Source organism: Homo sapiens, chromosome 7 (assembly GCF_000001405.40).
Source record: "Homo sapiens chromosome 7, GRCh38.p14 Primary Assembly".
Lineage (NCBI taxonomy): Eukaryota > Metazoa > Chordata > Mammalia > Primates > Hominidae > Homo > Homo sapiens.
Window position 1 is genome coordinate 98592148 of NC_000007.14, and position 70592 is coordinate 98662739.

Genomic DNA, 70592 nt, shown 5'->3' on the forward strand with positions numbered 1-70592 from the left:
TGCCTACGATTCCAGGACACTGTGAACCTGCAGGCCAGCAAAGCACTCCTGTTTCCTCATTTACCCTGCCCTTCTGGGGACTCACATCCCCCCTTGGTTTGAGGACTCCAGGGGAAAATAAGCACAACTGACGTTGGTCTTAGGGATAATTTAATCTTGAATATGTAATCTCAGAAGCCGACAGGGGCCAGGCAAGGATAAAAATGTATGGATCAGATTTGTTTATACATTATTATTATTATTATTATTATTTTACAACAGGGTATCCTTCTGTCGCCCAGGTTGGAGTACAGTGGCACCATCATGGCTCACTGCAGCCTCGACCTCCTGGGCTCAAGCAATCCTCCCGCCTCAGCCTCCCGAGTAGCTGGGACAACAGGCATGAACCCCTGGCACCTGCCTTAGATTGTTTAATACAATAAGGAGTTGTGGGGTCAAGTGTCTAAACTGGCTGTCATAAGGAATTCAAATGTATGTGACTCCCTTCAAGCACACAAAACACATCCTGTGGCTTCCACAGGCCCTCAAGCTACGAACGTGCCATTCCTTTTCCTTTTTTTTTTTTTTTTTTTGAGATGGAGTCTCGCTCTGTCCCTCAGGCTGGAGTGCATTGGTGCAATCTCAGCTCACTGCAACTTCTGCCTCCCGGGTTCAAGCAATTCTTGTGCCTCAGCCTCCCTAGTAGCTGGGAGTACAAGTGCGTGCCACCACACCTGACTAATTATTTATTATTATTATTATTATTATTATTTTTAGTAGAGACAGGGTTTTGCCATGTTGGCCAGGCTGGTCACGAGCTCCTGACCTCAGGTGATCCGCCCGCCTTGGCCTCCCAAAGTGCTGGGATTACAGGCGTGAGCCACCGTGCCTGCCCAAAGCTTCCCATTTATCTATCATATGTCCATGACAAGTTACTTAATCTTTCAGCTTTCTCATCTATAGGATTGGGATTCCACAAACAAGGCTGTTGTGAGAGTATAATGAGATGAGAATGGAAGCTTTTAGACCAGTGCCAGATGCAGATGAAGCTTTCGTTCAGTGTTGATTATTATTGTATTGTTGTATTGGTATTATGATCTGGCGTGGTCCAAAACACCATTAGTAAAACACTAATGTTCCCCAGAAGCCTAAACACAAGGAAAAGACTAAAAATAAGCCTAGTATGTGAATCACACAGCATATCAAGGAAAATTACAAGGAGAGAAATTACATGGCCCAGCCAGGAAAACTGAATCATGAAAACCAAGCAGTAATGCTATCCAAGGTGAATCTTTTCACCAGCCAGGGAGGTAAGAATTAAGCAAATTTGTTCTCAAGAAAGATATGGCAGAGAGCTTTCTCTGAAAAAGAAAAACTGAACAATCTGCTTAGTAAAAGCTCTTAGGAAAAAATATTTCCTTCACCAAATTCATATTCAAAATGATCGTGAGCCAAAAAAGGAGGTGGGGGTATTTTTCCTCTAGTGAATTGAGATAGAAAGTTTCTTATAAATTAAAAACTTTCAGCCAGCTGCAATGGCTCACACCTGTAATCTGAGCACCTTTGGTGGCCAAGGTGGAGGGATCACCTGAGGTCAGGGGTTCAAGATCAGCCTGGGCAACATAGTGAGATCTTGCCTTTACAAAATACTTAAAAATTAGCCAGGCATGGTGGTGCATGCCTGTAGTCTCAGCTACTCAGAAGACTGAGGTGGGAGGATTGCTTGAGCCCTGGAGGTTGAGGCTGCGGTGAGCTATCCTCGCACTACTGCACTCCTGCCTGGGTGACAGAGTGCGACCATGTCCCTAAAACAACAACGCCAACAATAACAACAGAAGTTTCCAAAAGAACACAGCAAATTGGCCAGGTGTGGTGGCTCATGCCTGTAATCCCAGCACTTTGGGAGGCCGAGGGGTGGATCACCTGAGGTCAGGAGTTCGAGACCACCCTGGCCAACATGGTGAAACCCCGTCTCTACCAAAAATACAAAAATTAGCTGGGCCTGGTGATGCACATCTGTAATCACAGCTACTCGGGAGGCTGAGGCAGGAGAATCACTTGAACCCGGGAGGTGGAGGTTGCAGTGAGCCGAGATTGCACCACTGCACTCCAGCCTGGGTGACAGAGCAAGACTCTGTCTCAAAAAAAAAAAAAAAAAAAAAAAAAAAGAATGGAGCAAATTAACCCCATCCTATTAAAATAAACACACCTTCTTAGATATCCTAAATTTTACTGTCTTAGGCTGGATTTCTGCATGCAAGTAGTTCACTGGGGACTGTCACTTCTGAGCCTTTGAATCTTTGTTCATCATCTGCCACAGTAGTTCTGACATTTCTGCTTCCTTTAATGTGAGCCTCTACTTTCTCCAATATTCAAGATTTATCCTAGCAGCACGTTAGCACACTTTCCAGGGGTCTTTGCAGGGTGTCCGATGCAGTATACATACACGGGACAGTGTTTTCATACCAACAAACTCTTCCACATCCAATCCTTCCCCTTGGTCCAGCACCCCAAGAATCCAATCCCATGCATACTATTCACCCCATGGGTACAATCCCTCTGGTTCCTTAGCAGGTCCAGTCCTCTTCAGATGGCGCTGTGATGGCTTGATCCTTGACATTTGTCTGGTGCCAGGAGGGGAGATCAGGCCCCTCCTCACTGGTGTGCACATCACCCTGAAAAGCTGACGCTTCTCTACAGTCTTCCAGCAGCCTCTAACGAGGAAGGGGTGGGCTCCTGCTGCAGGGTCAGGGGGTTTAGAGGGGTCTGGGGCTTCAAGATTCTCAAGTGCATCAACCCAGGTGACCCCATCTCAATCCTCAGGGTCCCATCCCTTCCCTTTCAGGCTCTGAGCTGACTCAGCAGACTTGCTGGAACTGAGAATACAGTCCACTCTGGAGGACTGGGGCTAATCGAACAGTGAAGACCTGGGCTTGACTTTTCCTGTTTTCTGGCTGCAGGAGATAAGAGTCTCTTTCTATGCTATGAGAAGGCCCTCTGCATTTCACACTTCGACCCTTATGATCTTCCTCCAAGGCATCGGTGGGTGCTCATTAAAAAGCATCTCATTTCATTGGGATCACTCATTTCATTATAATATTACTTCATTCCCTTAACCTCTCAAAAGCCAGAGAGATTGCCCAAGCCAGAATGCCCCTTTCCCTTCACCACCTGTGTGAGTTTCACCCTTGCATCACTACAGCCAACCAGGTGTTACCAGCACCCCATTTGCCACTGGCGCAGCCTCACCTGGGGGGCTGGGATCCAAATATCCGGCTTTTTTTTTTTTTTGAGACAGGGTCTCACTCTGTTGTCCAGGCTGGAGTGCAGTGGTGTGTTCATAGCTCACAGCAGCCTAGAACAACTGGGCTCAAGCGATCCTCCCGTCTCAGCCCCGCAAAGTGCTGGGATTTAGGTGTGAGCCACTGCATCCGGCCCCATAGCCTACTTTTGAGTCAGCTTCCTTGGACAGCTCCTGATGCCAACTGTCTTAAGTCCATTTCTGCAGAAATAGGCTCTCAGTCTGAGATGTGCATGCAGGATGTTGACTGGGGAGGCGTAGAGTCCATCATCAGTGGGAGAATGAAGGTTGAAGGAATTAAACTACAAGGCAGTTGCAACAAATGCTTCAGCACATTCTGCAGAAGCTCCGGAGCAGTGCAGTCCCCTCAGGGCTATCTGTCCTGAGATGATGGGGCCTGAATCTTCAGACTGTCCCATGAGCCAGTCATGGGAGGTGGCTGTCCTGGGGAGGCAGTGTGACTTTGGGTGAGGACAGTTTCCAGACAGGGACTGAGGATGGCCACTCCCCAAGCAGCAGGCAACCCCTCATCACCTCCCTCCACCCTGGGCCCCTCCTTATTGCAGCCAGAGTGGGGAAACCGCAGCAAATCTCATCACATGACCACTGTCCTACCTAAAACCCTTTCCTGGCTTCCCAGTGCCCTCAGAATCAAGCCCAGCTGCTGTCACATAGTTCTTCATTAAGGCTTTGCATGATCTGATATCTGAGGATTGTTGCAGCCCCATTTTTTAAATTTTATTTTTATTTTGTATTGCTTTTTAAGAGACAGAGTCTTGCTCTATCACCCAGGCTGGAGTGCAGGGTGCAATCATAGCTTACTGCAGCCTCGACCTTCTGGCTTGAAGCAATCCTCCCACCTCAGTCCCCCAAGTTGCTTGGACTACAGGCATGTGCCACCATGCCTGGCTAAGATTTAAATTTTTTTTTTTTTTGTAGAAAAGGCGTCTTGCTATGTTGCCTAGGCTGGTCTTGAACTCCTGGCCTCAAGCAATCCTCTTGTCTCAGCCTCCCAAAATGCTAGGATTTTTTGTTTTTTGAGTCAGAGTCTCACTCTGTCACCCAGACTGGAGTGCAGTGGTGTGATCTCGGCTCACTGCAACCTCTACCTCCCAAGTTCAAGCGATTCTCAAGCCTCTGCCTCCCAAGTAGCTGGAATTACAGGTGTCTGCTACCACACCTGGCTAATTATTTTATTTTTAGTAGAGACGGGGTTTCACCATGTTGGCCAAGCTGGTCTTGAACTCCTGACCTCAGGTGATCTGGCCACCTCAGCCTCCTGAAGTGCTGGGATTACAGGCATGAGCCACCGCACCTAGCCCACTCACTTTTACTTGGGGTGTTTTTTGCTACCTCTTTTTTTTTTTTTTTTTTTTTTTGGAGACAGAGTCTCACTCTGTTGCCCAGGCTGGAGTGCAGTGGCGCAATCTCGACTCACTGCAACCTCCACCTCCCAGGTTCAAGCAATTCTTCTTGCCTCAGCCTCCTGAGTAGCTGGGACTACAAGCCTGCGCCACCGCGACTGGCTAATTTTTGTGTTTTTAGTAGAGATGAGGTTTCGCCATGTTGGCCAGGCTGGCCTCGAACTCCTGGGTTCAAGCGATCTGCCCGCCTCGGCCTCCCAAAGTGCTGGGATTACAGGCATGAGCCACCGCACCTGGCATTTTTGCTAACTTTTGATCACACACATTTGTACCTAAATTGCTTCCACAACATTAACCAGTTATTTTGCTGGGGACACTTTCAGTATTGCAACTTAGACAAGGACAAACTCTAAAAGCATGAATTGCTATGAATGCCTAGAATCCTCTTCTGAATCCACGCTACCTCTCTGCCCCTCTCTGAATGAATATATATGCCTGGTGTAGACAAGTCACATCTATAAACCAAACTTGAATTTTTTCCAGATGCCATAAGTATGATGTTTAACAATGAGAAGCTGATAAGAGAGAAGTCTTTCAAACCTTGAAGCTGCATTTCAGAAATAGCTACAGATAGAGATATAAGCTATTAGGCCTTTTCCCAAAAGAACGTGAGTAGAATGAAAAATCCATCTCAGCATGGATGAAAGAAAAATAAGAAATAGGGTTTTTGTGTGTGGACACAGTATTGGTATGATAAAGGGAAAACTGAACTTTGAGCATGTACAAGTCTGATATTTATGAATCACCAAATGTATCATCTTCATCACTTTATTAGACGTCTTCATTTTTATCGTGACACTAATAATAATAGTGAGTGCTGCTGTGTACCAAGTCCCACAATCATCACTTAACAAATAAGTAGTATGTCATCTAATATAACGACCCTATGAAAAGATATGATTAGTGCCATCTTATGGAAAAGGAAATTAAATCTGTTTTTAGATCATCAGCTCAAATTATAAGATTAGTAGTGAACACAGGTTTGTTTGATCTAAAGCCTGAATTCCTTTCTTATTTTTTATTTGTTAGAGACAGGGTCTTACTCTGTTGCTCAGGCTGGAGTGCAGTGGCATGATTATAGCTCACTGCAGCCTCCAGCTCCTGGGCTCAAGAGATCCTCCTGCCTCAGCCTCCCTAGTGTAGTTGAGACTAGAGGTATGCACCACCACACCTGGATAATTTTTAATTTTTTTGTGTGTGGAGACAGGTATACCATATTTTCTTTATCCTTTCATCCGTTGATGGACACTTAGGTTGGTTCCATATCTTTGCTGTTGTGAACAGTGCTGCAATCAACATTTAAATGCAGGTATCCCTCCGATATACTGATTTCTTTTCCTTTGGATAAATACCCAGTAGTGGGATTACTGGATTCTATGGTGGTTCTAGTTTTAGATTTTTGTTAGAATTCTGAAGGCATCACTCCCCTGCCCTGTAGAGTTCAGTGCTGCTGCTGAGACACTTGATGCCATTCTAATCCCTGATCCTTCCTATGTGAATTTTTACTGTCTTGGAAGTTTTGCTTTGGGGACTTCTCTTTGCCTCTAGTATCCTGAAATTACATTATTACGTGCCTTACTGAAGGTCTATTTTGCATGGGGCCTTTGGTGGCCCCCCTCAATCTAAGTCCCTATGCCCTTTATCTCTGGGGACATTTATAAAATAGCTTTATTGAGATATAACCTATATACTATAAAATTCACCCATGTAAAGTGTACAATTCAATGGTTTTCAGTATATTTACAGAGTTGTGCAACCATCATAAAAGTATCTCCATCATCACCAGAACAAACCTTCTACCCATTTGCAATAATTTCTCAATCTCCCCATCACCAGCCCTAAGTCACTACCAAATGACTTGGGGAATAATTCTTAAGAATTATTACTTTAATAACCACCCCCTCCATTTTCATTGTTCTCTGTCTAGAATAGCTGTTATTCAGGTATTGGATCCCCCAAGTGATGTTTTAATTTTCTTACCTGCTCTCCAATTTCCATCTCTCTCCCTTTGTCTGTTCTGCTTGAAAGGAGACCTCTGGCTGGGCACGGTGGCTCATGCCTGTAATCCTAACACTGTGGGAGGCTGAGGTGGGAGGATCGCTTAAGCCCAGGAGTTTGAGACCAGCCTGGGCAACACGGCGAAACCCTGTCTCTATTTAAAACAAAAAAATAATAAATAAATAAATAAATAAATAAATAAATAAATAAATAAATAAGGGAGAGTTCCACAACTTAGCTTCCAAAACTTCCATTGAAGATTTTATTTGTTACAAAATGTTTAACTTGTTTTCTTGTTCTCTGAATGTCCTTTTGTAATTGCCTGTTCTTGCTTCATAGATGTACTATCCTTTTTTTAAAGAAAATCTCTGAAGATCTCACTTGAAGGTTTCTTCTGCTCCTTGCATTGTTTCCTTTAAGCTCTTCCTTTCTTCTGTTTATTTTGGTCTCTGACTTTCACAGTAGAGCTTCCTCAATATGAGGTGATATTTGACTATAGACTCATGCTTGGGAATGAAGCACTCAGAAGTCCTCCGGTCTATGTGGCTGTGACTTATTGGCTGGTGATCTTTCCCACAAAGGAGTGGTTCCAAGCCCGCCCTGGCAGCATGCTTTTATCACCAAGGAGGCTTTAAAACCAACACAAATGCCAGGGCCCTGCCCCTGGAGCATGTGGTTGAATTGGCTGGATCCCTGACATTCATATATTTAAAAGCTTCCCAGATGGTTCCATTGTCCAGGGGGAAGAAGCTCAGCTGGGGTACTGGCCCCCTTCACTGGGAGGGACCTCAACTACCAATACACAGGACATGCTTTTTTTCTTTAGGCTTATCAGATTCCTTGGAAGAGAATCTTTCAATCTCCCACCTTATGGGTAGGTGTCTAAGGTTCTATGACCCTACTGGGGGAAGTGGCTGAGGGTCTCTTTAATCAGTACATAGGTATGGAAATGCTGGGGTTGGGTGCAGGGGCTCATGCCTGTAATCCCAGCAGTTAGGGAGGCTGAGGCGGGAGGATTGCTTGAGGCCAAGAGTTTGAGACCAGTACAGGCAATATAGTGAGACTCCATCTCTAGAAAAAGAAAAAAAAAATAGGTAAGTAGATGCTCATGCTATTCGTGCTCTCTGTATAGAAGTTGCACACTTGTTCAGGCACGATGGCTCATGCCCGTAATACCAACACTTTGGGAGGCCGATACGGGAGGATCACTTGAGGCCAGGAGTTTGAGAACATCCTGGGCAATATAGCAATACCTCATTCTACAAAAATTTTAAAAATTAGCCAGGCATGGTGGTGCGTGCCTATAGTCCCAGCTACTTGGGAGGCTGAGCTGGAAGGATAACTTGAGGCCAGGAGTCAGAGGCTGCAGGTAGCTATGATTGTGCCTCTGCACTCCAGCCTGGGAAACAGAGCAAGACCCTGTCTCTAAAATAAATTTCAAAAACACAAAACCAGAAAAAGAAGCACACTTAACTGTGCCTTGTGTGCCTGTGCCTGGAATCGGAGTGTAAATATCTAGTGTAATCAGCACTAGCATCAACAGTGCCTAGAAATTTGCTAGAAATGCAAGCTCTTGGGGCCTGCCTTGGATCTGCTGCCTCGGAAGCTCTGAAAGGTGGGGCTCAGCCATCTGCCCCTGGACAAGCCTTCCAGGCATTGGGCTACTGGCTCACCTTTGAGAACTACTCCTCTAGTCTTCTACTGGGGAGGGAGCACAGACATTCAGTTCAAACTGGGGAATGGCATTTGAGGATCCAAGCGCTTCTCCTGCAGTGTCTCAGCTGGTCTTCCAGTGTTCAGCCTGACCTCCACACCCACTGTGAGAAGTGTCTGGGTCCCCAGTGCCTCCATCTGAGATTTTGTATTAGAAAGCAGTGGGCCGGGCACAGTGGCTCATGTCTGTAATCCCAGCACTTTGGGAGGCTGAGGCGGGTGGATTACTTGAGGTCAGGAGTTCGAGACCAGCCTGGCCAACATAGCGAAACCCCATCTCTACTAAAAATACAAAAATTAGCCAGGTATAGTGGCGCATGCCTGTAATCCCAGCTACTAGGGAGGCTGAGGCATGAGAATCGCTTGAATCCAGGAGGCGGAGGTGGCAGTGAACCGAGATTGCACCACTGCACTCCTGGGTGACAGAGCAAGACCTTGTCTTAAGGAAAAAAAAAAAAGGCTGGGCACGGTGGCCTAAGTCTGTAATCCCAGCGCTTTGGGAGGCCGAGGTGGGTGGATCACGAGGTGAGGAGTTCGAGACCAGCCTGGCCAAGATGGTGAAACCCTGTCTCTACTAAAAACACAAAAATTAGTCGGGCATGGTGACAGGTGCCTGTAATCCCAGCTACTTGGGAGGCTGAGGTAGGAGAATCGCTTGAACCTGGAGGGTGAAGGCTGCAGTGAGCCGAGATCGCGCCACTGCACTCCAGCCTGGGTGACAGAGTGAGACTCCGTCTCAAAAAAAAAAAAAAAAAGCAGTGGAAGTGGACTGGGGCCTCTCTTCAATGTCCAGTTTTTATTTCTCTCATCTCCTAAGACAATTTCAGCTCGTCCATTTGCTTTCCAGTTCTGAGATTTTATTGTTCTAAGGTGTTATTGTTCTCTTCTCCTTTGCAGTTCTCTTTATCCTTGCAGCTCATATCCATTTTAATCCCTTTTCTGCCACTTTCAGTGAGGTTGCAGGAGGGTATTTAATCCACCAGGTTTTCCCGAAGTCTCATGATACAGATTGAGTGAATAAAGAACACTGCAGAAAAAAATTAATACAGAAATATCTGTTTTCCGTAGATCACAAAGAGAAAATTACAAAACCATGATATATGAGTTTATATATTTGTATATGTTTGTGCATGTATTTTAATACACAGAATGGAAGGATATATATACTCCTGACTGTTAAGGTGACTTATCTCAGGCCTCCAGGAAGTTGTGTTAGAGTAGAAACGGGGAAGGGACTATTATTTTAAAATCTATTTAGCACTTAATTATTCAAATTACTATGAAGAGTAAGTACTGCTTGTGTAATTAAACATATTGAAAATATATTTGCTTTGCAAAAAGTGGCCATTTAAAAAAAATTCACATAGTGACCCCACCCAGGGGTTGGCAGACCTGGGGGTTCAGGGAAGAAAAATTTCTAATTCCCTGATGTTGTCTCAGATTTAGGCTGGACCTACCCCGAACCAGCTAAATCCAAATATTCAAGTATGTGAAGCTTGGACTTCAGCCTGTTTACATCTTGATACTGGTACAGTATAAATTAGGAGTTCTGAAGCCTGACCGCATAGCCTGAACTAGTCAACAATCATAGCACCAAAGACAGCAAAACACCTCATTGCCCCAACCTCAGACTGGTTAAATCCCTGGGTGATTCTAATGTCCGGGCAGGGTTGATGTTCATTGATATGAATGGAATTTTGATCAATGTTTAAAAGTCAGTTAAACCAGTCGCTATGGTTTGAGCATTTGTCCCCTCCAAAACTCATGTTGAAATGCAATCTCCGATGCACCAGTGTTGAGAAGTGGGGTCTTTAAGAGGTGATTAGATCATGAGGGCTCTGTCCTCATGGATGGATTAACCCATTCATGGATTAATGGATTAATGGATTGACATGGGAGTGAGACTGGTGGCCGTAATTTATGAAGGAGAGGAAGAAAGATCTGAGCTAGCACGTTCAGCCCCCTCCCCACGTGATGCCCTGCACCATCCAGGCACTCTGCAGAGAGTCCCCATCAGCAAGGAGGCCCTCACCAGATGCAGTCCCTCAACCCTGGACTTCCTCAGCTTCTAGGACTATAAGAAATAAATTCCTTTTATTTATAAATTACCCAGTTTCAGGTATTCTGCTATATGCAACAGAAAATGGACTAAGACATCAGCACCCTGGTGTCGCCCAGACCTTACAAACAGATTGCTTTACTAGATTTTTAAAAATTATTCAACGTTCTGACATTGCATAGCACAATACCATGCAAGTTTTTAGTCTGAGTCTTAAAATATAGCCTAGTTTTGGCTTTGCTAGAACCACAGTGATCAACCGAGCAGTATATCTCATAGCATTTTGAAGCAGATGCTCTCTCATGGGCCTTAGAGATCATGCAAGTCTTCATTTTACAGATGAGGAAATATCACCCAGGAGGATTCTTTCACAGATTTACTGTATTGAGGGTGGGTGAGAGGGAAGAGAGGGAGAGAGAGAGAGAGAGTGTGTGTGTGTGTGTGTGTGAGAGAGAGAGAGAGACAGGGAGAGAGAGGAGGAGGAGGAGGAAGGAAGGTAGGAAAGAAAGGAGGGAGGGAGGGAGAATGAGTGTTGTAAAAGACTTGTATTACTTTTACAGGTTTATGTAGCTGGTTTATTCTATATTATGTCAGGAAGGTTCTCTAAGGATCAGTTTTACTTAACCTTGAAAAAAAAGCAGTCAAAGTCCAAATGAATTGTTGAAAATTGCTCATCTGTTCTTCCTTGCGGATTTTTACTAACTCAGCTCCAGCCCTGGCCTTGGCCTCTTGCAGAAAGTAAAGAATATACACATTTAAAATTTCTATATCTTTACCCAATGTACTTCTTTAAGAGGTGGTGGTTTTCTTCTTTGCAGTTTTATTGAAAGTATCTTGTTTCAGAAAGAAATCTTCTTGGCTTCACCTGAAATGTCCCAGAATAAATGCAGTGCTGCATAAACAAGGCCTTGGACTACGAGTTTATGAGTCTGAGAGCCACAGAAGGCTTAACGATTACGTTTTTTTTATTGAGGTCAAAGTGAGTAATAAGACAAGATGGTTCACAGCAGAAAATAGGTTACTCATGTCATAAGCCAGGACTCTATGGTCAGAAGGGAGGAAATAAATTAATGCTTAATAGATGAAAATGTATTATTGATCTTTCTTCTACTAAAATTATACTACATCTCCATGCCAGGCCATTACAAATGTCAGCTCATGTTCAGGTGCAGTGGCTCATGCCTGTAATCCCAGTGCTTTGGTAGGCCAAGATGGGAGGAACCCTTGAGGCCAGGAGTTCAAGACTAGCCTAGGGAACATAACAAGACTCCATCTCTATGAAAATTAAAAATATTAGCTAAGTGTGGTGGCATGCTCCTATAGTCCTAGCTGCTTGGGAGGCTGAGGTGGGAATATCACTTGACCCCAAGAGTTTGAGGTTACAGTGAGCTGTGATAGCACCACTGCACTCCATCCTGCACACAACAGAGCAAGACCCTGTCTCAAAACAGAACAAAATAAATGTCATCTCATTGTGTATATGTCGTCTCAAATGCACAATTACAATTTTTCAGGTGTATCTGTTAACTTATATGTATGGTTATATCATAAGCTTGCATTATTTAGATCTACACATTCTCGTATGTACAAAAATGTGATCTCATGTACATGATCTCAATTGTACAATCATTTCTTTGTGTTACATCACATGGACACATATCTATGTATAACTGTGTTATCCCACCAGGTGTTCTTGGGGCCTTACATTCCAGCTACTGGTGATAACAATTTTGTTTTTGAGACAGGGTCTTACTTAGTTGCCCGGGCTGGAGTGCAGTGGCCCAATCATGGCTCCCTGCAGCCTCAACCTCCTGGGCTCAAGCCATCCTCCCATCTCAGCCTCCCAAGTAGCTGCGACTAGGAGCACATCACTACGCCTGGCTAAATTTTTATAGTTTTATTAAAGATGAGGTCTTACTTTGTTGCCCAGGCTAGATATATCACCTTTTTTTTAAACAGTTTTATTAGTATATAATTTGCACACTATAAATTTCACCTGTGTTAAGAGTGCACTTCAATTGTTTTTAGTAAATAATTTTAGTAACCATCATCACAATTTAGTTTTAGAACATTCCTATTGCCCCCAGAAGACCATTGCGCTCATTTGCAATCAATTGCTATTCCCATCCCAGCCCAAGGCAACTACTAATCTACTTTCTGTCTATAAATCTGTCTTTTCTGGACACTTCCTATAAACAGAATTACAGGTTATGTAGGCTTCTTTCACTTAGTGTAATGTTTTTAATGTTCATCCATGTCGTAGCAGTTCCTTTCCTTTTATTACTGTGTAGTATTCCATGGTATGGATGTATCGCATTTTGTTTATCCATTCACTAGTTGATAGATATTTGGAACATACTACTTCTTGGCTATTCTGAATAATGCTTCTATGAACATTTGTGTGCAAGCTTTTGTGTAAGCAAATGTTTTCATTTCTCTTGGGGAGATACCTAGGAGTGAGGTTGGTGGGTCATATGGCAAATGTGTGTTTAACTTTATAAGAAGCCACCAAACAGTTTTGCTAAATGACGAGTATTTTTTATTTTAGCCATTTGAATTGGTGTGTAGTGGTTTTGATTTGCATTTCCCCAATGACTAATAATGTTGAGTGCCTTTTCATGTACTTACTAGTCATTTCTATATCTTCTTTTGTGATCACTGGCTTATTTATTTGTCTATTTTTATTGTTTCATTGAGGTATAATTGACATAAAATAAACTTCACATATTTAAAGCATACAACTTAGTAAATTTTTACAGATGTATAATCCATAAAGCCATCACTACAATCAAGATAATGACTATATACATCTGCTATAGTTTGAATGTTTGTCTTCACAAACCTCATGTTGAAATCTGAACCCCAGTGTTGGAGGTGGGGCCTAATGGGAGGTGTTTGGGTCATGGGGTTGGATTCCCCATGAATGGCTAATGAGTGAGTTCTTACTCTATTAGTTTCCACAAGAGCTGGCTGCTAAAAAGACTCTGGCAGAGGATCACTCCGGTCCCAGAGTTTGAAGCTGCAGTGAGTTATGATCATACCACTGCATTGCAGGCTGGGTTACAGAGCAAGACCCAATCTCTACAAAAATGTTTTAAAAAACTAGCTGGGCATGGTGGCTCACGCCTTTAGTCCCAGCTACTCAGGAGGCTGAGGTGGGAGAATTGCTTGAGCCCAGTTGGAGTTGGAGGCTACAGTGAGCTGTGATTGCTCCACTGCACTCCAGCCTGGGCAGCAGAGTGAGATTTGGTCTCAAAGAAAAAATAAAAGACCCTATCTTCCTTGCCTCCTCTCTCATCATGTCATCTCTGCCCTCACCAGCTCCTCTTCCACGAGTGGAAAAAGCTTGAGGCCCTTACCAGATGTAGATGTTGGCGCCGTGCTTCCTGTACAGCCTGCAGAACCATGAGCCAAATAAACCTCTTTTCTTCATAAATAACCCAGCCTCAGGCATTCCTTTATAGCAGCACAAATGGACTAAGATTTCATCACTCCTAAAAGTTTCCTTTTGGCCATCTGTAATTCCTCCCAGACTCTCTCCAGTTCTCCACCCTCCCTTGCTGATTTGCTTTCTGTCCCTATAGACATATAGATCTGTTTTGCATTTTGTAGAATTTCACATAAGTGGAATAATGAGTACTACTCTTCTTTTTCTGCCTTCCCTCAATCATAATTGTTTTGAGATTCATCTGTGTTGTTGCACATATTAATAGTTCATTCCATCTCATTTCTGAGTATTTAGCACAATTTACTTATCCACACATATATTGGTGAATATTTGGATTGTTTCCACTTCCTGGCTATTCCAAATAAAGCTGCTGTCAACATCCACATACAAGTCTTTGTATAAAGGTAGCTTTCGTTTCTCTTTGGTAAATATATTGGAATAGAATGGCTGGAAATGCTAGCATATGTTTAATTTTTTAAAACCTGTTTTCCAGCACCAAACTGTTTTCCACAGTGGTTGTACCATTTTATATTCCTACAGCAATAGACGAGCGTTTAGGTTTCTCCACATCTTTGCTAACACTTGGTGTGTTCAGTTGTTTATTATTTTAGACGGTCTAGTGGGTGTGTACTGGTATCCCATGGCTGGAATTTGCACTTCTCCAATATCTAATGATGTTATACATCTTTTCATGTGTTTATTAGCCACCTGTAGCTCCTCTTTGGTGAGGCACCTGTTTAAATCTTCTACCGTTTGTGAGTTGTGTTGTTTGTTTTCTTGTGCTGGAGTTTGAGAGTTCTTTATATATTCTGGATAAAAGTACTTGGTCAAATCTGTAATCCGAAAATATTTTTTCCAGTCTTTTGCTTAATTGTTTTTGTGTTCTCTTAACAATGTCTTTCAAAGAGCAAAAAATTCTTAACTTCTAAAGATGGGGAAGCTCCATTGACTGGGGATCTCATGACATAATTTATTGCCATCCAATGGGTTGGATAGTAACTTAAAGAACAGGATCCATTTCCACAATGAATTCCTTATTCAATATTTCTTGGGTCCAAGGATTAGGATGTTCTGTCTGGAATAAAAGTGATCATAATATAATAGGGCTCAAGCTGAGCTTTTAGATCATTAAACTATTTCACATGACCTCCAAGATCTTATTTCACAACCAGAACTTCTTAAACCATATTTTCTGTTCTTTCCATAGGTACTAGAAAAGATGTGAAAATGTGCTGGGCAGGCCCTCTCCCTCATTCTGCCACTTATGTTCCTGGTTGCTTCTCATTTCTTCCAACAGTAAGGCCCGTTGTGAAATTGAGTTTCAATTTCATTCTTTTCCAATCCGTCAGCTCAGATACTGATCACAGAGTGGGTCAATGTGCTAGCTTTTGACAAAGCCATTTCTATTTTAGATTTGTCAAAATAGTCTTCTAAAGGCATATGCTTATAATGATGATTGATGATTCAACAAAACTTCACAGGGGTCACTTTCAATTTGTGCTAAGAGGACCAAAAAGCCCTTTGTATCACCTAGTTATCAATATCAGCCCACAAGGGTGGGAGCATCATAGAAATAACTCCCGTTCAATTTAGGCCAGTGCAAAGATTCTGCAAGTGTTGTACTTAAAGCAAATATTATTGCTCTAGAATTATGACAATCAGCACATAAGCAACGTGGGAGGTAAATGAATGCCCTCACGTTTTTGCTTTGTATTCCCAAGATTCCATTTGCAGAGTGTGTGTGTATGTGTATGTCTGTGTGGCTTGGGTGGTGGTTGAGGTTCCATAAGGAATGTTAATTGCAATGATATGAAAAGAATAGCTGAGGCTTATTCCAATGGAAAGGTCTTTTTTAGGGATAGTCTCTGTTTTTGGCTTCTCCTCATAGCATCTCCTGTTAAGGTTTTCATTCTTTCTCTGTGGCAAGGCCATTCCCTCATTGTCTAATTCCCCAAAAGGCAGGCTTTTGTTTTTGTTGTTTTTCCCAGATGTAGAGATTTCCAATGTAAAATTAAACTTCCAATATAGTAGTCTTGCCTGCAATTTTCAGAAGGAAATTAGGCCATCAAGTAAGCCTGTAGATCAGGAAGTTAGGAGCCTTTTCCTCTAAGACACTATACCACCAGAATCTGACAATGTGCCACACCTGTGTATGTGTAAGCTACACTTACAATATACCGGGCACTGTTTTAGCGCTGGAGACACAGAATTAAACAAAATCAAAGTATTTATCCTTTATCACTACCAGTGGAGATAATATTTCCTGGCCAGTTTACTCTATCAGCATAACTTTCAGCAAGATTTGAAGCATTGTGAATTGCAATTATATAATAATCTGAGGATTAATGTTGATTTCAAATGCAAAGGAAATGGCACTCTCCCCCCTCACCAGCAAACACATACATTCTTTATACTTCCTGGCTTAGGTGGTTTTCAAACCAGAACTCACGATACCACTTATTTGTTTAAAGATAAAGGTTAAACATCAAAACATTCACTGCAGTTTCAAGTAGCATACTTAATGCATATTTATTTTATTACAGGGCTTGGATGTTGAGAGAATTCTTTTTAGTGCTAAAATGGCAAAGGAAAATATGAAATACAATAAAAAGAATGAAGTCTAAGCTTTGGCCTAAAATACCACACATTGACTCAGATTCTTTTTGCTTTCATATGCCATAAGTTTCTTTTTTTTTTTTTTTTTTGGATTAAATTGACCTTCTCTGTCAAACCCAAAGACTCAAGGCTGCAAATACATTACAATGCCTTTGTTCTCATAATCCTTTTACTATCTTATGTAGTTCTCAGGAAGCTAGACTTAAAAACAATCATAACACAGTATCACTTTACACAGAAGATTTTTTTCTTCATTCTAAGGGTTTTAAACTATTTCCTAATGAATCCAAATGGGATTCATTTGAGTTAGGGAGTAAAATAAAGGTTGCTTAACTGATTCTTGTTGAAGAGAGAAGAAAGTCATAGTTGGAGAATTGATTTATTTAGGCTGCTTATATTTAAGGGAAATATCTCCTACCCCCTGTAACCCAGATGGGCTGTTCATTAGCTAGACTGAATCACAGAGCAAAAGAAGAAAGAATCTGGATGGAATGAGCTGCTACTTCTGCAACAAAAGCAGCAAATGTACATGAAGGGTTTAATTCACTTCCTGTGGTCTAGGGCTGAGTGGAGATGGCAATGGGACATCTGGAACATAGATGAACATATTTTCCTGATGGAGGCTGGTAATGGTACAATTCCTTTCTGATAGAAGTCTCAAATATGCAGTCTTTTTGCACTTTTCATTCAGCTAAGAGAAGGCTATCCCGGGTGTGAACATCAGGATTCTAGGGAGAATAAATGATTAAATGAGATGAAAGGGCCAATAAGAATTTTAGCTGAAAGCTCAAAGCTGCACTGAACCTAATCTGTTGAGAATATACCATTGGAGAACTTGTCTTGGCTCTGACCCTCTAATTTTAGTTGCTTCTCGATCTCAAAACCTGTAATAGTGCTGGGAGAGAGGTCTGTTCCTCTATAATTTCACTTTAACCCCTACCAAGTGGTGTTATAGAGCCTGGAAAAAAAAAAAAAAAAACCAGCTAAACATCTCCCCACCATTTCTGTGACACTTCCATCTGGGAATCCAGATGGAAGAATTTCAGGAAGTCTGGAATGTGTAGACATTTCAGACTCAAATTCCCACTTCCCTTTGCTCAATTAAAAACTGAACATTGTTACTACTCACTTTGTTCATTCTTGCAAGTAGATGTTTTGGTCACCTGTCTAAAATAATGGCCCTGTCCTTCCTCACGATGGTAGGTGAGTGATAGCTGCTGGAAATTAGATAAATTTATCCTAAGGTATCCTTGGAAACAGAGAACCAATTTGGAACAGAGGGCTGAAAGTCAGAGATTATTAACTACATATCTTGTTTTTCTCCAATGGCTTCAACTTTCCCTTCTTTTGCCCCCTCTTCCAGATACCCAGCACTTCCTATCTACCATATCCTCCATTACCCTTTTCAAGGGCTAATTTAATTTCCAACTCCTCCGTGAAAATGTCCCCTGCTATTCTAACTTTGTTCTTACAAAGTTGCAGAATGGATTGATTACATGTTGAGCAAAACCTTCATTTCTTTCCCACAATGCTATTATGGCTGTGTACAATGACATCCAAGAGATATTTATTGAAAGAAGGAAGTACATCAGACCTAGATGTTGCCATTAAAGAGCTCATAATCCAGTAGAAAAGATAATTATAATGCAGGGCTTAAAGTACTAAGAGAAATAAAGAACGTTATTGTGTCATTTCAAACTGAGCAAAATCAGGGTAAGCTTTGTGGAGGGGGTAGTGTGTAAGCAGAGCCGTGAAGGATGAGAGTGGGTCTTGTGGTCCTAGACATGCAAGAAAGATCATTCCAGATCTGTCTCCAGATATGGGAAACAACCTGAGTCCCAATGCCAGAGGATGAAAAATATGGGTCATTTGTGAAAAGCATAAGTTTACTTTGGAGTGAGGGTAGATCAAGGGATATAGTAAAAATTGGAATGAATAGGTGGGTGTGGGGAAAAATGATGGAGACTAAAGAGTTTACACATTTGCATAGAGAAATAATGAAGGTTTCTGAGCAGTGCAGATCAATGCTTTAGTGCTGTACTTCAGGAAAACTGACCTGGCAATAGAATGTACAAGCTGAAATGGACATTGTAGAGCTGAATCGTTCAGTTAGAGGCAACTGTATAGTTTAGAACAGAAGTAATGAGATTGTAGCAGTGAGAATAGAGTTGGCATATTGTACAAGCAGAATTAGGACTTAGAAATGCACTAGAATTTGAATAAAATTGGGGGTGGAGGAGATACAGATGTCTCCAAAGTTTTGAATTTGAATGACTTGGAAAGCATTAATGACATAAGAAATAGGAAACAGGAGGAAGAATAGAGGGAAAATAAAGAGAACAATAAATTTACCTGACATATTGAGTTAGAAGTATGGGTAGTTTATCTTTGAGATGTCCAACATGCGGTTGGTTTATTATAATCTGGAACTCAGTATAGATAGTTTCTGCTACGGTTTGTGTCCCTCAAAATTCCTGTATTACGTTTACCTATGTAACAAACCTGCACATCTGGCACATGTATATCAGAACTTAAAGTTAAAATTTAAAAAGTTAATGTGTTAAAAACTTAACCCCCAAAGCAACAGTTTTGGGAGGTGGGACCAAGTATGGATTAACTGGGTCATGAGGAGGGAGCCCTCATGAATGGACTATTGCAATCATCTTAGGAGTGGGTCAATTATCACTAGAGTGGGTGGTTATAAAAGCAAGCCCAGCCCTTGGTAGTTCTCAGATATATGCACTTGCTTCTGCCCTCCACCTTTCCACTATGGACCAGATACCAGCACCATGCTCTTGGACTTGCCAGCCTCCAGAACTATGAGCCAAATAAACTTCTTTTATTTACAAGTTACTGAGCCTGTGGTATTCTGTCATAGAAGCAGAAAATGAACTAAGACAGAATCATTAATATAACTTAAAAACTTCAAACTGTTAAGGTAGAGAGTACAGTGAGAGAAAGGAGAGAGCTATGGACAGTTCAACTTTGAATATGTGTGTTGAGGAGGCAGGTAATGAAAGAAGGTCCAGAAAAGAAGAAAGAAAGGAAAAAATGTTCAGAAATCAAAGAAGAAAACCAGAAGAATACAATATCATAGAAACCAATGTTGGAAAATTCTAATAAAAAAGACTTAGCCAACAGTGTTCAATGCTGATGAGTTCCAGGAGAATGACAGAAAAGGGGACATTGAAATTAATGGCAAATTATTGATTTTTAAGAAAGCAGTTATTGAAGAAGAAACCAAGCATTCTAATAGGTTAATGAGTATGTTAGGGAGTGATACAGAGAAAAGAGCCCTTACTGGAAACCAGAGGGCCTGAGTTCCAGCATGGCCCTGCTGTTAAGTAGCCCTATGATCTTTTTAGCATGGTTTTGAACTTATTTTGTGGGGAGGGGAAGTCTTTACTTTAACATAATTTTAATTGACATGTAATAATTGTACATATCTATAGGACACAGAGTGATATTTCAATGCATGCATACAATGTATAATGATCAAATCAGGGTAATTAGCATATCAATCACCTCAAACATTTATCATTTCTTTGTGTTGGGTACATTCAAAATCCTCTCTTCTAGCTATTTGAGAATATATAATAAACTATTGTTAGCTATACTCACCCTACAGTGCTGTAGAACACCAGAACCTAGTCTTCCTATCTAGCTGCCATATGACATTTTAACCTTTCTCAAACTGTTTCCTAGTCTTCAAAATTCTATAAAATATCTTCAAACTCTCACTTTCAAAGATTCATACAAGCTACCTGTGTGCCTGAATCATACAGAGATATTGAGCCACATGTCTTTATCAGAAATAGGCCAATTTCACCACTTGTAAGTTATGTGAAAGTGGGGCACTTTCTTGGTGTTTCCTAATATAGAGAAATTGAGACTACATTCATAGAAGATTTTCTCAAAGCAAACTAAGTTGATGATGTTCCTTCCTTCAGCCTCCTCCCACTCCCAGTCTATTATCCCTTACTTTTAAAAACTGAGGTAAGACATTATCCCTGGTATATCCGGTGACTCGTTCTATTGCTTGAAATCAGAGGATGCCACCAAAAGCCTTTTTTGGTTTGTTGAAATCAGTTGAGTAATATGAACAACCAATTCCCCTAAATCACGGCTCTCTAGCTAAATGTGATAATATACTTGTACAGGGACACCACTTCCTGAAACTCAGTGTCTCATCTCACATGCTCCCAAAATTTAGCCAGAAATATGTTATTCAAGAAGAACACAGATGCACTGAAGCAAGAACATTTTGCTTTATCTGAGGGGCTTATATCTATTTGGGTCCCGTAGCAACACAAATTCAGAATCACTGAGATGTTAAATATTACAAATTTTTTAGTTGGGTCCAGGCACATAGTCTGGTGATATATCCCAAGTGTAGGTGTGAAACAGTTCACTTTGACTGAATCCTCTGATTAAAGCTCAATAATACCATGCTTTATCTTTTTTTTAAAAAAAAAAAAACCCACAAAGTAGTATATCTTTATCTTGCTGAGACACCAGTATATTTTCCTGAAGTTTTCATCCCTTGTCTTTCCTCTTGGGAGGCTGGCCTGTTCTTTCTTAAGTATTCTTGCCTTATTTAACTCTAAAGAATATTGCAGAAAGGGAAGAATTTTTTTCAACTTTGTTTTTAAAGGGACTTACATAATACAGGTCTAAATTCAGTGGAGAAAAGGGGAAGAAAAGGACAATTATCATCTATTGTGCACTGGCTATATGCCAAACATGTTCACTTACATTATCTCACTCAAGCCTAACAATATTTTGTAGTAAATTTAGCTTTGATTTTAGAGATGAGAAAACTGAGGCTGGGAGAGGTTAAATCATTCTCTCAAGGTAAAGTGGCAAGTCATAAAACTGGGACTGAAACTAAAGCTGTCTGACTCCAAAGCTCAAGCTCTTTCCACACTACCATGCAGTTCAATCTAGTGGGGAAAAAAATCCACTCTTGAAAGCGTCTTAGCATTTTAAGCATAAATGTGTGTTAGTAGGGATCCTCTGGAGCTTCCAAATTCTATTTTATCTGCACTGAACTTTACACACACACACACACACACACACACACACACGTCTATTTCCCCCTTCCAATTGAAATTCAGCACCGAGGACAGTTCCCGAATCATGTTTGCAGGAAGCTGTCCTTGGATTCTGTTAGAGCTCACACTCTCATTCTTGACTTCCCAAGTGGCACTGAGAAAGAGAGAAGGAAATGTAAGAAAGTATGAGATGGGATCCTCTCACACCATGGTGGAAATTAGCACATTTCCCAGAAGACCAAGATAAAAATGCATGTGAGAAGAACAAGAGAACCAAACAGATGGGGCAATAAAATGGAGGCGGAATGAGCTCATCAGGATTCCCAGCACACGGTTTAAGTCCATACTGGGCTCACAGCTGACCTGGGACCAGCCGACATAGTGAATGAGTGGGTGGTTACTATGCTGCAGCATCAGTTACACTAAGAGATTAGGTGGAGCTGATTCACTGCTGCAGATCTGCACGACTTTTCAAGTGGAGGAAAATCTGTGGGCCCTGGTCTCTGCCACTCACATAACCATCCTCATGGGTAGCATGAGTCATACATGCAGGATCTTTCAGGTAGACAAAGTTGTTGTGCTGTGAGTAAACCCAGTATGAGCTTTCGTGTTGTCGAAAGCAGGTTTTAACCACAACTACGGCGTCTCCGTGTATGAAGGTTTACCTGCTGTACTACAAAACGACCCTGCCTTTCCACATTCACCTTTGGCTACAGGTGGTTAATAACACACACAGAAAAAACAAGTTTCTGAAACGTTCCTCACACCAACAGTGATTCCTTCTTTTTCAAACTATCATGCTCTTGAGTACAGCCAAAGCACCTTTAGACAGTTGCGTCTAATCCCCTTATCTTTTTAAAATTATTATTATTATTTTGAGATGGAGTCACGCTCTGTCACCAGGCTGGAGTGCAGTGGCATGATCTTGGCTCACTGCAACCTCTGCCTCCTGGGTTCAAGCGATTCTCCTGCCTCAGCCTCCCAAGTAGCTGGGACTACAGGCGGGCGCCACCACACCCAGCTAAATTTTGTATTTTTAGTAGAGACGGGGTTTCACCATGTTGGCCAGGATGGTCTCGATCTCTTGACCTTGTGATCTGCCTGCCTCGGGCTCCCAAAGTGCTGGGATTACAGGTGTGAACCACCGTGCCCAACCCCCGCCCCTCCCTTATCTTATATGCAAGAAAACTGAAGTCCAGAGGAGAAATGACTTGCCCCAAACCACTTAGCTAGTGACAGAGTTAGAATTAGCACTAGATCCCTCATTCCTAAGCCAGCAGGCTTTTCATTGCACCAGGAAGATAAAATAAAACTGTAAATAGCATGTACTCTGTTAACTAAGCCTCTAATTATACTGCCTCCAAAGAAAATAACATTTCAAATGTCTGGGTCTTTCCATTTGAGCTTTGGCAATTTCACTGATCACTTCTCATACTGGAATCTCTTTTAAGACGTTTAGGAGTAATTATATTGGGATATATGCTATTTTTACTCTTGTACACTGCTTTCTTTGTTCAGGAGGAAATTAGAATTCTGGAAAGATACTTGATTTTGTTTAATTATTAAAGGAACAAGCTTCTACTTCAAGTAGTTGCAAATATGAATGTATCAGTCTGTGTGTCAAGAAAGGATATATGGAACAATACAGGAACGATAATACTCTATTGTCACATCCAATTAAGGGCCACCTAGGTCTACAAGTAAAGAGGAACATCAAAGCTATGAGTGAAAATGGAAAAGTCACATCGTTATCTGAATAATTTTGAAAACGTCTGGATTTGGTGCCTTATGAATCATCTGAAATGTAACAAGGCATAAAGTGCTTTGCAACCCTGTTGCCTTCATTATTGTAATTTGTGCATATGTAGGTTTATTTGAACTTTTTCGAGTTTTCATCCAGCTGAAAAAGGATGTAGGAAGAATGAGTCCAGTCAAGGTCATACTTAACAAGGTGAAACTGACACCTCCTGGGGATGCAGGCTAACAGAAACATGAGCCCATTACTCACCCCAAATCTCCCATCCATACCTTTTTCTGCTAATGAATATTCTTACCTGAACCATCATTACTTCCATTGTCCTCTGCTTTGGATACCTTGCAGACCAGGTTCCTGTCTCTCATTTTTATCCACGAAGAGATTTTCAAGAATAGAACTTTTCTTATAATTTAGCAATAATGTCCTTGAAAACCCCACAACTATTTACATAATAGAAGCTATTGTTTGAAGTGCAAAGCAGGTCAGAATTTGGTTTCTAGAGATTAATCACTGCAGTCTAGTTTATATTATCATAATAATTTCATTTATTTTGGTACAATTTGCTTTCAGAATCAACCTCGGCTTCTGCGCACAAGTGACAAATCCATTTGTTTGTGGTATAATGGATAACGTGATTAATGACCTTGCAACAGGATTTCTTAAAAACATAGAGAGGAAAAGAAATAAAGATTTCCATTTATAAATGTGCAGTAAACCAGCTCAGTCTGTAGCTGTGCACCAAAATCCCTCTGAACTTGTTTTAAGCCACAGATTTGGAGAGATTCTGAAACAAATTTGCTCCTGACTTTTGGGGGTTTCTGCTCATATCTGCTGTCTCCAAGAAGCTGAGGGCAGTGGCCTCACTTCGAGGAAGTGGTGACACTGCGGGCCCTCCTGGTTACAAGGACCGGGCACTGTTGGACCACGTGGCTCCATCATGATGACTCCAGTTAGATGTCACCCCGCCCCTGAGCTCAGGTCTTGCTGAATAAGGTCACCGCCCAGGGGGCAGTCGATGAACACGCGCGCGAGGGCTCTGCGAGTGGCCTCGTGACTTTGTCCCTAACTCCGGGTGTCCCCTCCTTCCCATCAGCGTCCGGCGCCTGGTCCTGGTCCCGGTCCCCGAGGCCCCCGGGATTCTTCCCGAGCGTTTTCCGAGTTGGCGCGGGGGGTGGAGGCGGGGCCATGGAGCGCGTCCCGGGGACCGTTGCATCCGGAGGCGGCCGTCGTGCGGCTCCTTCCCGCCTCGAGAGTGAGGTGGCCGGGCCTTGACGAGAAGGCCCACGCCTGCCGCGGGGGTGGCTCGCGATGGCAGTCGGGGTTCGAGTCCCGCCTGGGGGGCTGCTCCTGCTGGAGAAAACGCCTCCCTGAGGGCGGCGGCAAACGCGCAGCGAGGCCCCGTGCCGCGCCAGAAGCCACCCTGAGAAAGGGGCACCGGGACACCGAGGGGTTCCCACTTTCTCCTCAGCCTGTGACGCCCGCGTCCTCGGGTGGGTTCGAGGGGCGCCTGGGCACGGCCAGCCGAGGCTCTCGAGAGCCCCAGTGTCGTTTTCCACCTCAGGCCTCCTTTCCTGAGGCAGAGCCCGGGACCTCGCGCTCTCGCCTCAGGCTCCGGCCCACGCTCCCGCCCGGCCGCCAGGCGCGCAACGGAAAGCGCCCCCGCCCCGCCCCGCTCCGCCCACTGCGTGACGCGCACCCGGCCGAGCCAATCAGAGCTCGTGGCGCGCGCCCCACACGCCGGCCCCCTCCGCCCCTCAGCTTAAGAAAGGGCGCGCGGACCCGGCAGGCCAGAGTGCCGAGCAGCGCGGTGGGTGCGGCTGTGAGACGGCAGGAGACTTCTGCCCCGCGGTGCACGCGACCCTCGAGACGACAGCGCGGCTACTGCCAGCAGCGAAGGCGCCTCCCGCGGAGCGCCCCGACGGCGCCCGCTCGCCCATGCCGAGCTGAGCGCGGCAGCGGCGGCGGGATGCTGGCGCTGCTGGCCGCCAGCGTGGCGCTCGCCGTGGCCGCTGGGGCCCAGGACAGCCCGGCGCCCGGTAGCCGCTTCGTGTGCACGGCACTGCCCCCAGAGGCGGTGCACGCCGGCTGCCCGCTGCCCGCGATGCCCATGCAGGGCGGCGCGCAGAGTCCCGAGGAGGAGCTGAGGGCCGCGGTGCTGCAGCTGCGCGAGACCGTCGTGCAGCAGAAGGAGACGCTGGGCGCGCAGCGCGAGGCCATCCGCGAGCTCACGGGCAAGCTAGCGCGCTGCGAGGGGCTGGCGGGCGGCAAGGCGCGCGGCGCGGGGGCCACGGGCAAGGACACTATGGGCGACCTGCCGCGGGACCCCGGCCACGTCGTGGAGCAGCTCAGCCGCTCGCTGCAGACCCTCAAGGACCGCCTGGAGAGCCTCGAGGTAGCGGCCCGCGGGGAGCGCGGGGGACCTGGAATGGGGACGCTCCCGAGTCGGGGGCGGAAGACTCGGGAGGATGGGGAAAGGGGGCCTGGCCCTGGGGAGGGTGTGATCGTCCGTGGGGGTGAGCTGGACTTGAGGGTGAAAGGCGGGGATCTAGATCCTGCTCGGGAACTCCCCTGCGTGGTATCCCTTCCCACACCGCTGCTCTTGCTGGAAGGAAACGTTTAAATTCCACCCCCGCGCGTCGGGACTGCCAGCGGGATCCGCCGAGCACTTCCCGAGGTCCGGGCTAGCGAACCCAGACGGCCAAGCCGCGGGCGCCAAATACCCGGGGACGCGGTAGCCTCTATCCTCTTGCAAATCTCCAAATCTCCGCGAGCCGGGATGCGCTCCCGCAGGCCGTGCGGGTTGCTGCGAGGCTGCCGCGGGAGGTCAGCTGCCCCGGGCATGTGGTGTTTCTTTCTTTAAATCAGGTCAGGCTGAGCTAGAGGGGGCGGAAGTCTGGGGGCGGAGGTCGCAGGGAGGCGAGCGCAGGGGGTCACCGGCGACCCCAGAGCGCGCATTAGAGGGGCAACCTCTGGTTAACTTCAAAGACTCCCGTGTCTGCAAGTTGGACCATTTTAAGGTGCTCTTCCGGATTGCTTCAGGGGAAGGGACCTCATTCCCTTCTCTCTCTCTCTCTCCCCCCCTCCCCCCCTCCCCCTCCGTCCCCCCCCCCCGCCCCCCGCTCCCGCCTCCGTCTCATCTCTATCTCTGAAAATGCGTGCAGTTTGGAACTTTGAGAGAAAAATCTTCAATTATTTTTCATCTTTAGGCTCCACCCTTTTTAAGAAGTGTGGACACTGCTGTTAATAGCCTTTGTGAAAATACTTCTCAGCAAAACTAGGTTTAAATTACAGGTGGTAATTATTGCAAAAATGACTCTAGGGTTTCTTTTGGCGTGAGGGCTGAATACAGTATTTCCAGCATCTGTATATCCCCTGATTCATTGTGATTGCTAACAGCTAACATTTCTGGAGCACTAAATATGAGTCAGGCACATCATTTAATTTTTTAATCCTTGGAACAATGAATGGCATGAGGCAGGTCCCATTATGTGCATTTCACAATTTGGAACACTTTGTGGAGAAAGGTAAATAGCTTGCCATGAACTCATGGGTAGGCAGCCTGCCACAGCCTCCAGAACCACATGATGGTAGGGGAGAAAGAGAAATAGGAAGTGAGGATTTAGAAACAGCATTAAAAACAAAGATTGCTGGAGTTCAGAATAGCAACGTTTTAGATCTGTCATTTTCCAGAAACATCTCTGCATGCATAGTTATTTACCTTGGTGCCAGACCGGAACTTGGGGGCTGTTTTCATTTCTAGGTGAAAGCTCCTTGGCTTTGTGTAACCATCGATTTACTCTTAAAAAAGAAAAAAAATCCTGGAGCTGAGTTTTGGTCTCTACCCAACATAGAATTCTAGGCGTTGGTTAGAATATTGACTTTTTAGTAAGAGGAGAAAAACGGCTTTTTGAGAAGGGAAAATTAGATTCACAAGTTTCAAATATTGCAGCAAAGTAATTCTTATCTGACTTTGAAATCTTTTCCATACCAAAAAAGCATCAGTGAGATGCTCCCCTGCCTGCCAGTGGCAAGATTCAGGGCTTGCGTTTTGGAAGCTTCTCCCTGTGTGGTCGGGCCATCACAGCCACATTTCACAATTTCTTTTTAACTCTTTCTGTGCCCCTCCCTCCTCCCCGGTGGCTGAAAGCACCAGCTCAGAGCAAACGTGTCCAATGCTGGGCTGCCCGGCGACTTCCGCGAGGTGCTCCAGCAGCGGCTGGGGGAGCTGGAGAGGCAGCTTCTGCGCAAGGTGGCAGAGCTGGAGGACGAGAAGTCCCTGCTGCACAATGAGACCTCGGCTCACCGGCAGAAGACCGAGAGCACCCTGAACGCGCTGCTGCAGAGGGTCACCGAGCTGGAGCGAGGTGTGTGCCTGGCCTGTTTCTCTGTCTGGCAGTGGCCTGATTTTCACCACTTGTGGTCAGACATGCGATTCTGGTTGATGGACAGCAGGGATTGTGACACCACATGGGCCTGGTTCCCGAGTGTGTGAGCAAATAATAAAGGCGACTGAACAAGGTCATCTCAGGAATGAGCTGCCAGCCCCACTGGCATTATCCAGGGAAAAGTGAAAGTGTCCAGGACCAGCTTCGATAAGCAACCACACGGGCGTTTCAGTCCTTTGTTAACTAGTCCTGGCAGCGGATTCTGTGTATCTTTCTCTTCTCTGCTCACACTGTGGTGAGTAAGTTTCTCCCACAGGAGACAGAGTGGGAGGGATCAGGGGATAATTCAGATTGCGTCATCAACCCCCAAACCACTGGGTGGCTTGGGTTTGAAGTTGTAGGTTTGCCCGTAGTGGGTGTTTATAAGACTGGAATTTTCCCAGATGCACTAAGCTGATGAAGCCACTTCCCCATGACTCCGTTTCATGCATTGATAGGAGGATGCCCAATAGCAGAACATCCAATGACTTTGGCCGAGGTGGGGCAGATGGAGAAGGGGCTGGTGTTACTGTTCCATTTTACAGCCAGCATCCACAAGCCACAGGTCTCTTTCATCCCTTTCCTAGTCTCTTCCTACAGAAAAACCTATCCTTTCTTCCTGGCCCTTCTCAGAAAAAGGTGAGTATGGCTTACCTGTTAGATCTGTTAGATTCTTGAGTTTCCAAAAAATCTTCCTTTCTGTCTCCCCTCTGTTGCTGGGTGGCCTCAGGAGCCATCCCTGAAGGTAAAGCAGCCGTTGCTGTGGCCCTCCTCCCATGACAGGAGGAGGGAACGTCTAGGCACAGGTGAGCGTGGCTCCGTGGACCCAGCCTGAGCCACAGTGGATCCTCGGGACACCCAGGGCTATGGAGTTGGCACACTAAAGGTAGTTTGCCTCTCGAAAGGGGAACTGTGGAACGAGAGGAGGGCTCCATGAGAGACCTTGGTGGCTGTAAACCTCCCTCTGCACAGTGGCCAAGTTGCCATGAGGAGGTGGGTAAATAGCAGAATAGTGAGCCAGAGCTTCAGTCATGCCAGGCGGGAGCTCAGACTCCTGGTATGCCCGTTTCATAGATGAGAAAAAGACTCCGTTCTCAGTGGGACATGTATCTTTTGGGGAGGGGGCCCAAAGTGGGTCCTGGGCCACTAGCTGGCAAACAGTGACAGTCACATCAACCTGCACCTCCTCCTTCTCTTTCTCTCACTCAAGGCCAATGTCATTTCACTGGGCTTACTCCTAAGGTAAGCCATCATCATGGCTTTGGCCACCCAGAAGCTGCCACTTTGTGACTGTCCCTTTCATCCCCAGCCTGTCCATTACCAGCCAGAAAGAAACAGTCAGGACTCAGACCCCGCCAGCCTGACTCCTGACCCTTTAGTTTCCCAGCAAGCCCTCAAAGCTCATCTGGCACAGAGGGGAAGCTCACCTCTACGAGGGCAAAGACGCTGCTGGCCATTTATGCACCCCAGAGAGGCAGCCCAGCCTCTCTTCATCCCACCGTGGGAACTCTAGAATCCTTCTGTGAGCTCCACCAACTCAGCTCTGGGATGTGCTTTAAGGAAAGTGATCATTTGCAGACCAGTTTGTCTTCTGGGCAATTCTGAGTGTCCTGTTTGTGACAATTGTAGAGAGATGAGTAAACGCCCAGCCCTCCACATGTACTATGATTGGAAACGATGCCAAGTTTCTTAGACACATCCAGCTGAACCCAGAGTAGCTAGACCTTAACCTCACTACAGGCAGGGGGCCTTGGTGGGGGAACTCTGGCCTTTGGTCTGTCAGCCTCCACCCCTTAGGGACCAGATGCTTGGCTGTGAGTTCCACACTTGGCATTCTGTAATCCCTGACATGACCTTGCAAGGTAGGGATTAGTTCAGACGAGGGACTCAAGTCAGAGAACTAAAGTGATGCCTGCATTCACATTGCCAGCAGATTGCAGAGCTGGGAGTGAAGTTGGTGGGGCCCCAGAGGAGTGATGGAGGCTGCAGCCTGGAGCGGTGTGTGGGCCCCAGCCCTGCTGCGTCGGAGGCTCCTTGGAGCCCCCAGCAAGCGCCTGACCCCTGGCATATGGATGCCCCTGCCACCCGGGGCCCAGGGTTGCTTGCTTTTCTTTGCTGCAAGACCTGTTCCTCTGCAAGGGCCTCCAGAGTCCAGGCCAGCTGTCCAGGCACTGCCCAGCTCAGTGTTGAAATAAATGTTGCTGCTGAGAAAACCAAAGCTGCCTCTCTTCCAGCCCCAGGCTGCCCACCCCCTGCTGAGCCTCTCCGCCACCTGCAGTGTCTGATTTATTGGTCAGGCCTTTTAATTCCTTAATTGGTTTTAACCAAGTTTCCTCCAAACCGCCAAGCTGTTTTATTTAAATAAAAGACACTGGCTCTCAGGGTACAGGCCCCCTCCTCTGCCCCTCGGCTCTTCCAGCTCTAATTAAACCTATCTGTTGTCACCAAGCTAACAATATTACCCACACGGAGTCGTATCAGATTGGCAAGGCTGCCCTCCCGCAAGTATAGCAGCCATTTCTCTTTATTAGACAATGATGCCTTCATTAAGGACATGGTCATTTGCCACTTGAAGATTAAGTGTGAGTGGCTAAGTGTCGTGGAAAGAGGGACTTCCGGCCCCTGGCCTGTCATTCACTAGCTGTGTGACCTTGGATACGTCACCTCACTTCGCTGAGCCTCCGAGCCTCAACTGTGCAACCTGCAAAAATGGGGGAGTAGGGACACTCTGGTTCTCTCTCTCAGTTTTGCTTTTCAGCCTAATGAGAGACTAGTCCCAGCCTTCACTCTGGCCTGGCCCCTTGACTTCTTCGGGGAGCAGGTCTTCCCAGCCCTCGCCAGGTGCCCAGCAGCTCTGCAGTGGCATCGAGAGGTGCCCATCCTTAGGAGGTCAGGAGCAATCGGGAGGCCACCATTGGCAGATATGAGTACATGCAACACGTGAAGCCCAGATTCTAGAATGTACACACTGCCTGTTCCAGAGAGGTTAGAAAGGGGATAGGGGGTTCTTCTGTGCCCCTTTGCAGAAACCCTCCTTAGATAGATGTGAACTGCGGCCCCCAAGAGCCTTTCGTGTGTATTATTCACTCTGAGGGACAATGAGTTTGGGGGATTGTGGTGGAGAAAGGTTTATCTATTCTGGCTCATGTTGTGCAGTAGGGACTGATTTAACTCCACAGTGACACAGGCAGTTCTGGCTCCAGAGAGCCCGCCTGTCTCTGATGGCCTCGGAGACTGTCTGAGCCCTTGTGGATGCTTAACCGACACTTGTTGAATGAGTGAAGGGCGTTTAGATTCCTTCAACGGCAGGGTCTGGTTCTCAAATAAGAGGGCCGCCTTTGCCATGACAGCTGGCACAATCAAATGGTGTCCTGCAAACTTTGGAATCCACGATGCCTGGACAAGGGCTGCCGCTGTGGTTTACTTAATTTTGAACTTCAACCAAGGCTGCCTTGGAAATATTGTAAACCCATTCTAGAGTTTGTTTTCAAGGATTTTAGAAGTGCCAATGACATAGGGGTGGCGGGTGGATTCTCACCAATTCCAGGAAGGTCTGGAAGGGCCAAGGCTGTGACCAGGTGTGTTCCCCTAAATGAGGAGAGACACCTGCGGTTGCCCTGCCTCCCACTGGCTCCAGACTACAGGAAATGATCAATAAACTCAGTCTTCTCTTGAGGAGGAAAAGAGCAAAGTGCTTTTTGTCAGGGATTTAGACCAAAAAGCCACTTTTGAGTTAAGTTATGGAGTCAAGACCCGGGAGCCTGACTGCTTCACCTCGGCAGTGGTAATTCTTTCATGTGAGGAGTGACACAGACTCATTCACTTGACAAGTGTTTATTGGGTGCCTGGGTCCCTGTAAGACTTCCTTCTTCTAAGCCCAAGTCTCCAGGGTTCCTAGATCCTGCGAAGATTTCAAGGAAATATCTGAAGTTATAAGATGTGGCTAAGGACGCAGTTTCTGGCTTAACACAAGAAAATTAAATCTACCTTTCTTCTGCTCCTTCCTCAAGCTTTCTAGTCACCTAATATGACTTATGAAAAGAGAGTATTAACTAGAAGGAACCAGACAGAGCCTCTGTCACCCAGGTGGGAGTGCAGTGATGCAATCATAGCTCACTGCAGCCTGGACCTCCTAGGCTCAAGCGATCCACCTCAGCCTCCTGAGTAGGTGGAACCACAGGTGTGTGCCACCCTACCCAGCTAATTTTTATATTTTTTGTAGAGATGAAGTCTTGCTGTATTGCCCAGGCTGTTCTTGAACTCCTGGGCTCAAGCAGTCTTCCCACCTCAGCCTCCCAAAGCACTGGGATTACAGGCATGAGCCACTGCACTTGGCTAATTTTTTAAATTTTTTGTAGAGACAGGGTCTTGCTATGTTGCACAGGCTGGTCTCGAACTCTTGGCCTCAAGCAATCCTCCTGCCTCGGCCTCCCAAAATGCTGGTATTATAGGTGTGAGCCACTGCACCCATCCAAGAGCTTTTTTTCTTCTAGATTTCAAGAGGCCTCTTTTCCTGTCCTAAAAGATGGAGCTAAATTCTCTAACGTGCCCCATGCAGTGCCCACAAAATCTTCCTTTTCTTTCCTTTTCTGGGCGTCCTTGGGGCCCTGTACTTGCTGTCACCTGTGTCTGGGGTTCTCTTCTGCAGGTCTTTCCAGGCCTTCCCTGCATCCTCTGCCTTCCCTCCCCCGGCCACTCCCCGTCTTAGCAGGAGCCACTGCCTGGACTTCCCTCGCGTACCTGCTGCTGGTTTCATGTCACCTTCCCTGCCTGAATGTAAGCTCCCTAAGGACAAGGACTCCATCTTGTGTCCTGAATCCTGCCAGACTTCAGCCTTTTATCAGTGGCTGGTGTGGAGCGGTCTTTGGTCGCTTGCTGGAGGGTCCATCAAGGCTGTGTGAGGGACCTTCTTGTGGGTCTAGCAAGATGTGGCTCTGGGCCGTGCTGGTGGGTGGTGGGGTGGCCTAACGCACTCCTGGCCTCTCTTCCTCCCAACCCCCAGGCAATAGCGCCTTTAAGTCACCAGATGCGTTCAAGGTGTCCCTCCCACTCCGCACAAACTACCTATACGGCAAGATCAAGAAGACGCTGCCTGAGCTGTACGCCTTCACCATCTGCCTGTGGCTGCGGTCCAGCGCCTCACCAGGCATTGGCACCCCCTTCTCCTATGCGGTGCCAGGGCAGGCCAACGAGATCGTGCTGATCGAGTGGGGCAACAACCCCATCGAGCTGCTCATCAACGACAAGGTGAGGCCCGCCTGCACCGCCACCCTCCCCAGAACCCATCATGTGGTGGAGGGAGCCACAGCCCCCACCCCAGCCGTCCTCGCCCTCCTCGGGCCACACAGCAGTGTCCCAGACATGGGACTGCGGGGCTGTCCTCCTCGAGGTGGGGATAGCTTTGCACACGCCGGGCGGCTCACAGGGGCGGGGTGGGGAGGGGCCGAGCTGTGAGTCCAACCACCAAGCTGCAGAAGGTCCAGGCACCTAGGCCATGGAAGGGCAGAAGGAACAGATCTCCGTGTGCAGCCTGGATTGAGAGAGGACCTCAGGCCGGTCAGTGAGGGCTGTTCCCCAGGGCCACACTGATTAAGGGGGTGTGTGTGTCTCAGTGTAAGAGACTCCCCACAAGCATATTTTGGTGGGGGTCAGGTTTCTAGAGATATAATTTACATACAGCAAAGTGTACCCATTTTAATGTACAATTCAGGAAGTTTTAACAAATGCACACAGTTGTGTAACCACCACCACGATGAAAAAATATAAAACAGTTCCATCACCCCCCAAAACCCCCTCATACCCCTTCATAGTTAACTCTGATCCCAGCCCCAGCCCATGGCCATTGCTGACCTGTTATGTATACCCATGGTCTTGCCTTTTCCAGAGCAAATGCCCCTTCTTAATAGACTGCTTGGTTTTGGCATTCAGGAGTGGTCTTCTCAAGGGCTGGGCATGGTAGCTCATGCCTGTAATCCCAGTGTGTTGGGAGGCCGAGGCAGGAGGATTGCTTGAGCCCAGGAGTTCAAGAGCAGCCTGGGCAACATAGCAAGACCCCTTCTCTACAAAAAATTAGAAAGTTAGCTAGGTGTGGTGGTGTGCACCTGTAGTTCCAGCTACTCGGGAGGCTGAGGCAGGAAGATGGCTTTGAGCCCAGGATGTCGAGGCTGCAATGAACTATGATCGCACCACTGTACTCCAGCCTGGGTGACAGAGCGATACCCTGTCTCAAAAAAAAAAAAAAAAAAAAAAAGGCCACTTTGGGCCTCCTGGGGACCTCTCACAGCCCTGCTTCCAAACTTTCATTCTAATGGCAGACTCCATATAACAAAAAGAACATTCTCAGAACCTGTCCGGATTTGGGCATTTGAGTGGCTACGCAAACTCCCTGCCACCCGGGCCACCCCTGGTGGAGGCGGGGGCAGTTCAGCCCCTCACTCTGTTTGTCCTCACTGAACTGCCCTGGGTGGAGTCTGTCGAGGTTTAAAAAACGCTGTGGCATCAGCCTGCTGGGCTCCTCCTAGATAGACCCCCTTGCCTGAGCCAGGGGTTAAATAATTGTTCTAAATAACACCCTATGACACAGTGGGGCTAAGAGCCTTGTTGTCCTCTGGGTTTGGACGGCTTGTAAACATCGAATTCCTGGGAGGGAGGCTTCGGGTTGCTAGGAGACCAGCAGCAACAACGCGGTGGTTCATAGGCGAGCCTGCATAGAAAGTGCTTGCAGGACCGCCAGGGACCCGGCCAGTGGCAGCGTCCTCCCCCCAGTTCCTCACGCTGTCCGTGAGTTCCCTGCTCACACAGATACTCACACACGTGCCGCTGCGCAGGGAGGACGGGGCACACCCGCAGCACACAGATCCCTGCGTGCCATCATGGAGGTTTGGGACTTGGCATGAGGAATGAGGATCTCTCGTCTGTTTTCCAAGGAGACTGGCCCCATGGAACGCTGACTTCCCGAGTTTCTCTGGCATGGAGAGCTCAGGGCCAGCGTGGGGGTGTTGACCCTCACATCTGTTCGGTCCTCAGCCACGCCAGGCACCAAGGGTGTCCCATTAATGTGAGGGCTGCTCTGGGGTCAGGGTTTCCACCAAGGCTGCCCCCTTGCATGTTCTCCACGCATGACCCCGGTGACAGGAGGAGCAGTGTGGCCCAGGGGGACTGTGGGGTGTCCTTCCTGCTTCCTGCCCTGGGGGACCCTGAGGGCGTGGGCCCAGCAGGTCCTTACCTGCACATTGCTGCTCACAGGTTGCGCAGCTGCCCCTGTTTGTCAGTGACGGCAAGTGGCACCACATCTGTGTCACCTGGACGACACGGGATGGCATGTGGGAGGCATTCCAGGACGGAGAGAAGCTGGGCACTGGGGAGAACCTGGCCCCCTGGCACCCCATCAAGCCCGGGGGCGTGCTGATCCTTGGACAAGAGCAGGTGGGTGCAGGGCAGGTGCAGGTGGGCACAGGGTGGGTGCAGGATGGGCACAGGGTGGCCGTGCGCCCTTTCAGGGATGGTGCGAGGAGGGGCCAACTGAGCAGCACGAGGCCAGGCCTGCAGCTGTTCCTGCTCCCGGCCCCAGCTGTTGGCCCCTCAGACCTGGCCACAGTGTCCTGACAGCCAGGTCGGGGGAGTGAGAACCCCCGCAGCCTGGCCCTTGCTGTCCTGTGGTTAGAGGTTGGGCGTGGGGTCACGGCCTGCATGGCAGGGACCAGGTGGGTGTGTGGTTCAAACAGATTCCAAATAGAACCTGGCACAGAGGGGTGTGAGTGTCCCTGTGGTCATGGGTCATCTCGTGACACAGGCTCCAGCTTCCATCTGGGAGGAGGCTGTGTGAGGGACCCTCCTGGGATGCTCATGGTACCAACTCAGGATTGTGGGGCTGGTGTCTTCCAGGAGCCCCCTGCTCAGGGTCTTAACCCTGATACCCAGCAAGGGGCACTTAGGTAATCCATAGTGGGTGCTCAGCCTGTGGGGGAGACAGGGATGAAAGGGTGGCACCTCAAAGTGCCCTCAAGAAACTTACCATCTAGGGGAGGGAATGGCTAAGTTGGCTGTCTGGTCTAGGACAGATAAGTGTTGGCATTCCAGTCTGTATTTGGGTTTTTGATGATGGACAGTGGGGCGTAGACTCCAGGTGCACTGGGGGGCTTTGAGTCTGGTTCCTTCTTGGCCCACTCCTCCCTCAATTTCCCCTGCTACATCTCCGCTGGGAGGGGCTGGGAGTCATGAGACCTGGCTCTGATCCTGGCTTTGGGACTTTGAGCAGTGTCTTCCCTTACCAGCCTCAGTTTCCCCTGTATAAAATGGGGAGATTTGAGCGATGCCACCTCCCAGTTCTGACATGCCTGGGAGCTTCAGAACCTACAGAAACAGGTAGTGTTGGTCAGAGCTGGGGGGCATCAGAGAAATGCCCAAATCTCCTGTCTGCAGCCCGTGTGCAGGGGGACTTGTGAACCAGCCCTGACGCAGCTCTCTTGTTCCCATTCCCCAGGACACCGTGGGGGGTAGGTTTGATGCCACTCAGGCATTTGTCGGGGAGCTCAGCCAGTTCAACATATGGGACCGCGTCCTTCGCGCACAAGAAATTGTCAACATCGCCAACTGCTCCACAAACATGCCGGGCAACATCATCCCGTGGGTGGACAATAACGTCGATGTGTTCGGAGGGGCCTCCAAGTGGCCCGTGGAGACGTGTGAGGAGCGTCTCCTTGACTTGTAGCCGCCTTCTCCTCTGTCCAGGAGGCCGGGATCAGGCTGTTGCCATGGAAGTTCAGGGCCATAGACTGCCCCACTTAAACTCTTGTCAGTCTGGGCTCAGGGTTCCCAGAGCTCATTCCCCAGGAATCTCTAAGACCAGGGCTGGGGCAGTGTCTGTCACTGGCTTGTTTGTTCCCTACCAATATTCTGTTGCTGTTTGAAGTAGTGCCAGGGTCCCCTGGGAAGATGCCCCCAAGACACCTGCCCCAAGTGGGTGGATATCTGCCTTCCTGCTGCAAGTGGAGGCAGGTCCAGCAGCCCCTCTTCAGAGCCCCTGTAAATGCTATCGCAGCCTGAGTCCTGCCGCCTTCCAGTTCCTTGGTGTCCCGTGCACCCCTTCTGTCTGTCCCCTTTCATGGCTGTGCAGCCGTCCCGCTGGAGTGGCCATGTCCCTTGTGCATTGAGTGCATCCCCGCTGGTGACTAAGCTCGCAGCAAGCGGCTACCCCCCGATCTGCAAAAGGGCCTCTCCCTTTGTGTTCTATACATTGTGAATCTTCCCGTCTGAAGAACGCCCAGCCTGCCCAGACAAAGCCCCGCCTTCCCCAAAGCAGAGGGGCTGTCTGTGTCTCCAGAAAGGGGACATCGGGGGGGAGGGGGGCTCAGAAAGGAGAAGGGCTGTGATCTCCGGTCCCTTCCCCCATCATCCTTCCTTAGACTGATGCTTTGACTGAATCATCACTAGCTATGGCATTAAAAGGCCTCTCTTCTCATCTGGTGCCAAAGGTTCCGTTGCAGCTTTTTACAACCATCCGGTGTGGTTTGGAGGATTTGTTTTTTTTTTTTCCCAACAGAAAAGAACAGCCATTAGAAGAAGGCTCCCATTTTCTGATGTTCCGCCCCACTGTGAAGAGTGTGCTCGTTTTAAATTCATGTTGATTCTTGTAAGCACTGGACTGTCTTCATCAAGTATTTCCCTACAGAACTCCTCAAGAAAACAGAGATCATTTGGCTAGAGATTGTCTGAGTGACTCCAAGCTACTCACTGTATTGGACGGGAGTAGTAATTTATTTTAAAGATAAAGTGACTAAGTGGGGAAATTTATAAAGCTAAATATTATATATTTTATTTTTCATACATGTTTGAAGTGCAAATCTGTGGATATTCCATTTGTAGGACCAAGTCGACATGCCCATCCTGACATTGTATGCTACGAGAACTCTTCTGATGATGGAATTTCGATTAAAGTGCACTGAAAGATGCTTCTGTGTTTGTCTTCCTCATGTTCTGGGGCTGAAGGTGGGAAGGGGTAGGGCTTTGCAACTTCTGGCAGAAGGATGATGTCTCTGGTTTGCCGCAGCCTGCTTCTGGTGGGTTTGGGGGCGCTGAGGATGGTTAGAGGAGGGTGTGGTCCAGCTGTCCATCCTTCCTATTTCAATGCCTGGCTCAGGCTGTGGGTGCCTGGCAGGCTCTGCCCAGGCTCCTTGTCCCCAGCTCACCCCTGTCTTCTCAACCAGGAGAGCCAGCTTAGCTAGAAGACCTGCGGCCGCCTTCCAGGTGTGGTACCTGCTTAGCGTCTACTCTGTGTAGGTGTTCTTTAGACATCTCATTGAATCCTCCCTGAATGAGCTAATCCCATTTTACAGGTGAATACACAACAATTAAAGCTATTTTGGGATCATGCAGCCGATAGAGGATAGAGCTGGGCTCAAAGCCGTCCTGTGGCTCTGAGGGCTCTGTCCCTTCCACTGCTCACTCCAAGGGGCCCAGTGCCATTGTGTCCTCCCAGATCCGCCTCTCTGTGCTCACCTGGCCCTGGCTGGTGCGTTGATGGTCTCACAAGCATTAGATCCCCCCCACCGCCCACCACCACCACCTCTTTCCACTTTTGTCGTTTTACTCTGTCTTGGTAGCTGCAGAATGTAACTTAGTTTGTCCCTTTTCCAAGTAGCAATGTCAATTTCTATTATAATTGCGGCCTTTTCCAAGTAGCAATGTCAATTTCTATTATAATTGCGGAGCAGAGCCTAATCTTGGAGCCAACTGACAACTTATGCCAGATGTACTTGATACCAAGGCTGAAATGGAAGCCATAACCTCTAAAACCAAGACCGGCAGGTCACAGAGGTTCCTGGAGTCCATTTTTGATGTTGTGAAGTATAACTTGGCAAGAACTAAATACCACTGGTGTTGGGTAGAACATGAAATGAGGCCAGATATCCTGCTCAGGGACCTTTGAAACTCAAAAGTGCTGAGACCAGGCGGAGAGCAGTTTGTTTTGAATCTCCTTCATGCTGGAAACACCAGCTACTCAGATCTCCCCCTGAAAGGTGCTGAGGGGTTTCCTCACTTCATATGCATGCCAGGTGCTGAGCCAGCCCAACTTTTTTCCCAGGCACTGCCTCCCACAAGAGCATCGCTTTGCATCAGGGCTTTGGAAACGCTGCTGAGCCAGATAACTTCCTCCCTGCAACTGGAAGAGCTTTGAGCCCACAACATGGGATCAAACTGCTCCTTGCTGATCTGACCTGAAGATGAGAGAACCACCTCTCCATATCATAGCCGCACACCAGTCCTCCTGTTGGCAGTTTGGTCCTCCTGACATACAAGCAGAAACAAGAATCATTTATGCAATCCAGCAAGTTCCTTATGCCTTGATCCTCCCATGTGAAGGAGACCTGTGGCCTCAGTTTCCCCCACTCAAGACTCTTTTTGTATGTTTGTTTGAGACGGAGTCTCGCTCTGTCGCCCAGGCTGGAGTGCAGTGGTGCGATCTCGGCTCACTGCAACCTCCACCTCCCAGGTTCACGCCATTCTCCTGCCTCAGCCTCCCGAGTAGCTGGGACTACAGGTGCCCGCCACCACGCCCAACTAATTTTTTGTATTTTTAGTAGAGATGGGGTTTCACCATGTTAGCCAGGATGGTCTCGATCTCCTGACCTTGTGATCCGTCCATCTCGGCCTCCCAAAGTGCTGAGATTACAGGCGTGAGCCACTGCGCCCAGCCTCAAGACTTATTTTTTGTACAAGGCTGGAAAGATACTGATAGCAAACTGGGTTCTCCAAGAAGGGTGGGGTAGAGATTGTCCTGGATGATGGAATATTCAGGTTGCTTAAGGGTTGTCATGGAAACGGTAGCCAAATGATCAATGATTAATGAATTGAAAAGTAATAAAATGCAGCTAAATCAAAGGCAGGCTGGGACCAGGTCTCCACCAATAGGAAAGGCAGACCAAGATCCTGCCCAGCCTCTGGGGGCTTTGACATCAGCTCTCCTTATACAGAAGCTCTCAGAAAGAAAAGATGACTTCCTTTTGAGCACAGATGTTATCATTTATTCTGTCAACAAATATCTGGCGCACCTACTTTGTGTCAGCAACTATTCCAGGCACTCGAGATGTAATGGTGAGCAACATAGCAAAGTTCTCCTTTTAAATGGAGATTAATTTCAGTGGGAAGTGTAGATAGAAGGCAAATATATAAACAAGAAAAATGCTGGTGATGTGTTAGGGAGTCACTGGGGAACTACTTTCTGGGGTCACCTTTAAGCTGGGACCTAAATGAAGAGAGGGAACCAATCTTGGGTGGAACCTCACAGACAGAGGGAACAGGAAGTGTGAAGGCCCTAAGGTAGAGCTGAGCTTGGATGTTCAAGAGAAGAAATAGCCAGGTTGGCTGCATTCACAGGAGAGGAGAGGAGTGGATGGGATGAAGAGATTGTAGGATCAGATGACAAAGAGCCTGTGTTGAGATCTCAATGAAATGGGAAGCCTGGAGGTTTTAAGGAGAGGAGTGTGATAATGTGATTAATATTGTAAGCCCACTACTCTTCCTGGTGGATGGAGAATAAACTGTAGAGCATTGTAAAGGGAAATAGAGAAGACTCGTGAGGAGGTTACTGTACTAGTCCAGGTAAGAGGTCATGATGGCTTGGACTAGGGAAGTAGCAGAGGAGACAGAAAAAAAGTGGAAGAATTTAGGATATACTTAGAAGTAGTCATCCTGACTTGTTGATATTTGGAATTTGGGGAGAGAAATAAAATACAATTTTTAAAAACCTAAACTCCAAGTAGGATAAACTGAGAGAGATTCACACCCAGAAATATTACAAACTGTTGAAAACCAAGTAAAGACAGACAATTTTGAAAGCAGCAAGAGAGAAGAGATTCAAGATGTACAAGGAATCCTCAATAAAATTTATAGCTGAATTCTCGTCAGAATCTATGGATGCCAGAAGGCAGAGAGATGACACATTCAAAGTGCTGAAAGAAAAAGACTGTCAACCAAGAATCCTATATTTGACAAAGCTATCCTTCAAAAATGAAGGCAAAATTAAGACATTCCAAATAAACAAAAACTGACAATTTAACACTAGTAGATCCGCTCTACAAAAAAATACCAACGGGAGTCCTTCAGGCCAAAGCGAAAGGATACTAGACGGTAACTCAAATCTACTTGAAAAAATAAAGAGCACTGTTAGAGGTAGCTATATATGTAATTATAAAAGTGTAAGTGTATTTTTTTGTTTATAACTCTTTCCTTCTTTTATCTGATTTAAAAGACAACTGTAAGCTGGGCGTGGTGGCTCACGCCTGTAATCCCAACACTTTGGGAGGCCGAGGTGGACATATCACGAGGTTAGGAATTCAAGACCAGCCTGACCAACATGGGGAAACCCTGTCTCTACTAAAAAACACAAAAATTAGCCAGATGTGGTGGCGCACGCCTATAATCCCAGCTACTTGGGAGGCTGAGGCAGGAGAATTGGTTGAGTCCAGGAGGCAGAGGTTGCAGTGAGCCGAGATCGCCGAGATCACGCCACTGCACTCCAGCCTGGGTGACAGAGTGAGATTCCATCTCAAAAAAAAAAAAAAAAAGACAACTGCATAAAGCAATAATTATAAATTTGCATTGATGGGCATAAATGTATAAAGACGCAATTTGTACAACAATAACAGAACAAAAAAGTGGAGAGGGGATGGAGCTATGTAAAAACAAATTTTTTGTTACTATTATAATGAAGTTGGTGTTAATCTAGATTCAATCATTATAAATTAAGATGTTAATTGTACCTCAGGCAACTACTAAGAAAAGAACTTGAAAGAATGTATTAAAAGAAACAAGGGAATTAAAATACTACACCACAAAATGCTCATTTAACATGAAAGAAGGCAGTAATGGGAAATAAGGGAACACAAAACACATTAATTAGACAAATAAAAAATAGCAAAATAGCAGATATAGACCCTACTTTTATCAGTAATCACATTAAATGTAAAGGTATTAAACACTCCAATTAAAAGGCAGAACAGGGTTTCACCACTTTTGGCCAAGCTGGTCTCTAACTCCTGACCTCAGGTGGTCCGCCCACCTCGGCCTCCCAAAGTGCTGGGATTACAGGCCTGAGCCACCACATCTGGCTTTAAACAACAAACTCTTAAATAACCAATGGGTGAAAGAAGAAATCACAAGGGAAATCAGAAAACTTAGAGAGAAATGAAAATGAAAACACAACATACCAAAACTTATGGAACATAGCAAAAGCAGTGCTAAGAGGGAAATGTATAGCTATAAATGCTTACATTAAAAAGAAGAAAGATCTCAAATCAGCAGCCTAAATTTAGAACGTAAAGAACTAGAAAAAGAACAAACTAAACCCAGTGCTAGCAGAAGGAAGAGAATAATAAAGATTAGAGTAAAGGTAAATCAAATAGAAAATAGAAAAACAATAGAGGAAAACACCAAAACTGAAAATTGGTTCTTTGAAAACATTTAACAAAATTGGCAAACTTTTGGCTAGACTGACCAAGAAAAAAGACACAACCTGGCTGGGCATGGTGGCTCACACCTGTAATCCCAGCACTTTGAGAGGCCAGGGTGGGCGGATCACTTGAGGTCGGGAGTTCAAGACCAGCCTGTCCAACATGGCAAAACCCCATCTCTACTAAAATTACAAAAATTAGCCGGGCGTGATGGTGCGTGCCTATAATCCCAGCTACTTGGGAGGCTGAGGCAGGAGGATCATTTGAACCCAGGAGGTGGAGGTTGCGGTGAGCCAAGATCACGCCACTGCACTCCAACCTGGGCAACAGAGTAAGACTCCATCTGAAAAAAAAAAAAAAAAAGAACAGGAATAAGCCAGATATTGCTATTCTCATCACCTCTATTTATTACTGCATTGGAGGTTTTAGTCAAGGAACTTAGGCAAGAAAATAAAATAAAATGCACCCAGATTGTAAGGAAGAAGTAAAACATATAAAACATATACTTCTTGTCATATAAAAGTAAAGGAAGTAAAACTATCTTCTTTATAAGATCATAAGGAATCCACGAAAAAACTTACTAGAGCTAATAAATAAGTTTATCAAGGATGCAGAAAATAAGAGCAATATGCCAAAAATCTACTGTATTTCTCCTGTATACGTGATCAATGAACAATCTAAAATTAACCTAAGAAAGCATTTCTATTTGCAACAGTGTCAAAAATTCAAATACCTAGGAATGCATTTATTTATTTATTTATATTTGAGACAGGATCTCACTCTATTGCCCAGGCTAGGGTGCAGTGGTGTGATCATAGCTCACCGAAACCTCGACCTCTTGGGCTCAAGCAATCCTCCTGCCTCAGCCTCCTGAGTAGCTGCGACTACAGGTTTGCACTGCCATGCCTGGCTAACTTTTAAAAATTTTTTTGTAGAGATGGGGTCTTTTTATGTTTCCCAGGCTGGTCTTGAACTCCTGGGTTCCAGCAATCCTCCTGCCTTGGCCTCCCAAAGTGCTAGGATTACAGGAATGAGCCACCACACCCAGTCAGGAATAGATTTAATAAAATTAGGGAAAGATTTGTACTCTGAAAGCCATAAAGCATTATTAAAAAGAATTAAAGGCCTAAATAAATGAAAAGTTATCCATGTTTATTTATTGGAAGACTTAATATTAAGACTGCTGGTGTGCAGCCTGACCACCAGCAGTGGTGAAACCCCATCTCTACTAAAAAATACAAAAATTAGCCAGGCGTGGTGGCATGCACCTGTAATTCCTGCTACTGGGGAGGCTGTGGCATGATAATTGCTTGAACCCGGGAGGTGAAGGTTGTGGTGAGCCGAGATTGCACCACTGCACTCCAGCCTGGGCAACAGAACAAGACTCTGTCTCAAAGAAAAAAAAAAAAAAAAAAAAAGACTGCTGCTGTGAACATTCAGTGGATAAAAAAAAATGTGTTCAGATGTTGAGTCTGATGACTGCACATATACACACACCAAGAGAGTGCGAAAAAGCTGATTATTCACTGTGATGGTTAATATTGAGTGTCAACTTGATTGGATTGAAGGATGCAAAGTATTGTTCCTGGGTTTATCTGTGAGGGTGTTGCCAAAGGAAATTAACATTTAAGTCGGTGAACTGGGAGAGGCAGACCCACTCTCATTCTGGGTGGACGCTATTTAATCAGCTGCCAGCTCAGCTAGGATAAAAGCAGGCAGAAGAACGTGGAAGGACTAGACTGCCTGAGTCTACTGGCCTCCATCTTTCTCCTGTGCTGGCTGCTTCTTGCCCTCGAACATCGGACTCCAAGTTCTCCAGCTTTTGGACTCTTGGACCTACACCAGTGGTTTGCCAGGGGCTCTCGAGTCTTTGGCCACAGACTAAAAGCTGCACTGCCAGTTTCCCTACTTTTGAGGTTTTGGGACTCAGACTGGCTTCCTTGTTCCTCAGTTTGCAGGCAGCCTATGGTGGGACTTCTCCTTGTGATTGTGTAAGTCAATACTCCTTAATAAACTCCCCTTCTATCCTGTGAGTCCTGTTCCTCTAGAGAACCCCGACTAATACACTCACGTAATGAGGATTTCTGAATAGAGCAGGTGGGTCCCAGGAAGGTCCAAAAATGGCTTGAGAGAGCAGGAAAAGAAGTCTGGTTTGGGTTTCTTATGGTAGTTAGGGGACAGGGCCAGAGTGGTGTGAATATGCTGAAAGCCACTGAATTAAACATTTTAAAAGTAAGGTGAATTTGATGGTGTGTAAATTATATCTCAGGTTTTGTTGTTGTTGTTTGTTTTTAAAGACAGACTCTCATTCTGATACCCAGGCTGTAGTGCAGGGATGTGATCAAAGCTCACTGCAGCCTTGAACTCCTGGGCTCAAGGGATCCTTCCACCTCAACCTCCTGAGTAGCTGGGACTACACATGTGCACCACCACTCCTGGCTAAGTTTTAAAATTTTTTGTAGAGACAGGTCTCTGCCCTGTTGTCCAGGCTGGTCTCGAACTTCTGACCTCAAATTATCTTCCTGCCTGGGCCTCCCAAAGCACTAGGATTACAGGCATGGGCCACTGGACACAGTCTCATTTTTTAAAACAAGGTTTTGGACCAGGTGGGTAGATGCCATTTACTGATGGGGAGTTGGAGTGGGGGCAAAAAGCAGGTTTTGGGATGGGGGAAAATAAAGAGTTCTTTTTTGGACTTAAGTGTGAGAACGTATTTTAGTGTAACTGTCAAGTGGGTAATTGGATTTGGGAAGAGGTCAGGGCTGGAGATAAAAAATGGGTTATGCTGGGCATAGTGACTCACATCTATAATCCTAGTGCTTTGGGAGGTCAAGGCAGGAGAATCTCTTGAGGCCAGGAGTTCAAGACCAACCTGGGCAACATTTCAAGACCCTGTCTCTACAAAAATACAAAAATTAGCTAGGCATGGTGATGCGTGCCTGTAGTCCAGCTACTCAGGAGGCTGAGGCGGGAGGATCACTTGACCCAGGGGGTCAAGGCTGCAGTGAGCTGTGATTACACCACTGCACTCCAGCCTGGATAACAGAGCAAGACTCTGTGTCTAAAACGAATAAAAGATAAATTTTTGAAAATTGGATTAAAAACATAGTCCTTGCTTCTAGGTACTCCCAGCCTCACTACTGTTTGAAAGTAAATGTACAGAAACAGATATGTTCATCCTTACTTAGACCATTGACTCCTCACTGGTAGGAAGCATATTCATGCATAAGCCAATTTAACTCAACATGCATTATCCTACTGTGTGTAGTGTCTACATGAATGAGACATGGTCTTCACTTCACAGTCTAGTATGAGAGACAGAATGGAGCCAATTAAGCAAATTGCTATATCAGAAAGCCTTCACCTGGCTAAGGCTGAGGGAGGGGCAGTTTCCATAGTGACTTCTTTAATCATCCATAGCTCTACCTTCAGCTACACACCGAACCAGTCAAGAAGAGTTGTTGACCTCAGCCTTGGTGGCTCACAGAGCAGCTGGATGACTCTGTAAGGGGTTGGTATTGAGCAGTCACACAGAAGCAATTTGATTGTTCCTGGGAATTTCAACATGGTAAGAAGCTTGTCAAGGCTGGGATTGTGCAGGTTGGGTTATATGACTTTGGCCTTGACGAACGGCGAGCTTCCCATTGTTTTCTCAAAGAAGCACAAAACAAATTTACCAAGTTGTTTTACTTTTCTCTACAAAGCGATTCTGCTCTCTGTAGTTGTCAGTGCAAATATTCACAGGCACATTTTAAAACCCTGTTCAAGCAGAGATAAATCACAGAAGACTACAGCTGGGGGGCGGGATGACATTTCCTTGTCACTCATCATCATACACAAGCGATCATGCCCTTCGGGAATAATATGGTCAACCCTGGCTTTCTGTGCTTAAGAGGGCAGCATAGATCATGGAGAGTCTGTGTCTCAGCTGAAGACTCAGATCTTGCAAGAAATATCACACCTATTTATCATCTTTAAAGTATAGTTTATTACGAGACATCATAGATACAATAGACCAAGTATATGCATATGCACAGTAGAAAGAATAATCATAAATGAATATTTGTGTACCAATGACTCAGTTTAAGAAATATTTAGTTAATGCCTATTTTATACCAGGTACTTTGCTGGGAACTTTGTTGAAATCAATGAACAAAAAAGAAAAAGACTCCTCACCTTGTGGATCTAACATTCTGGAGGAAGGAGAATGATGATAAATACTAGACAGATGAGTAAGTAAATTATATAATTTGTTAGAAGATGACAAGTGCTCCGGGAAAGGGGGAATGGAAATGTGGTTGTCGGGGGTTCACAATTTAAGGTAGGGCAATGGAGGAGGCCTCTTTGAGAAGATGACATTTGATCCAAGACTTGACGGAGATGAGAGAATTGGCCACGCATATCATTGCTTGATCAAACTCTATGAGTTCTTCTGTGACTTGCTTTTTTTTTCTTGATATTATGTTTTTGAGATTTCTCCAGGCTGATAATTTTCACTGCTATCTAGTCTTTCCTGACGGCATATATTATGGTTCTCTATCCATTCTCCTACTCAGGGACTGTTGGATGGTGCGTATCTACTAATGCAGTGTGCAAGAATTTTCTCTAGGGCCAGTGCCTAGGAGTGCAATGGCTGGGTTGAAATCTGACACACTCTGCCTTTTAGTTGGGGAATTTAGACCATTTACATTTATTGTGGCTATTGATTACTGGTTTTGGGCAAATCAATAATGATGTCTTTGTCAAGATGTGTGTTGGCCTTTGATCAAGGCTTGGGTCAGGGTTACAGCTGGATGGGGCAGAGATAGGCTGAGAGAGTTCCTCTCTCAGGTGGTAGGTGGCTGAGGTCAGCTGGCTGGTGGGGGCTGAGGCCCCAGCCAGCAGGCAAGGAAGGTCTGGCTGAGGCCACACAGCCCTACCAGGGAGGAGGCCTGCCAGCTGCCACCTGCCCCAGGGACCTGATAGAGGCTTCCAGGAGGCTTATCCCAGCAAGTGTTCAGTGGCTTCCAGTCTGGGGATAAGTCCTCGACTGAGTGTGGTCTGTCTGCCATCTTTCACTCCACATCTGCACATCTGTCCAGGGACAGTGGAATGACTGAGCAAGCTGTCTGCCCCAAAGGGTGATGGGCTCGAGTGGAGGAACTCTCTGATGTCCTTCCTCAGGGTGCATGCTCTATAGGCCCCGGATCTCCTGCCTGTTCTGAGATGGCCTTGTGTGGTAGGGAGGTCCCAGGAGATGGCCATGCCTAGCATCTTCTCCTTAGGCAAGCAACCCTGAAGTGCAGGACCAGCTCAATTGCTGCAGACAGTGTTCATTTTCCCCAGGGCAGCCCTTCAGCTGGTCCCCAAGCTGCTCGTTAGAAGCAGGGGCCTCTAGTAGAGCTGAGGAATCCAGATGTGGCATAGATGAGGAGGGCATCCCACCCCTAGTGGGCTCTCGGTTTAATTCTGCAGTGGAAAGGGCCACTTTGTTGCAGGTCTCTTTATGGCATGGATGTGGAGGGTAAATTTGAAGCCTCACCAAACAGCTTCCTGCTCCTGGAGCCTGGACCATTCCTTGGGGACCTCCAAGAAGAGTCTGTGCCTGGGGACTGCTCCTCACAGCCCTACCTCCCGTTCTATTTTAGGTATGTCCAGTGCAAAAACAGGGAAATGAAAAAAATAAATGTATATGAGCTTTCAGCTGAGAAGAGGCAGGTGGAGATGCCTCCCAGGAGACTTTCAGGCCAGAGTCTCGAGAATATTCAGACTCACTCCCAGCTGGGGGGAATGTGGAGCATGGACACCACCCCCGTTTAGAGGTGAGGATCCAAGGCCCCAGACTTCTGAAAAAAACGGATGCTCCATCCTGGATCTCTCTGTAGTATTTCTGCATGCTAGCTCTGCACACCTCATTCTCTTAATAATAGGATGTAGTCTATTTTTTACCCCTGAGATGTAATTTAAATATAAATGCAGCATTTGGCCTATGTATACATCAAAGTCTGTATGTGGACCAGTTAACCTGCAAACCTGTGGTGATAGGGACCGCCCCACTGGGAGAACCCAGGGTCCCTTCCTGGCAGCTTAGGCCTACGGGGTTCTATTTCCGTCTTCTCTCTGCGGAAACTTGCTCAGCAGACACTGTCCATGCACATGGCTCACCCAGGGCCCTGACCCAGATAGTAGCTAAGCCCTGAGCACATCCGCAGGGAAGCCTGGCTCAGCCATCCATCACAACCACACAGCTGGTGACAGCCGAGCAGGGGGCGCCCTCATGGCCTGAGAAGGCAGCAGGATGAGGTAGCTAAGTTCTGGGTCTCGTTGCCCTTGCTGTGTGGCCCAGGGCAAGCCACTTTCCCTCTCTGGGCTATCTGGAATGTGGCCTGGAGCTCACGACATCACTCTGTCCTGGAAGCCAGTGATGGGATCTTTACAACAATCCTTCAACAGGATGCTCTAGATGGTGACGGCTGGAATTCATTTCAGTTTTTAAATTTTTATTTATTTTGGCCAGACACTGTGGCTCACACCTGTAATCCCAGCACTCTAGGAGGCCGAGACAAGTGGATCACCTGAGGCCAGGAGTTCAAGACCAGCCTGGCCAGCATGGTGAAACCCCATCTCTATTAAAAATACAAAAATTAGTCAGGCTTGGTGGTGCACACCTGTAATCCCAGCTACTCAGGAGGCGGAGGCAGGAGGATCACTGGAACCCAGGAGGTGAAGGTTGCAGTGAGTCAAGATTGCACCACTGCACTCCAGCCTTGGTGACAGAGTGAGACTCCCTCTTAAAAAAAAATTATTTATTTTTATTTTTTATAGAGACAGTGTCTCACTTTGCTGCCCAGGCTTGCTTCAAACTCCTAGCCTCAAGCGATCCTCCGGCCTCAGCCTCCCAGTGCGCTGAGATTACAGCTGTGAGCCACTGTGCCTGGCCTGGAATTCACTTTAGCCACACACCTCTGAAAACACAGGCCAGTTTGCTATTCCCCTTTCGCAGATGAGGAAACTGAGGCTCTGGTAAAAGAAAGGACTTGTCTAAGTTCACATGAATAATTAGGTCAAGGGAGGCCCACCTGAGGTCTGGTCCTGGACATGATGTCCTGGGGACATATTTTATGCAGAGACCTGGGGGAAACAGTGCTTAAGACGGGGCATGGGACCTCCCAACACCCCCACAGACAAACTCTCCACCCAGGCACAGGATAGTAGAAAAGTTGTTACTGGAGGCATCTGAGTGCCCCCTGGGAACCTAGGGATAGCCCCCCAGCCATCTGCAGGTGCCCAGGGGTGAGCCATGCTCCTGCTTCCCTCGCTGTCTCCCTCCCTCCCTGCTCTTTCTCTTTCAGCAAATATTTGTTGTTGCTGTTGTGAGCCGCTGCCATGGTTACAGGCATCCCCAGAGCTGAGGGTCCAAGTTGGACTTGAAACCTCTTTAAAAGTCAAGACCACAGGAAACAGCTGCTTCTTAAAACCCCGGTCCTGCAGGTGACCACATCTCATCACCCCAGGCTGTAGGCTCTGTGCCAGCTGAGGGTTTGGGGAAGTGGAAGGGGAATCTTCAGGTTTTCACCAGGCCCAGCAGCCCTGGAGTTGGGGGACAGCCTGAGACCACAAAGACCAGCCTTGGGCAGACACCTCAGCATTCCTCCCTGCCCTGAAGAGGTGCCACTCCTGCACAGCAGGGCACCAGCCTCCAATAAACCCAGGTGACTGAATTCCCGCAGGGCGCCCCTCCTCACCAGCTGTGCGACCCTGAGTGAGTCGTGGTGGTCTGACGTGTTTGCTCATCTGTGAAATCAGGGCGATGAACCCTTGTGGGCTTATTTTGAGGAGTTAAGCCTTCCAAGCTTAGGTCACGCTTGCTGAGTAGGGCGGTATGGTTGCCGACGGATGGAAAGCCCAGAGGTCTGATGTGGCACCAGCTCCAACAGATGCAAACCCTCAAGTTTGCATTTCTCTGCACAACTTCCTCTTTGGGTGATTGTGAGCTGCTGTTTTCTGCTTGGACCAGGGAGAACAATAGTCTTACACAGCAGAGACTTCTCCTGAGGACTGAAGGAGCTGACTGTATTAGCTATTGGTTGCTACGTAACGAATGACTCCAAAACTTACCAGCTGAAGACAACAAATGTTTAATATCTCACTGTTTCTGTGGGTCAGGAGTCCAGGAGTGGCCTTGCTGGGTAGTTCTGGCTCAGGGGTCTTTCATAAAGTCACAATCAAAATGTTGGCCAGGACCAGGAGCATTGGCTCATGCCTGTAATCCCAGCACTTTGGGAGACCGAGGCAGGTGGATCATTTGAGGTCAGGAGTTTGAGACCAGCCTGGCCAACATGGTGAAAACCCATCTCTAAAAAAAAAAAAAAAAATACAAAAATAAACTAGGCATGGTGGGGCATGCCTGTAGTCCCAGATACCCGGGAGGCTGAGGCATGAGAATTGCTTGAACCTGGGAGGCAGAGGATGCGGTGAGCCAAGATTGTGCCACTGCACTCCAGGCTGAGTGACAGAGTGAGACTCCACTTCAAAAAAAAAAAAAAAAAAAATAGTTGGCCAGGGCTGCAGTCCTGAAGACTGGACTGGGTGGGAGGAGCCCTTTCCATGATGGCTTCTGCGCATGGCTGTTGGCAGGAGGCCTCAGTTCCTCACAACGTGGGCCTCTCCAAAGGGTTGCTCACGGCAGTGCGTGGTAGCTCACGCCTGTAATCCCAACACTTTAGGAGGCTGAGGTGAGAGGATCGCTTGAGCTTAGGAGGTCCAGACCAGCCTGGGCAACACAGGGAGACCCCATCTCTACAAAAAGTAAAAAATTATCTAGGCATGGTGGAGCACCTATGGTCCCAGCTATTCAGGAGGCTGAAGTAGGAGGATCGCTTGAGCCCAGAGGTTGAGGCTGCAGTGAGCCATGATTGCACCACTGCACTCCAGCCTGGGCTGCAGAGAAAGACCCTGTCTCTAAAAAAAAAAAAAAAAAAAAAAAAACACAAAGGGCTGCTCATGACAGGGCAGCTGGCTTCCCAGGGTGAGCAATCTGAGAAAGCGTAATGTGGTTTATGACCTAGCCTTTGAAGACATGCCCTCACTTCTACTGTCTTGTACTGGTCACACAGACTAACCTTATTACAATATATGAGAGGCTGTGAATACCAGGTGGCAGAGATGGCTGGGGCCATCTCTGGCCCCCAGTTCCTGCTGTGAGTTTGGCTATCATGGCAAGGAAGGGACTCCCCCAGGGCCCAGCATGCAGCATATACTCAGCGTATGGGAGATGACACAGTTATTCTACAGTACACAACCCCAGAACCTAGAATGCCTCAGGGTTGGAGAAGGAAATGCAGGAAAGAGACCAGACCCAGAAGTGGGACCGCAGGCCCCAATGGAGGCACATTTCCTGGACCAGGCAAAGAGACCTGGTGCCCAGCCCTGCTGTGCCAGGTGGAGAAGGGGCAGGAGGAGGACCCCAGTGAGGATACAAGCTTGCAGGAGCCAGGTCACCAGCTCAGAGCCAGGGCAGCCCAGGTCAGTCAATGGCCAGGAATCCAGCTGAACCCTGCACCCTGCCTGTCCCTGCCCCACAGATCAGGGAGGCATCTGGAGTGGGTGGAGTGGGCCCCCTGGGTGCTCTTGTCCTTGGAGTTCCCCTCTGAAGCTGCCATCACCCTGCGATAATCCAGTCCTGCGTGCTCTGCTCACACGCCCTATGGGGTTTCCTGAGCTATCTGCTGCGCCTTACCGAGTGACTCCTTACTCACCTGGGTTCCCACTGCTTCATTCACCTGCTTTGGAGCGAAGCACTTGGAAGGTGCAAAGAGCCTAGAATGAGATTCTCTCCACGCACCGACTCCCTCCTTCCTGCCACCCAGGAAAATGCTCAAGGGACACAGCCTCAGAGGGGCCTTCCCAGACCTCTTCCTCTCCTGTGCCCCATCCTTCCCTCCCTCTTACGGCACCTGCTTTATGATCTCTAGAGCACGATGACTTCCCATCGTCATCTGGTGTGTTTATTATTATTATTATTATTATATTTAGAGACAGGGTCTCCCTTTGTATCCCAGGCTGGAGTGCAGTGTCGCAATCATAGCTCACTGCAGCTTTGAACTCCCAGGCTCAAACAATCCTCCCACCTCAGCTTCCCAAATAGCTGGGACCAGAGGTGCATACTACCACATCCAACTAAATTTTTTTTTTTTTGAGATGGAGTCTCAGTCTGTCACACTCAGTGGCGCCATCTCAGCTCACTGCAACCTCTGCATCCCGGGTTCAAGTGATTCTCCTGCCTCAGCCTCCCAAGTAGCTGGGATTACAGGCGTATGCTGCTGTGCCCAGTTGATTTTTGTATTTTTAGTAGAGACGGGATTTCACCATGTTGCCCAGGCTGGTCTTGAAAACCCACCTCGGCCTCCCAAAATGCTGGAATTACAGGCGTGAGCCACTGCACCCAGCCAATGTTTTTGTATTTTTTACAGAGCTGGGGTCTCGCTATGTCGGCCAGGCTGGTCTGGAACACCTGGCCTCAAGCACTCTTCCTACGTTGGCCTCCCAAAATGTTGAATGTAAAGAGTGAGCCACCATGCTTGGCCTCTAGTGTGTCTCTTGACTGCTTGTGTACTTTTTTTTCTTTTTCTTTTTTTCTTTTTTGAGATGAAGTCTCACTCTGTCACCTAGGCTGGAGTCACCTAGGCTGGAGTCATTCTGTCACCTAGGCTGGAGTCACTCTGTCACCTAGGCTGGAGTGCTGTGGCGTGATCTTGGCTCACTACAACCTCCACCTCCCTGGTTCAAGCAATTCCCCTGCCTCAGCCTCCTAAGCAGCTGGGATTACAGATGCATGCCACCACGCCCAGCTAATTTTTGTACTTTTAGTAGAGATGGGGTTTCTCCGTGTTGGCCAGGCTGGTCTCGAACTCCTGACCTCAGGTGATCCGCCTGCCTCGACCTCCCAAAGTGCTGGGATTACAGGCGTGAGCCACTGCTCCTGGCCTGCTTGTGTATTTTCTGTCCCCATATGTAGGACTGAAAGCAGAGACTGGGTCTGCCTTGTTCATCGTGCACTCCCTGAGCCCAGCCTGGTGCCAGGGCTAAGCAGCTTCTCCCATGAGTATCTAGAGAGTGAGTGGAGGATAATGAAGAAGGGAAGATGACTCCTAGGCCAATCCAGCTGACACTCACTTTCTAAGCTGGGGGAGCATCTAACAGGCCCGAGGGAGTGACCAGTCTTTTTTACTTTATTTATTTATTCTGATACAAAGTCTCGCTCTGTCGCCAGGCTGGAGTGCAGTGGCACGATCTCAGCTCAATGCAACCTCTGCCTCCCGGGTTCAAGCAATTCTTCTGTCTCAGCCTCCTGAGTAGCTGGGATTCATAGGCATCTGCCACCACACCCAGCTAATTTTTGTATTTTTGGTAGAGACAGGGTTTCACCATGTTGGCCAGGATGGTCTCAATCTCTTGACCTCGTGACCTGCCTGCCTCAGCCTCCCAAAGTGCTGGGATTACAGGGGTGAGCCACCGTGCCCGGCCAGTCTTTTTTATTTTTGAGACAGAATCTTGCTCTGTTGCCCAGGCTGGAGTGCAGTGCTGCGATCTCAGCTCACTAAAACCTCTGCCTCCCGGGTTCAAGCGATTCTCCTGCTTCACCCTCCCGAGTAGCTGGGATTACAGATGCCTGCCACCACACTCAGCTAATTTTTGTATTTTTAGTAGAGACAGGAGTTTCACCATGTTGGCCAGTGATCCGCCCACCTCAGCCTCCCAAAGTACTGGGATTATAGGCATGAGCCACCGCACCCAGCCTGGAGCAGCCATTCTATCTTGAGCCCCAGGCAAGCACAGTCCCTAAGGCTCCAACTCCCCAACACCTGGAGACCAGAGGCCAGGTCAGCTTTTCCAGCTACAGTTTCAGACCCAGACAACATTTCCTTTTCAGCACAAGCATGTCCTCCCCATTTCCATCTCCACTGATCCGGATCAGGCTAGATTCAGAAGCATGCCCAGGCGAAGGCTGAGGGAAGGATGAACCCAATATTAAATTCTAATGAGCTGGGAAGCAAAGGAGAAGATGAGACTGATGCCAGCCCAACTGGAATGTCAATCATGTTTTCTGCAGGAACATGGAAATTTTCACGTCTTTTCTTGGAGTCCTGCTCCAAGAGTGGTTTCCAGGCTATTCTATTGGGTGAATGTGAGTGATTAACTGTAAATATGGGGCAACAACTTGGCTCAGCAAGAAGAAATGAAGGGGCTCCCCTGCCAATGTGGGTGCCATTGCCAGCTGTGTAATTATTAACTGCCTGTTGTGTACTAGCTGCTGCGGGAGGTCCCTGGAAATATCCCAGGACATTGGTCTCTGCTCAGGCTGTGGCCCAATGGTGATGCCCTTTCTTCTCCATCTGTCTGTACTCTGCCCCCATCCTTAGGCCCCAGCTCATCCCTCCTCCTCCAGGCTGACCACCCAGCTGACTTCTCACCCACATTGGCATAGCAATTAATAGCATGTGTGTGCTGGACACTATTGGCCTCCACATTCGCTTTTTTTTTTTCTTTTTAAAGTTGGGGTCTCGCTCTGTTGCCCAGGCTGGAGTGCAGTGGTGCAATCATAGCTCACTGACGCCTCCAACTCCTGGGCTCAAGTGATCCTCCTGCCTCAGCCTCCCCAGTGGCTAGGACCACAGGTATGTGCCAGCACACCAGTCTAATTTTTATTTTATTTATTCATTTATTTAGAGATGAAGTCTCCCTCTTCTTGCTCAGGCTGGAGTGCAATGGTACAATCTCGGCTCACTGCAACCTCTGCCTCCCAAGTTCCAGCAATTCTCTTGCCTCAGCCTCTGAGTAGCTGGGATTACAGTCATGTGCCACCACACCTGGCTAATTTTTGTATTTTTAGTAGAGATGGGATTTCACCTTGTTGGTCAGGCTGGTCTCAAACTCCTGACCTCAAGTGATTAGCCTGCCTCAGCCTCCCAAAGTGCTGGGATTACAGGCATAAGCCACTGTGCCCAGCAGCCTGGTCCTTGTTGAAGGCCCTGAGCCGACCCCATGGGAGCATCGGGCGTTCTGTCTTTTGCACCATGAAGCACACTGGCTAAGATCCAGCTATCTAAGTGCAGCTCAGAACAACCTGCCTACAGGTTTCCAGGCCATTCCCTGGGGACTCTGACTCAGGGAATCTGTGAGGGCCCAGGATTCTGCTTTGTTTATGAACTCCAAGATGATTCTGATGCTGATTCACTGCAGCTTTGAACTCCCAGACTCAAGAGATCCTCCCACCTCAGCCTCCCAAATAGCTGAAACCACAGGCTATGGGGATGACAGCAGATGCTGCTTGGTGAAATACCAAGGCTGCATGGCAACGTGCACTCTTGGAGAGGTTGTCTGCTATGGGACTGAGAGCAGGTGCCCCAGATTGAGGCAGCTTGGGTCAGACCCCACTCTGTCCCTTCCAGCTGTGTCTCCTTGGGCAATTCAGCGATGAACTCCGGCTCAGTTTACTCATCATACACGGCCTGCAGGATGGATCCGTGCACCTTCCATTCTCAACCCAGCAACCGGGCAATCTCTAAAGCCCAGATTCAGCCTCCTTCTCCCTATTGGAGGGTGTCCTTGTTTCCACAGTAAGCTCCAGGACCCGCAGTAGGTAGACAATGCTCTATCTGCTCTGGTCTCAGTTTTTGTTCCAGTTAAAGACCAATTTCTTGGTTCCAAAGGCAGCCAAGAGCTATTCTTTGTCTCTTAAATAAGTGGGGCTTCCCATGGGGAATACAGTGCCAGGTACAAGGAAATAAGAGAGGAGGGATTCTAGCCATCTTTAGTTGAGTACTGGCCAGCACATGTATGTGAGAAAATTACTGGCTGGGCGTGGTGGCTCACACCTGTAATCCCAGTACTTTGGGAGGCCAAGGCGGGCGAATCACCTAAGGTCAGGAGTTCGAGACCAGCCTGGCCAACATGGTGAAACCCCGTCTCTACTGAAAATACAAAAATTAGCCAGGCATGGTGGCAGGTGCCTGTAATCCCAGCTACTCAGGAGGCTGAGGCAGGAGAATCATTTGAACTGGGTAGGTGGAGGTTGCAGTGAGCCAAGATCATGCCACTGCACTCTAGCCTGGGCGACAGAGTGAGACTTCTCTCAAAAAAAGAAAAAAAAAAATTACCTGAGGCCAGGGAAAGAATCGCCCAAAAGGATTAGAAAGAACAATTCAAGGAGCTCACGCAGGAATGGGAATAGTTTCTGTTCCCTCCAGCCAGAGTAGAAATCCTCATAATTCACAGGGTATCAGGGAGAATATTCAGAAGGGTCTTGCCTCAGTAGTGGGGGAAAATTAACCCCAGACTAAACACTTCTCTGGTTCTACCTACCAAATCTTAAAGAGTAAGCCCTGAAAGGATGAGATTGTTAGGGAAGCAAGAGCCTCAGAGAGCCAGAGTAGCACCATTTTAAGTTCAGCTCCATCTTGAGACTAACAAGGCACATTCCTTGCCAGTTACAACCCACGGTCATAAGATGTTTACAGCTAAGAAAGCAGATTAGTAATGCCTGCAAGGACAAATACCTACAACAACAGAAAGTCCTGATGTCCCAATATCCATAACAATACATGCTTTCAAAATAATTATAGTTATGCTTTAATGTACTTACCCGCTAAAATGTCAAGGATAGTTTTCTTTAAATCAATAGAATAATACATTTTGTCATGCTGTCTGCCCGCCCACATGTAGACATGGCTTGCTTTAGTCTTTACATAGATAAGACTTCTATATAAGAAAAACTTAAAACAAGGACAGTGCATTCCTTCTCTTGCTTCCTGAGGATGCCCTACTCCCTAAGGAAGTAGGTTTCAATAAACTCTCTCTTTTCACAGCACTCTGCAACTTGCCTTGAATTCTTTCCTATGTGAGATCCAAGAACCCTCTCTTAGGGTCTGGATTGAGACCCTTTTTCTGGTAACAAAATGGTTTCCAAACTACTTATTTATTTATTTGAGATGAGGTCTTGCTCTGTCGCCCAGCCTGGAGTGCAGTGGTGTGATCACAGGTCACTGCAGCCTCAACCTCCCAGGCTCCAGTGATTCTCTGGCCTCAACTTCCCGAGTAGCTGGGACTACAGGCATGCAACCACCATGCCTGGCTAATTTTTTGTATATATATATGATCCACCCACCTCAGCCTCCCAAAGTGCTAGGACTATAGGAATGAGCCACCATGCAGAGCCCCCAAACTAATTAAAGATATCCCCAAATAAAACAGAACATTTGTGGTAATACAAAATTACCCAGAACCCAGTGAGGGAAAATTCACAATGTCAGGCACCCAGTCAAAAATGACCAGACATTCAAAGAAGCAGAGAAATACAACCAAAAATGAGGAGAAAAAGCAACCAATTAATGCTGAGCCAGAATTTGTAGAATGGCCAGAAAAGGTCATATTCCATGTGTTCAAGAAGCTGGAGAAAAGATTGAGCATTTTAGGTAGAGATATGGGTGATATACCCAGAAAAGGTCCAGATTGTACTTCTAGGTATAACAATAACAAGGTCTGAGGTGAGCCATTAGTTCTATATTTGGTGAAGCCATCCTTTGGGAATGAAGGGGAAATAAAGACATTCTCATATGAAGGAAAATGAAAAGAATGTGTTGCAAGTGGATTTACCCTTAACGTTTAGCTGAAGGAAGGTTTTGTAACAGAAAGAAAATGATAAAAGAAAGAATCTGGCCAGGCGCGGTGGCTCACGCCTGTAATCCCAGCACTTTGGGAGGCTGAGGCAGGTGGATCATGAGGTCAGGAGATCGAGACCATCCTGGCCAGCATGGTGAAACCCTGTCTCTACTAAAGATACAAAAATTAGCCAGGCATGGTGGTGCATGCTTGTAATCCCAGCTACTCAGGAGGCTGAGGCAGGAAAATCACTTGAACCTGGGAGGCAGAGGTTGCAGTGAGCCAAGATCATGCCATTGCACTCCAGCCTGGGCAACAAGAGTGAAACTCTGTCTCAAAAAAAAAAAAAAAGAAAGAAAGAAAGAAAAAGTCTTGGAGCATCAGAAGGGAGAAGGAACAATGAGGAGGGCAGAGATCTGGGTCACATACAATAGACTGTCCTTCCCCTCCTGAGCTTTATAATCATATTTGATGATTGGAACAAAAATTATGAAACCATCCAATACTCAAGACCAAGATATTTAAAAGTGGGAAAGAGAAAAAGACCAAAATTGCAATGAGGTCTTACTAGGAGATTATAATAAATTACATACGTGTATTGTAATACCCAGGGCAACCACAACAAAAACTAGACAGAGAGATGCACTGAAAAACACTACAAAAAAATGAAGATGACAGATTCTGCAGCTCTTCCAAACAATCAGTAGATCTGCCTGTACTGACATGGGAAGATGTCCAAGACACTCGGTAGTAAAATAAAAACAAGCTTCAGGACAATATACATATAATCCTTTTTAAGTAAAAATCACATCTGTGTTATCTGTGTCAGCTCAGGTCCTCCGAGAAACAGGCTGCAATGTGGAATTACATGGGATTCGATGCGCAAGACATTTATTGCAGAAAATGCCTGCAAGGAAAAATGGCGGGGTGGAGGGGTGCTGAGGAAGCTGGGGGTATGGACAGTCCCTATGGAGGAGTGAGAGGAAGGATGGTTGGGTCATAAAGTGGGCTGGATATTGTCCCTCCAAAAAGATGTATCCAAATCCTAATCCCTGGTACCCATGCATATGACTTTATTTGGAAATAGGTTATTTGCAGATGCAATTAAATTAAGAATCTCAAGATGGGATCATCCTGGATTTGGGGTGGACCCTAAGGTCGATGACTGGTGTCCTTATAAGAGGAAGGAGAGGGAGATTTAAGACACACAGACACAAAGGGGCAAAGCCATATGAAGATGGAGGTGGAGGAGCCAAGAAACTCCAAGAATGGAGGACAGCTGCCAGAGGCTGGAGATAGGCACAGAACAGATTTTCCCTGAAAGCCTCCAGAGGGAACCAATCCCGCCCACAACTTGATTTCAGATTTCTGGCCTCCTAACTGTGGGATGATACATTTCTGTTGTTTGAAGCCACTCAGTTTGTGGTCATGTGTTTCAGCACCTATAAGAAACTAATACAAGTAGGAGAAATCTTAGGTCAGAGCGAGGTGGCTCACGCCTGTAATCCCAACACTTCGGGAGGCTGAGATGGGCCAATTACTTGAGGTCAGGAGCTCGAGACCAGCCCAGCCAACATGGTAAAACCCCATCTCTACTGAAAATACAAAAATTAGCCAGGCATGGTGGCGGGTGCCTGTAATCCCAGCTACTCAGGAGGCTGAGGCAGGAGAATCACTTGAACCTGGGAGGCGGAGGTGACAGTGAGCCAAGATCACACCACTGCACTCCAGCCTGGGTGACGGAGCCAGACTCTGTCTCAAAAAAATAAAAATAAAAATCCGAGACTAAGAAAGTTTTGCCAAAGCAGATGGGGTGTCCTCGGCAAAGTTATTCATCAGAGGAGTCCTGCATGGTCCAGGAACGGGCCTCACCCAGTGTCCCCGGCACACTCCATCACGGGCTGGGAGCAGCCTGCAAGACATATGGCCTTGGCGTGAACTTGGTGATGAATTTCAGAACAGGCAGCTGGGGCTGTGGGCCAGTCACCCTCTCTGCAGTGGGAAGTCTAACAGGCATGTGTTCATGGCCACCCTGGTGTGGATACAGACTGCTGACCCTGAAAAAGAATCCAGTTGCCTTGGCAGAGATATTTTTGTAAATAACTTTTTTTTTTTTTTTTTTTGAGACAGAGTCTCTCTCTTATTGCCCAGGCTGGAGTGCAATGGAGCAACCTCAGCTCACTGCAACCTCCGCCTCCTGGGTTCAAGGGATTCTCCTGCCTTAGCCTCCCAAGTAGCTGGGATTACAGGAGTGCGCCAGCCCGCCCAGCTAATTTTTGTATTTTTAGTAAAGATGGGGTTTTGCCATGTTGGCCAGGCTGGTCTCGAACTCCTGACCTCAGGTGATCCGCCCACCTCAGCCTCCCAAAGTTCTGGGATTACAGGTGCCCACCACCATGTCTGGCTAACTTTTCATATTTTTAGTAGAGACGGGGTTTCACCATGTTGGCCAGGCTGGTCTTGAATGCCTGACCTCCTTCTCAATTTGTTCTAAAATCCTAGGTTTTTCATGCACAGGGTTTATCTGCATGGGGCCTCTATCGCCATGATGGCTGGTCCTGCTTTGGCGACCTCTGTGTTCAACCCAGGGCACCACCAGTAAGTAATCCTATGCAGAGTCTCTGATCATATCATTCAGGTTTCCTTTAGGTGACTTGACATATGCTATGTGCAAGTGTGAGGGTAGCCGGCACATGCTTGCCCGGCCTCCCCAACATCTTCCCCTTTCTCTCAACAATGACCTTGGGGGATCTGCACACAGACATGACCCTGACACAGATGAGTGCCCTTCCACCCTCTTAAAGTGCTCTTGCTTTGCAGAAACAGATTGCACTCTGTCTCCAGTGAGGAGGAGAGGAAGTGGCAAATGTCAGGTCCAAGCTCAAAAGTCTCCGAGATGGATCAGTGATCGCCGCACCTCTGAGATGGATCAGGGATGAACCTAGGACCCCACACAGGCCCTTGAGGTGTGAGGCAGGATCTGCCAGGTGCTGCGATTTTTAAGGATATTCTGAAATTCTTTCCCTCTGTCTCTCTGTTCACCGGCATTGACCTCACTCAGATGTGGATGTTTCAAACTCATTCAAACAGAGAGTAGAATGGTGGTTGCTAGGGGGTAGGAAGAGAAATAAATGGGGAGAATGTGGTCAAAGGGTAGAAGTTTTCAATACTGCAAGACAAACAAGTTCCAGAGAGCTCAGTCTGTGCAACATAGGGAGACCCCCATCTCTACAAATAATTTACAAATTAGCCAGGCATGGTGGCGCATACCTGTGGTCCCAGCTACTTGGGAGGCTGAGGCAGGAGGATTGTTTGAGCCTGGGGGTTTGAGGCTGCAGTGAACTATGATTGCACCATTGCACTCCAGCCTGGGTGACAGAACAAGATCCTGTCTCAGAAATTTTAAAAAGCTCCAGAGAGCTAATGTACAGCATGGTAACATTAGTTAATACTCTGTATTGTATGCCTGAAATTCACTAAGATGTAGATCTCAAGTGTTCCAACCACAAAAAGGAAAAAAAAAAGGCAGTAACAGGGAGTGTCGATGGCTTTGTTAATTAGCTTGATGCTGGTGATCATCCCACAATACATACGTATATCAAAATGTCAAGTTGTACTCCTTGAATATATGCAAGTTTTGTCAATTATACCTCAAGAAAGCGGGAAGAAAAAAGCACATGCAGCAGGTGGGTTCTCTGGATGCAGGTGCTAATATGGAGTCTGGGGAACAAGGGACTCATTAGGAAGCAACAGCTGTGAAAAGGAGGAGGAGAAAGCAGGGCTGAGCTGAAGGAAAAGAGGAGCTGTAACCACAGGCCCAACAAAGCTTCGGCTGACCTGGAGGGACCCTGGAGAGAGGATGGCCTGTCAGAGTGCACCATAGCCAGACCTCTCTAGCCTGGTTCAATCACCAGATGCAGGAAGTTTGAAGTGTATGACCTTGGGAAGGCATAGGACTTTACCCTGGATTGAGAACATCCGGTCAAAATCAGCCTTGGAGCTCTCACTCAGTGTGTGGGAACAAAAATCATCTCACTCCTCTTCTGGACTTTGTGGGTACTGGTGTAGGGCCTGGAGCAGCTGCAGCCATACGAGGGGAACAGATTGAGGCAAACAATTCCCCACTCCCACCACCAACTCCCACCAAACCCAACCCACCTGCTACACATACCAGGTACAAATGCCAGAAAACCCACTGCCAACTGGTACAAGCAGGAAGGAGGATTTCTTGACTTACGAATCTGGAAGTACTAAAAGCAGGTTGATACCAGGATGGGTTTGACTCTGCAACTTAATAATATGTATATAGTTATCTATCTATCATCTATGTATCTATCTTCTATCTATCATCTATCTATCATTATCACCTATCTATCATCTATCTGTCTATCATCTATCATCTATCCATTTATCACCTATCACCTGTTTATCATCTATCATCTATCACCTATCTATCATTTATCATCTATTGATCTATCCATCATCTATCTATCACCTATCTATCATCTATCTATGATCTATCTATGATCTATCTATCTATGATCTATCTATCATCTATCTATCTTCTATCTATCATCTATCTATCACCTATCTATCATATATCTATCTATCTATCATCTGTCATCTGTCTGTCACCTATCTATTACTTATCATCTATCTATTTATCTATCACCAATCTATCATCTATTATCTATCTATCATCTATCTATCTCTATCATCTGTCACCTATCTATCATCTATTAATCTATCAATCATTCAGTCAACTATCTATCATCTGTCTGTTTATCTGTCATCTATCTACCTATCATCTATCTATCTATGTATCTATGTATGTATGTATCTATCTATCTATCTATCTGATACAGTTTGGATTTGTGTCCCCGCCCAAATCTCATGTTGAATTGTAATCCCCAGTGTCTGGGAGGGGACTGGTGGGAGGTGATTGGATCATGGGGGTGGATTTCTCCCTTGCTGTTCTCATCATAGTGAGTTCTCAGGAGATCTGGTTGTTTAAAAGTGTATAGCACCTCCCCCTTCTCTCTCTTCCTCCTGCTCTGGCCATGTAAGACGTGCCTGCTTCCCCTTCTGCCATGATTCAAAGTTTCCTGAGGCCTCCTCAGCCATACTTCCTGTACAGCCTGCAGAACCATGAGCCAATTAAACCTCATTTCTTTATAAATTACCCACTCTCAGATAGTTCTGTATAGCAGTGTGAGAATGGACTAACACACTACCTACCTATCGATCTATCATCTTAGTAACATAGATACTAAAATGTGTAGAAAGTCACATGATGATTGTATTAGTCACATGGTGACTGTATCAGAGAAACGGAACTAATACAATATATATAGGTAGAAAGAATCACAAGTGCCAGGACCCGGGGGTGGGACATTCTCAGAGTAACTCAGGGTAGGAAAGGTCCATGAGGCAGGATAATCCAAGGTAACATGGTGAGACATGAGACAAGACAGGTCTTGGAGCTGCAGCTTCTGAGGCCTGGATGTCCTGGGTCAGGACTCAGATTTCACTCCAGGCTTGTGGAGAGCCTCTGGAGGATTGGTCAAGACAATGATCATCTGACTCAGGTTGTAACAGCAGCATCCTGGCTGCTGTGAGAAGAGAGTGTAGAGGCCCTGAAAGAAAGCAAGGAGGCCTAGGAGCCTATTCTAGTAATTCAGGAGGGAAACAGTGGGGGCTGAGTCCAGGGTGCTGGCAGTGGAGGTGGTGAGAAGGGGTTGGATTCTGGGTTTGTTCTGAAAGTGGAACTGACAGGGGTTCCCGGCAGATTGGCCGTGGGTGCAAGAGGAGGAGAGGTATGAGAATGACTCAGGGTTTGGGCCAGAGCCCGGGGGACGGCAATGCCATTTGCTGAGTTGGAGCACCAGGGAAAGGGAGTCTGAGGGACATATTGTTGTGTTTAGACGTTGGAGCTGTAGGTGTCTGTGAACACCAGGTGGAGGTGTGCACAGGTGTGCACATCAGCCTGGAGTTGGGAGAGCGGTCAGATATGGGGACAAGAACATGTCAGGGCCCAGGCATGGAAGTTGAATTTAAGCCATAAAGTCACCCAGGGAGCAGAGGGCAGGGTGCCAGGCCTGGACACTCCTGGGTTAGGGGTCAGGAGAGGAGCAGGAACCATGCAAGTGTGGCAGGTGACAGGGGGTCAGTGCAAAATAGAGTCCTGGAAAACAAGCTTCAGGAGCATTTCAGCAAGCAGGCAGATCTGATGCCACCAGCCAGCACCCGATTGTGTATCTCACACAGCTATAAAGTCCATTCTCACATTGCTATAAAGAACTACCTGATACTAGGTAATTTATAAAGCAAAGAGGGCTCACAGTTCTGCAGGCTGTACAGGAAGCATGGCTGGGGAGATCTCAGGAAACTTACAGTCATGGTAGAAGGGGAAGCAGGCACGTCTTACATGGCCAGAGCAGGAGGAAGAGAGAGAAGGGGGAGGTGCTACACACTTTTCAACAACCAGATCTCCTGAGAACTCACTATGATGAGAACAGCGGATGGGCAAGGCGGCTCACACCTGTATCCCAGCACTCTGGGAGGCTGAGGCAGGTGGATCACTTGAGGTCAGGAGTTCAACATCAGCCTGGCCCACATGGTGAAACCCTGTCTCTACTAAAAATACAAAAATTAGCTGAGTGTGGTGGCGGGAACCTGTAATCCCAGCTACTTGGGAGGGTGAGGCAAGAGAATCGCTTGAATCCAGGAGGCAGTGGTTGCGGTGAGCTGAGATGGCGCCACTGCACTCCAACCCGGGCGACAGAGCAAGACTCTGTTTCAAAAAGAAAGAGAATAGCAGGAGAGAAATCCACCTCCATGATCCAATCACCTCTCACCAGTCCCCTCCCCTGACACTGGGGACTACAATTCAAGATGATATTTGGGAAGGGACACAAATCCAAAACCATATCAGATAGATAGATAGATAGATAGATAGATAGATAGATAGATAGATAGACAGACACACGGATAGGTAGGTAGATAGATAATGGATTGATAGATGGATGGATGGATAGACGAATAGATAGATGGATAGATAGATGAATAGATAGATGGACAGATAGATAGATGATGGATAGATAGACGGATGGACAGATAGACGGACGGACAGATAGAAGATGGATAGATAGGTCGATGGATGGATAGATAGATGATGAATAGATAGATGAGTGGACGGATAGATAGGCAGATGATGAATAGATAGGTGGATGGATGGATAGATGATAGACAATAGATAGATAGATAGATAGATAGATAGATAGATAGATAGATAGATAGACAGTGCAGTGTGTGGAATAGTGTCCTTCAAATTCACGTCCACCTGGAGCTGCAGCATGAGCCCTTACCTGGAGATGGGGCATTTGCAGATGTAATTAATTAAGATGAGCTCACACTGGATTAGGATCATTAGCCCTTATCCAATGACTGGTGTCCCTGTAAAAAGAGGACGGGACACACAGAGAGACATAGACGGGAGGCCCCATGTGAAGACCGAGGCAGAGATGGGAGCCACGTATCTGCAAGCCAGGGATGGCCTGGGGCCACCAGAAGCTGGAAGAGGCAAGGAAGGGGCCTCCCCTGGGGCCTTCAGAGGGAGCGCGGCCCCACTGACATCACAATATCAGACTTCTGGCCTCCAGCACTGTGAGAGGACACATTCGTGGTGTTTTAAGCCATCTGACTTGCAGTACTCTGTCCCAGCCGCCCTAGCAAATGAACACAGACGGCTACTTAAGAGTCCCTCTCCGGTTACCCAGCCCACCCTAGAGGCCACTTTTAGCCAGAGTGTTGGGGCCTTGACCCCACACTGCCTCGTCCCCTCTGTCCTCGCCCCGACCCTGACGCATCAGAGCCGGGACACTGGTGACTTTCCTGGGGAAATCTCTAGATGTGACCTCTATGGCCGGGGACAGGGGACTGGGTTTGAGTCTTGAGTCCTTTCCAGCAAGCGCCTTCCCGCTTGGAGCCTTGTTTCCTTCCTGGATAAATGGGCGGGGAAGCATCACGGAGGTGTGCGGGTTTAATCGGCACATGCGCTGCTGCCTGCAGGCCAAGCTCAGGATAAGCTCTTGCAGTAAATAGCAACGTTTATGTCCCTCGACTCCTGGCTCAGAGACGCGACCCAGGTGGGAACTTGATTCGTGAAACCCATCAGGGAGGAAGAGTCCCGACCTATGCATTGAAGGACGGGGTGGACAGAAAGAAGGAACAGCAGTTAGAAGAGCATTGGCGGGTCCTGTAGCATCTGAGTCCCTGCTTGGACCAGCTTTCTGGGAGTAGGTGTCTGTGGGCTGCAGCCCAGCTTTGAGCACCCGAGGACGTAACACCTTACCACTCTTAGGGTTGACAGATAAAATACAGGATGCCCAGAAATATCTGAATTTCAGATACACAGCAAATTATTTTTTAGTAGAAGTATATTCCAAATATTACATAGGATAGACTTATACTGTAAACTATTTGTTTATCCAAATTCAAATTTTTAAAAATCTTTTCGAAACTAGGTCTCATTCTGTTGCCCAGGCTGGAGTGCAGTGGCACGTTCACAGCTTACTGCTGTCTGGAGCTCCTGGGCTCCTCCCGCCTCAGCCTTCCCAGTAGCTGGAACTACAGTTGCGCACCACCACACCTGGCTAATTCGTTTTTTTAAGTGGAAATGGGGGTCTCACTATATTGGGCAAGCTGGTTTCGAACTCCTGGGCTCAAGCGATTCTCCAGCCGCAGCCTTCCAAAGTGCTGGGAATACAGGCATGAGTCACTACGCCTGGCCCTGGATTCAGATTTAACTGGGTATCTTGTATTTTTATTTGCAGAATCTGGCAACCATACCCGCCCCTTAGCTGGCCCCCCTCCACTGATGACTAATGGCCAGGTGTAAGACAGTCTTCCGAAGGGGCCGTAAGACCACCATGGGCTCAAGATAGACATTGAGTCCTGCCCTCGCCCACCTCCTCCTCTCTCCACCTCCACATCTTGGTTTCTTGTCCTCCGTGTGCAAAATGTGCTTTCCTGCCCCACCTACGTCTCCACATATGAAGAATCAATAACAATTTTAGAGAGAAAATACAGTTGTCATGGAAAAAAAATGGAGTGAATTCAGAGTTCATTAGGCAAGTTAATCAAATTGTCCAGCCGTGTCTTGCTATTTCTGGGAACCATCTGGCCCGCCTGATCGATGTGATTCCAGGTGGGAAGTGTTTGGGAGTGAGGGTAACCGTGACTTCTCTGAGGTCACAGCACGGAGATGCCAGGTAACCGGATGGGAGGGCTTGGCATGTCCCTGGGAGGCACTGGGAATGCATTGTCCCATGCCTGGGCAGGGGCAGCTTTGGCTGGGACCCTCCATTGGCACACACACCCCCCTTTCTCTTAGAGCTGCACATACATAGAAAGAGGAACCAAGGCTGGGCACAGTGGCTCACACCTGTAATCCCAGCATGTTGGGAGGTTGAGGCGGGCGGATCACCTGAGGTCAGGAGCTCGAGACCAGCCTGACCAATACGGAGAAACCCCGTCTCTAATAAAAATACGAAAAATTGGCCAGGTGTCGTGGCGCATGCCTGTAATCCCAGCTATTCGAGAGGCTGAGGCAGGAGAATCGCTTGAACCTGGGAGGCGGAGGTTGCAGTGAGCCGAGATTGCACTACTGTACTCTAGCCTGGGCAACAAGATCAAAATTCCATCTCAAAAAAAAAAAAAAAAAAGGAAAAAAGAAAAGAAAGAAAGAAGAGGAACCAAGAAGCCGCCACTGGCTGAGCAAGGCCTGCTCTTTCACCAGTATTTCTAGGGCTCAGTATTTCTGGGGCTTATGCTCTGTGCCTGCTGCCGTTCCAGGTGACAGTTAATACAGATGAGTCCCTCAGCCTCCCAGGGCTCATATTTCAGCCAGAGAGAGACAATCAGCAAAGAAACAAGGACTTGCAGGAAGACCACCTTCTCCAGTTGCAGGTGGAGCCACGGGACCTGCCCAAGCTGGGCCTACTCTGTTGATAGCAAAATGTCAAGTTTTATCTTGTAGCTATAACAGCTGTAAGTCATGTAGCCAAGGCATGAATGGTAGAAAAAGCTTTGAGGCTGGGTATGGTGGTTCATGCTTGTAATCCCAACACTTTCAGAGGCAAGAGGATTTCAAGGCAAAAGGATTGCTTGAGTCTAGGAGTTTGAGACCAGCCTGGGCAACATAGTGAGATCCCATCTACTCAGAAATTTTAAAAATTAGTTGGGCATAGTGGCACATGCTTTGTTGTCCCCATTCCTTGGGAGGCTAAGGTAGGAGGATCACTGGAGCCCAGGAGGTTGAGGCTGCAGTGAGCTGTGATCATACCATTGCACTCCAGCCTGGGCAACAGAGTGAGACACTGTCTTAAAAAAACAACAACAACAACAACAAAAAAGGGTGGTGGGGGAAAGAAGGAACAAAAGAAAAAGCTTTGACCTCTAACAACACTGGGAATCAATAATTTCTCCCCTTGGAACCAAGAAGACTGGGACATGACAAAAAACCTAAATACTGAAATTCGTCCACAAGCGAGGGTCTGTTGGCCCAGAAGATCTGGGGCTAAAATCCACTTCAACATACCTGACTATAAATTGTCCATTTTGAAGCCTTCCAACCAGATCCTGCCATGCCAACATTCCTAAATCCTTTCTCTTGCTCTTTGATCCCTTAGAATTTGCCCCAGACTCCAAATTAGAGAGACAGATCTGAGTCTGCCTCCTGTCTCCTGGCTGTCTTACAGTAAAGCCCTTGCTTTTCTCTAAAGCTGTGGCCATGGTATTGGCTTTTGTGCGCCTTGGAGAGCGAGCACATTTGCTCAATGACAGACGACTGCCGGCCCTCAGCCTCCACTGACCCCCAGGCTTCTTGGAAGCCCAACCCCCTCATTTGTAGGGGTGAGTGATACGGGTCTCAGTCTCCGTGGATGCCAGTGCTAAGTAAATCCAGAACTTGCTCAACTGGCACGGCAGAGGCCCATGCTTTCTGGAGCACTTGACCCCAGAGTCAGAAAGCAGGCTCACATTCAGAGTCAAAAAGCAGGAGACAGAGTGAGACCCCGTCTCAAAAAAAAAAAAAAAAAAGGTAATTTCATTTTAAAAAGAAAGTCTCCTAACAAATTTATAATATAGATTTCATGATTCTTTTGTTGGCACTTTCAACAATGTTGGCAACAGCGTTCAAGCTGTCAGGGACTTTTGAGATTACACAGTAGACATAGTTAGGGGTGCTACCCAGCCTGTGTGCCCAGCCTCCCAACTGAAAATACCCAGATTTCTGGCCAGGCAGAGTGGCTCACACCTGTAATCCCAGCACTTTGGGAGGCCAAGACAGGTGGATCACCTGAGGTCAGGAGTTCGAGACCAGCCTGACAAATATGATGAAACCCCGTCTCTACCAAAAATACAAAAAATTAGCTGGGCGTGGTGGTGGGCGCCTATAATCCCAGCCACTTGGGAGGCTGAGACAGGAGAATCACTTGAACCCGGGAGGCAGAGGTTGCAGTGAGCTGAGATCGTGCCATTGCACTCCAGCCTGGGCAACAAGAGTGAAACTCCATCTCAAAAACAAACAACAAACAAACAACAACAAAAAAAATCAGATTTCTGCTCCAGGACTCCCTCTTCCCCTGTCTCTGAGGTGGACCCTGTTTGACTTTGATCTGACTCAATTCATTAAATTCTACTGGTCCGGCCATGGGGATGGTGACCTTCTCCAGCCAGGATGGCACAACAGGAGGTTCTGCGAGGCCTTGGGGGAAGTGAAGCCCCAGTGCAATGGCAGCCCTTTTGTGACCATGAGGGAAACCAGCCTTCAGTGAAGCTGACTCTGGTGAGGTAGCGTGGAGGGACCAAAGACACCAGGGCCTTGGTGTTGTCAAACAGCTGAATTGAACCTGACTTTGAAGCCCACCCATTCAGGAATTTTCAGTTTTGTGAGCTAATAAAGATCCTTTTTATTTAAGGATGTTATGTGTGAGGTTTCAGTTCCTTACAACTTAAGAGTACTGCCCGATAACACTCCTTCACTTCAGCTTTTTCCACAGAGGAGGGACTTGAGACTCCCAAGGGAGAGCAATGTGCCCGAGGTCTCCCAGCTGATCTGTGGCTCCCAGGCCAGTGCTGCCCGTGAGTCCTGCAGCCTGTGAGGACAGCTCCAGGGACGAAAACACAAGTGTCCCCTAGGGCTCCCACCAGTGAAGCATCCCCTGAGCCTCTCACATGCACGGGACAACTTCATGCTTGTCCTTCTCACCCTCAAGATGGTGCCACTCTTGGCTTGACGCTTGGGCTCCTTTGGGGGAGAGAAGGCTACCACTGGGTGACAATGTCACACACTGCTCCCCCAAGGCCCTGGCTACAGCCTGAGCTCTCTGGGTGGCCTGGGACAGCATAGTCTGGGAGGACATCTGGCATAGCCCCTTTCTGCCCTGGCCCCTGCACTGCTCCTCAGGTGGGGTGGCAGCTTGGGAGCGGAGGTGAGGAGCAGCAGACCACATGGGTGACTCACAGTCCCCCAGGAAACAGGTGCACCCTCACTCCAGAAGGGGCGAGGGAGGCAGGGGGACAAGGGTTGAAAAACTAACTATTGGGTACTATGTTCACTATTCGGGTGATGGTTTCACTAGAGGCTGGGATTTTTGCAGAGACTGTTTAAGGAGGGGCGGGGGTTATTTGCAGAGGTGAGGGACAGATAGAGAAATCAATCAGTATGG

The 70592-nt window shown here is 47.1% G+C and overlaps 1 protein-coding gene and 1 long non-coding RNA gene across 4 annotated transcripts, besides 4 other annotated features; one reads left to right on the plus strand and one right to left on the minus strand.

Moving 5' to 3' along the window:
- NPTX2 (neuronal pentraxin 2) lies at positions 25138–37722 on the plus strand. Its single transcript, NM_002523.3, has 5 exons — positions 25138–25740; positions 27496–27712; positions 32775–33019; positions 35018–35197; positions 36255–37722. The coding sequence occupies exons 1-5, from the start codon at positions 25315–25317 to the stop codon at positions 36480–36482; spliced, it is 1296 nt and encodes a 431-aa protein (NP_002514.1). The 5' UTR covers positions 25138–25314; the 3' UTR covers positions 36483–37722.
- Positions 25966–26592: an enhancer, noted in NCBI's record as "H3K4me1 hESC enhancer chr7:98247425-98248051 (GRCh37/hg19 assembly coordinates)". NCBI's record gives its function as "activates a minimal SCP1, AML or CMV promoter by ChIP-STARR-seq in naive H9 embryonic stem cells {active_cell/tissue: H9 hESC(naive)}" and the evidence as "EXISTENCE:reporter gene assay evidence [ECO:0000049][PMID:30033119]".
- Positions 34189–34695: an enhancer, noted in NCBI's record as "H3K4me1 hESC enhancer chr7:98255648-98256154 (GRCh37/hg19 assembly coordinates)". NCBI's record gives its function as "activates a minimal SCP1, AML or CMV promoter by ChIP-STARR-seq in naive H9 embryonic stem cells {active_cell/tissue: H9 hESC(naive)}" and the evidence as "EXISTENCE:reporter gene assay evidence [ECO:0000049][PMID:30033119]".
- Positions 36784–37397: an enhancer, noted in NCBI's record as "H3K4me1 hESC enhancer chr7:98258243-98258856 (GRCh37/hg19 assembly coordinates)". NCBI's record gives its function as "activates a minimal SCP1, AML or CMV promoter by ChIP-STARR-seq in primed H9 embryonic stem cells {active_cell/tissue: H9 hESC(primed)}" and the evidence as "EXISTENCE:reporter gene assay evidence [ECO:0000049][PMID:30033119]".
- Positions 51162–51221: an enhancer, noted in NCBI's record as "active region_26308". NCBI's record gives its function as "activates an Ori minimal core promoter by ATAC-STARR-seq in GM12878 lymphoblastoid cells {active_cell/tissue: GM12878}" and the evidence as "EXISTENCE:reporter gene assay evidence [ECO:0000049][PMID:35858748]".
- Positions 60277–65457, minus strand: LOC105375419 (uncharacterized). 3 transcript variants are annotated; one of them, XR_927791.2, is made up of 4 exons: positions 65229–65457; positions 62033–62151; positions 61824–61941; positions 60277–60969 (listed from the first exon to the last, which is right to left on the minus strand). It is a non-coding gene; the product is annotated as an uncharacterized LOC105375419 (long non-coding RNA). The 3 variants fall into 3 exon arrangements; XR_927793.2 differs by lacking the exon at positions 61824–61941; XR_927792.2 differs by lacking the exon at positions 61824–61941 and having other exon boundaries at positions 62020–62151.
- Between the last annotated feature and the right edge of the window lie 5135 nt (positions 65458–70592).

What these genes read in the sequence shown, in the direction of transcription:
- NPTX2 (NM_002523.3), top strand. Translation starts at nt 25,315, where the DNA reads ATGCTGGCGCTGCTGGCCGCCAGCGTGGCGCTCGCCGTGGCCGCTGGG. An exon ending in ACCGCCTGGAGAGCCTCGAG is followed by an intron (nt 25,741 to 27,495) that starts GTAGCGGCCCGC and finishes GGTGGCTGAAAG; the next exon opens with CACCAGCTCAGAGCAAACGT. An exon ending in TGATCCTTGGACAAGAGCAG is followed by an intron (nt 35,198 to 36,254) that starts GTGGGTGCAGGG and finishes CCCATTCCCCAG; the next exon opens with GACACCGTGGGGGGTAGGTT.